The sequence below is a fragment of the Sus scrofa genome, chromosome 1 (genome assembly GCF_000003025.6).
Source record: "Sus scrofa isolate TJ Tabasco breed Duroc chromosome 1, Sscrofa11.1, whole genome shotgun sequence".
NCBI classification, from domain to species: domain Eukaryota; kingdom Metazoa; phylum Chordata; class Mammalia; order Artiodactyla; family Suidae; genus Sus; species Sus scrofa.
Window position 1 is genome coordinate 231678652 of NC_010443.5, and position 72089 is coordinate 231750740.

The following is a 72089-nucleotide window of genomic DNA, read 5'->3' on the forward strand; positions in this document are numbered from 1 at the left end:
AAAACAGTTGTATTTACAATCATTCATGTCTAAAGAATTTTAAACTATTAGAGTTAGAAAAGATCTTTGCAAAACCTCATTCCATACTTTTCAAGGTCACAGGGGGCCAAGCCGTTTCTTATGTCTAAGCCAATTACTAGGACAGTTTAACCAAACAAAAAGCTCATATCCTGACTGCTAGATTGGTAGACTTTACCACTAAATTTCTCCTCTGCCTTCCTCATGGACCTCCATGTTTGATGACAAGTAAGATGACTACCAGTTTGCCTGGGGCTCTCTCTGTTTTAACACTGTAAGTCTTGCATTGCAGGGAACCCCTCAGCCCCAGCAGAGGGGGCACTTGGTCACCCTAAATTGACAAGAAACAGAGAAGTATTTGTTGTGTATAGATAAGTATCGCTGATAATAAGACTGTGATGTAATTCATTAGTTTTTCAGATGCATGAGCTTTTGTTTCTCTCTTACCAGCGTGAGGTCACTGGTCATCAAATTTGAGTCTCTGTCCCATGGTCGGCTTAAAATTAATCCTTCCTATCTCCATTATTATTGGTTAGCTTTATCTGTCTTTCTCAATCAATTTTCTAATTAGTGGTTTCTTTTCATAAGGATGCTGTTTATTATTCATTGGGGTCTTTCCTCCAAATATTATCTTTTTTAAAAAAAATTGAAGTGTAGTTGACTTACACTGTTATGTTAGTTTCAGTTGTATAACATATTGATTTGATACTTTTATAGATCATACTCCATATAAAGTTTTTATAAAATGTTAGCTATATTCCCCATGCTGTGCATTACCTTGTAATATTACTTATTTTATACGTAGTAGTTTGTAACTCAGAATCCCCTTTCCTTATCTTGCCCCTCCCTTCATCCCTCTCCTCTCTGGTAACTTCTAGTTATTTCCTCTGTGTCTGTGAGTTTGTTTTATTGTGTTCCTTCATTTATTTTATCTTATTTTTTAGACTCCACATAGTGTGAAAACACACAGTATTTGTCTTTTTCTATCTGACTTACCTCACTAATATAAACACCCTTCAGGTTCATCCATGGTGTTGCAAATGCCAAAATGTCATTTCTTTTCAATAGTGGAATAATATTCTAGGTGTGTGTGTACATATACACATACAGGCATACACACATAAAGAAATTGCATCTTCTTTATCCATACATCTGCTGCTGGACACTTAAGATGCTTCCCTATCTTGGCTATTATAAATAATGTGGCTATCACCTTATAGCATGTCTTCAGCCTGCCCATTTATTTTCTGAATGACCATTGGTTACCCAGAATGGAAGTTTGCCTACAGTCAGAGTTTTACAAGATATCAGAAAATAACATGAGAGGTTATAGGCAGAATGAGTAGGAAGTGATAAGAGATATTGCAACATCTTTCACATATATGTAATATATTTTAAGTGATAGACAAAGTTGTTTGTTTAACATGTCCGAATAACACCAGAAATAAAATTCCAGTCTGTTCATTCCAGAAGCCTTTTACCTATTTGCTAAGAGAACTAGAATTAACCCACAATTTGTGAAATTCTGCTTTGTCTCTAAGTATGTAGAAAAAAAAAGAGACTCTCATTAAAATATTAAAATTTTCCTTCTTCTTGATTTATAGTAGTAATATTAAAGGTATTTGCCTGAAAACCCTAAGGGTTTTTTTTTTGGCTATGCACTGGTGAATGGAGGTTTCCAGGCCAGAGATCAAACCTGAGCCACAATGGCAACCTGAGTTGCTCTAGTGACAATGGCAGATCCATAACTCACTAAATCACAAGAGAACTGTGAACTTTTACCTCACAATGGGATACTGCTCCACAGACCAGAGAATGGCTATAATGAAAAAAGAGTCTGACCATAACAGTCATTGGTGGTGATGCAGAAAAATTTGAACTCTCATGGATTGCTTCTAGGAATGTAAAATGGTACAGCCATTTTGGCAAATACTTTGCTAGTCTTTTAGTATGTTAAGCATGGATGTTTTATATCACCTAACGATTCTACTCCTGGGTCTCTACCCAAGGGAAATAAAAATATTTCTCTATGCAAAGATTTGCCCATGAATGTTCATAGCAGCATTGTTCATAGTAGCTAAAAAGGAGAAACAACCAAGATATCCATTGACTGATGAATGGGTAAACAAAATGTGGTGTACCTGTACAGTGGAATACTGTTTGCAATAAGAAAATGAAATCCTGATTCATAATATTGAACCTGAAAAACATGCTAAGTAAGAGAAGCCAGAATAAGAGATCACAAATTGTACAATCTCGTTGTATCAAATGCCCATAAAAGGCAAATCTATAGAGACAAAAAGTGACTTAGTTACTGCATAGGTTAGGCATGTGAATGGGGGTGTGACTGCATTTGGTGTGAAGAAATTTCTATAATTTGGTTGTGGTGATGGTAGCATGGTTGTGTAAATTTATTAAAAAGTATTAAATTGTGTTCTTAAAACAGAGGAATTTTATGGTATGAAACAAAACAGTATACTCAATGTAACTATGGTTTTAAAAAGAAAGTGTGTTCACCTGAATTTACTTTTCTTGAAACAACGTAGAACCAAAAAGGGCAATGCAGCTTGAAAAAAAACAAGAAAACTTGAGATTTCAGATAGTGTGTTGGGAGGGTTTTAATGAAGTCCTTGGTTTGATTTTATGTCCCTTCCCACCCGTGGTTGTTATTGTACAAAAAATCAAACCTGTGCTAATTGGCAGACATTCTTTGTCAGTGCATTTTGGATGGCATAAATTCCTTTTTCTCAGTCTAGCTCTCTTTAGTTCTCTCACTGTCTTATTCACCCGGTAACCATTTGGAGCTAGGGTACAAATGCATTTTCTTTATGTAAGTTTGAAAAGAGTTTGAGGCCGCCGTATAATGAGAGAACAAAAATTAAGGAGAATCCTCATAATAATATTCCTGGAATCTTATTACCCAGAAATAATGACATCCCTCATCCTCTCCTTCCTCCACGAAAATCATAGGCAATGAGGGAAATCAGAGGCTGGATCCCATAGTCGGACTCCAGCAGAAGACACATGAGCTGTCCCAGATCACCTGCTACAGGCAGTGCATGGGCAGAGGAAGGAATAGAGGTGCAGTATGCCTTTGAAAAGGGAAAGAAAGGGGATGACCGATTAAAATATTTTTGGTTAGGTTTCTTAAGATGGTTGTCTGCTTACCACTTCTTGAAGTTCGGATACCAACCTGGCTGCCTCCTAGGCTCTCCCTCTCTTCCCTCCACCATCATGGCCCCCTGCCTACATTTGGCTCATTTTCCATTGCAGTACCTGGAAGTCAGTCCTTTGTAGAAGTTAGGGACCAAATCAAAGCCGGCAAATGGAATGTGTAGGTTATTTACGGATTGTTGCTGAGCAAATTTAATCACTGGCCTGCTGGAACTCCATCATCATTTCCCTTGACGAGAATATCACAGACTTAAATTTTGCAAAGGAGGGAGAAGTGGCCATAATCCAACTATAACAGTAACAGCCAATTCTGCTGTGATGGGAAGAGGTGCTGTATTAGTGCCAATACATTAACCAACTTTCCAATTGCAGCGGGGAACCTGATTGCCATTACAATTCCCATGGCACTCCTCCATGGAGGTAACAGAACTGCTTGAATGAACATTCATTTCCAGCTCTGCTGGAGTGTGTGCATGCCCCTGTATGTGGGGGGTGGGGAGGAGGGAGAGAGAGGGAATGATGGTTAAGACTTGAGAGTAGGCATTAGGGCTAAACATTTCTGAATTGTTCTTCCACCTATAGTTGCATGATCTTGGGCAAGTCAAAGAGCTACTATGCAATTTGGGCTATATTTGCAATATAATAATAATAATAATAATAATAATTCTTATTAGTTGATTAAACAGGATCAAAAATTCTTTAACACTCCTTTCATCAAGAGGTGAAGTCTCTGTCCCCTCTCCTTGAATCTAAGTGGGCTTCGACTGCTTTGATTGATGGAATATGGCAGAAGTGACACCATGCCAATTTCTGGGCAGAGGTCTTAAAAGATTGTCAGCTTCTACTTCCTGGCTTGCTGGGAGTCCCATGCTGCCATTTAAGAAGCCTGACTATGCTGAAACTACCAAGCTGGAGAGGCCATCTGTCAGTGTTTCAGTGGACTGTCCCAGCAAAGTTCATTCTTCATCTGCCCCAACATACCAGGCATATGAACAAAGACATCTTGTATTCTCTGCATAAGCCTGACCACCGACTGAGTCCCCCAGGTGACCTCAGTTGGTAGCAGTAGAGCAGGAGAATTGCCCTAATGAGCCTCATTCAAAGTCCTTGGCCACAAACTCATGAGATTTATTAAATTAGTTGCAGTATCAAGCTGCTTAGTTTGGGGATATTTTCAACAGATAATCAAAACACCTACCACAAAGCTGTTGAAAAGATTATATGGAACAATAAAAGTGTTCATATAAATAGTATTTTAATGCTATTTTATTAATCATGATGATAATAACACTAATAAAAAATAACATACTCTAGCCTTGCCTAAATAGATCAAAAAAATGATCTCTTTTAAATAATTTGGGAGGCTAAAAAAATCTTCTTGATCTGTGGGTTTTATCTTTAATAACAAATTAGGTATAGATAGGATCATTTGTGCCACACTTCAGATTTCTCATATAACTGATATTATGTGGTATTTGTCTTTATCTTTCTGACTTACTTCACTTAGTATGAGAATTTCTAAGTTAGATTCATGTTGCTGCAAACAGCATTATTTTGTTCTATTTTATGTCCAAGTAGTATTCCATTGTGTGTGTGCGTGTGTATACCCCACATCACCACCTTCTTCTTCTCCTTCTTCCTCCTCTTCCCCCTCCCCTCCCCCTTCTCCTGCTTCTCCTCCTCCTCCTTCTTTTAGGGCTGTGCATGAGGCATATGAAAGTTCTCATGCTAGGGGCTGAATCGGAGCTGCAGCTGCTAGCCTTCCTTCACCACAGCCGGAGCAACGCAGGATCTGAGCCATGTGTGCAACCTACACTGCAGCTTACAGCAATGCTGGATCCTTAACTCACTGAGCGAGGCTAGGGATTTAACCCACATTCTCATGAATATTAGTTGGGTTCATTACTGCTGAGCCACAATAGGAACTCCTACCATTTATTAATACATTCATCTACTGATGGACATTTAGGTTGTTTCCATGTCTTTGCTGTTGTGAGTAGTGCTGCAATGAACACAGGGGTGTATATATCTTTCTGAATTATAGTTTTGTCTGGATATATACCCATGAGTGGGATTGCTGGATCATACAGTATTTCACAATGGAAGACAGTAGGAGAAAAAGAATGTATATGTATATAAATGACCAGGTCACTCTACTGTACAGTGGAAATTGATACAAGACTGTAAATCAACTATACACTAAGTTTTAAAAAACGAAATGAGGTGTGAACTTACCTGGACTAATTGGAGAGTCACACACATGAAAAGCATGTATTTAGTGGGTGTATTCAATACATGAGACACAAAACACACATTTGCTCATTTAATTTTCATAGCAAACTTATGTGGCAACTTTGATGGGTCAGTATTGGCCTCAGAGAAGTTGAGTAACTTGCTCAAGCTTTCATAGCTAGGAAGGAATGGAGCCAAAATCTGAACACATGGCTGTCTGCCTCCAATGCAGAGAAGAGGCCTGAATTGAGAAGGGTCTTGAAGGACATATAAGTGGAGAAATACAGAGGGAGGAAAGCCTGGAGCCTTTGTAAGGAGAAGGATATCTGCATTGGGAATGGTGAGGAGGTAGGCTGTAGTCTTCTCTGAAGAGCAGGGAAAAATGAGCTCCAATCAGCAAAATCTTATTCTCAGAGTTGAAAGCAATCTCTGAGTCCATACTTTTCATCCACAAGTTGGCCCTGATGAAGAAGTGTGTGGTAATGGGCCTGGAAAGACAAGCTGGGTGCTAGAAATCAGAGTGAGAGTGACTGAAAGCTCAAATGTTGCTTCAGGACTTGCTGTTTCTGCTGAAGTCTGACTTTCATCTCCTCTCTTGGCTTTTGGCAAAGCAAATGCTGGCAGAGAACAAAGACTGCTTCCTTTAGTGCCTGAGGGACACAGCCAATATCAAAGTTGATGAAGAAACAGATTGCACTTGTCAGGGTGTCTTCTGAATTTCTTGCTAAATCATTGTCGACCATGACCTAAAATAACCCCCTCATTGAAACTTCAGGCCCATCCTTGCCTTCAATCCTCCGTCAGCTGCAGCAAGGCTCCCTTGCAGTCTCTTGCAGCTCTGAATTGGGCACAGGGGTTGGGAGCTTCATGGCTGAAGAGAACAGAATTCCAGGCTTGGTGGTGTACCCCTCCTTACTTGCTGGAACACAGAGCTTCATGCTCAACTCATTTCATTCCAGGTTCTCTGACTTCCCATATTCCCCAAGTACCTTGACCTTAAAAATAGCATCTTTTTGATTTCATCAGACTTTCTTCTGTACCCTCATGGTCACAAACATGTACAAATTAGGATATCCCCAGGCTAGTTCCTCCCCGGTCTCTAACTTTGGAGCAGTAACTGGGTATAGCAACTAAAATAAAAGCAAAGACCATGCTGAACAATCATGTCAACAAAGTAAGAAGAAAAGGAAAGGTAAAAAAGTCCAGCTGGATTTAATCAGTGCTCTTTGAGTTAAAGCAACATTTTTTAGAGCTACATCTGGGGCACATCGAGGTTCCCAAGCTAGGGGTTGTATCAGAGCCATAGCCTCTGGCCTATGCACACCACAGCAATGCGGGATCCTAGCCATGTCTGCAACCTACACCACAGATCATGGCAACACTGGATTTTAGCCCCCTGAGCAAGGCCAGGGATCCAACCTGCATCTTCATGGATGCTAGTCAGATTCGCTTCCACTGAGCCACTGCGGGAACTCCAAAAGCAACTTAATTTTTTTTCTCTGGAGTGTCTCCTTCTGGAATGTCATAAGGACACTTTTAAAGGCTATGGCCTCTGTAATACTGTTCATCTTATATTTGTAGGAGAATTAAACATAATAGGTTTTACAAAGTAAAAAATTAGATCCGGACATAAAACCTATTTGAAAGGATGATCTTCAGCAGCTCTTGCAAGCAAGCCACTCGTTACTTCATGTGTGACATAAGAGAAAAGCTCACTTGAGAGGAGTGGGGGAGTGGAGACTTGGGTAGAATATCTGGGCTTGGCTTTATCTTGTGAAATTATGTTGGTGTTTCCATTCCAGGTTTTATAGTATTTAGTCAAGGATCTGCAACCTATCTCTGTGTAGAGGGAAAAACCTTGCATTTTTTATCCTTCCCCTAATTTAGTGAGGTGACCTAGAATGCTCATTCCTGACAGTAAACCTCTGCCTGTTTGTTCAGCTCTTCCATTTTTTTTATCACCAGAGTTAGGTAATGAAAAGATACTGGCACAACTAAGTTCACTTCTTAAGCATTTAGGCTGTGTTAGTGAGATCTCTTGGGTCACTTTTTTTTTTTTTTTTTTCCCCTTTTCTGTCAGAATGGCTTCTTGGTGGTGAAAGGAGTTGTGAGAATATTATGAGACATGCCACAATATTCTAGAATTCTTTTGTTTCTTCTTCATTTATGGAATGAAGTGTGCCCTTTTTGTAGTTGCTGCTGATGAAGTTTTGTTTTGGTCATGGTTGTTGAAGTTAGATGTTTGGGGAGAAAGAACCTATAATCCATATTCACCTGGCTATCCTTTTGTGAAAATACCTGGTCCATATTATTTTAAAAATTCCTCTCCAAATCACCAACCCTCATTATTATCTAATAACTGTATGAATTGCTACCCTTCATTACATGTGCAATAAGTTCTAGTGATTCTATGGGCTTCACGTTGGTGACTTTAGTCTTCACAGCAACCCTATGAGGCAGCCACTCTTATCATCATACCATTTTTTTTTTCAGATAAGACACTTAGGAACATTAGGGCTAAATAACTTTCCCTTGGTCACTTAAGTAATGCAAGTTAGGACCAAGATTGACTTTCAGCATTCTGGAATCTGTACCTGCAACCTTAAGCACTGCGTTATTTTCCTTCTAGAATTCAGAAGGATGAAGGAATCAGCTGTGTTCCATCAAATACTGCCATTGCCAAGCATGCATTTTTGTGTCAGTGTCTGGCTTTATCCGAATTTGGCCTGCGTAGTACCTTTTTTTTCACTTTAAGTGCTTAGAAGTTGCAGGAAGGCTAGATTTACACATGTGGTGGCAGCATCTTTCCAGAGGCTTTCAATATCTTGTGTCATAGTAGAGTGAGCCATACTTCTGGGTTTTAGTAGGCCTGCATTGATAGCAGGGCCGTGTCTTTTATTTTTAAAAAATATCATACACTACTGTCAACTACCATATGGAAATAGCCATTATTTATTTGGACTTGCAAATGATTTCTCTCTCTGGTTGCTTTGGAGAGTAAGCATCTCATTGTCCTTAGTGCATTGCTTTTCACATTCTATTTCCCAGTGCAACACATATTCCTTATTCTGCTGGATTTCTCCATATGGGCCAGCAGTGAGTTATTTTTTGATAAGTAAATGAAAGAAGAAAGATAGAACCGACAGCAGTGAGTAGAGATAACTTGTGTCTGTTTGTCCCAATAGCCTTCTTAGGACATCATTTCAGAACTTTGGCTAGAGCAGTGGAAAAAAATAAATGAAAACATGAGTGAGAATTTGAGTCATCCTTCTGAATAAATAATTGTTCCCATTCCTTCTCCCAACCAATATGTCAGCATAAAGTCTCCCTTCCTAGGAACAAAAAATTATACTAGCGATCAGTAAATGCATCATACTCAAAAAAAAATGACATAATATGCCAGAGAGAACAAAAATCATCTGAGTATCTGGGGGAGAGGGGGATCAAGGGACTGATTGATTTCATATGGCCAACATATCACTGCATAGGTGATTCACACTTTCTACCAGTGTCAGTGCTAGAAAGACAGGCTTTTATTAGTAAACCTGTTTCAGAGCCCAGTGTAGAAGCCAAGGTATTTTTTTTACAGTGTGAGCCCTGTCTAGATTCTGAAATGCTTGTTTAATATTATTTAATGAAGAGTGAAATCAGATAAAATATGCAATGTTCTTCCAATTTCTGCACGGGCCAAGAAAGGAAAAGCTGAATCATATACCCTTAATGGCCTTAGACCTAGGGGGATTATTGATTCTGACTAATAAAGCAAAACTTCCAGGTGGCTAGATTGTAAGGAACAGTGGTTTATATTGTCTGCATTTGGATAGGCACCTCTCCTTTCAAGGAAATGTGAAGAGGGGCTTCTGTGTGGTATTATTTAGGTTGTGGAGACAAGAGAGTACAATTTTTAAACATACCAACGTTGGTGCTTGCCTATGACGACGCTCTGAACTCTGTGATGTGTTGTGCAACCCTGGATTTTTGCTTAAGTTCTCTGAGTTTCTGTGTCACTGAAATGGGTCTGTATATTAATATTAACTTGTAGAATTGTTGGACGGATTAAATAAACTCATAGAGTATCTATCCGGAATAGGAGTATTTTCTGGCCTAACAAGTACTCTTTACTGTGAATGACAAAAATTATTGTTATCATCTTGTGACTGCTCATACATGGGACCCCCCAACACACTCAGAGATATCATTTGTACAGAACATAGGGAGTTTGGAAGTAACCACCATTGTCCACCAGGTTTTGGATCACTTATTCTTTTCCACGTGCTTTCTCCTCCATTTCACGACTGTGTCCTGTGCCCAGGTTTAGCACCATTGTAACTGCAGCTTGCTAAAGTGTTCAACCTCTCAGAGCTCCAGTTTACTCCTCTGTAAAATTTACCCAATGTCCATTCTGTCTTAACCAACTTAAATCAGGCTCACATCTTCTGTTGGCCTTGAGTCAAACCTAATTTTGTCTTTAAAGAAAGTAAGAGATTAGCAGTCTCTAGTGTAAAAGAATACCCTTAAAGAGTCACTCTACTGCCCCAAACCACACTTCAGCCTGAAGACTAGGAAAAGAGTTACAAGGACAGCCCCATATGAAGGCATTTTCAACGCATTTCATGGAACCAATGAGGTATGCAGTGCACACTTGCCTCTTAGGATTAATTCTCAGGTTACAGGGAAGCTCAGAAAATTGCTATTTCTTGACCTGAAAGGAGGTTAAAACACTTTCAGTGGAAATCGATTCACTTTAAGGTATTTAGCACTGTTCATATTTTGTACAAGTCTCTATGACAGGGCTGGTTTCAATTGGCACTTTATGTAGCAGTTGTAGGAAGCCCATCACACAGAGAGTGGAATCTGAATGAGTGTTAAACAAGATGGGCTCTTTCCTTTGTTTCACTTCCAAGATAAAAAGGGGACATGCCCTAGATCCTGAGACTGGCAGGAGATATTGGGAGCCTTATACACGTCTGCTGCATAAGTTGGGGCAAAGTGATTGCTAGAAAATAAAATTAATTTTTCCTGCTGCTTTTATATTTTCTCTACTAGGGGAATTTATGTTACACATGGTCAGACAGCATTATGTACAATGAAGGAAATGAGGTGTGAGGGAATCATTCAATAAAAAATGATAAATCATAAAAGATCATTTAGAGAAAAATGCTGTTAGCAAGAGTTTGAGAAGTATGAAGGTCTTTTTTCATAGGTTTTTAGGAAATGCTATCACAGGAAATTGCACCATTTATACAGTTGTTCTTCTCTTCCTTGAAAAAGATAGTGATACATTTCAAACAGAATTAAATAAGAAATAATGCAGGCTGTCAGTCACCACCTGAGACTGGTTGGAGAAAATTGCTTTCTAAGGAGACCAAGTATGATCATAGTCATGGCCAAAAATCAGAAAACAAAACCCCAATTATAAGAATAATTTCAATGACTAATATGTGACCTGCGGGGAATAAAGAGTGCCAGATAAGATAAACCAAGGGGCAAGGAGAATGTAGAGAAATGGGAACCTTCATGCACATCTGTGGAAGAGAAAATGGTGCAGCTGTTTTGAAGAACAATTTGGCAGCATTGAGAGAAATTGAATATGTGCATATTATGAAGCCCAACAATTGCAGTCAAGTGTATACTTGAGAAAATGCTTGCCCAGGTACACAGTGTAACTAGGTACACAATGCCCAGGTATGAGAATGTTATTGATAGCACTTTATGGAGTAACAAAGAGATGAAAACAAACTAGAAATATAATGTAAAATATTCGTATGAGAGTCTACTACATAGTATTCAAAAACACCTGAATTACCAGTACATATTTTAATGTGACTAGATCAAAATATTTTTAACAATAAATTGAATAACTATATACCTCAATGATTTTATGCAAATAAGTAAAATTTATATAAACCATTACTAGATATTATACATAGTTAAGCATATACACAAAAAATACTATTTGCAGGCGGTGAATCCCAGGCACAAGCATACAAAATGACTGACTTTGAAGGGGAAAATAGGAAATAAAACATAAAAAGATGATAAATTTGAACCAATAATTTATTAATGACATAATGTTGCAATGAAGTTCTGTGCCAAGAAGTCAAAAGTTACATCTATATTAACATTTAAAGGATATTTGTTTATCTGTATATCTATAAATGTATAAAAGATATCTATTGTTCTCTTTAATCATGGACAGATAGGTAACAGCATAGAGTTAAGAGCATAGTAGTGGTGTATTCCAAGGCAAATCAGAAAAATTGGGGTGATTATTCCCCAAATGAAAAGATTACAAAGAATGCCAGAAAACCAGAGGTCTACTTCACTTAAACTTTGGAAACTGGAGAACTAAAATAAAAAGTGATGGATAACATGGCATGATTCAGAGAGTCACTGGAGCTGTTAAGTAAATAGAGAGTATTTGACTTGGAAAAGACAGGACTTAAGAGAGATGGGACACAGTTATGTTAATGAGAGAATCGACTTATTTTTTCCTTGTTTTATAAGACACAATTAGGAGAACTAGTAAACAATAGAAAGGATTAAATAATAGTATGGTAAAATTTCTATCTGCCTTTTCTAAGGAAATGGGTTGGGGGCTGTGGACAATAATTTCTTTATTGCTTAATATCTGCCAGGGATGTCGCTGAAGGTCTTAACTAGAGACAGAGAGTGGAGAGAATGGCTCAATAAAATCTTCCGTCTTTAGTAGACTTGACTCTATGAGTTAAGCTGTGTCCATCTTACAGTTTACTGAAAATGATGTAGCTTTCTTGGTGGTACTGAAGTTTTTATAGTGAAAGAGAAAAATTTTTTTTTGGTCTTTTTGTCTTTTTCTAGAGCCGCACTTGTGGCATATGGAGGTTCCCAGGCTAGGGGCTGAATCGGAGCTGTAGCTGCTGGCCCACACCACAGCCATAGCAATGCGGGATCCCCAAACCACTGAGCGAGGCCAGGATTGAACCCACAACCTCATGGTTCCTAGTTGGATTCGTTAACCACTGAGCCATGATGGGAACTCCAAGAAAGAGAAAATTTTTAATTGAGAAATGTTAAAGTCCTTGTGATCTTATTCACTGAGAGATCTTTATATATGTATTTTCTTTCCTATGGCTATTGGTGACATCATTTTTATAGTAGCTACCTAAGTAACTCAGATCATTAGAGAAAAGCTGGACTGCTAATACCAACAGAAATTCTGTCTCTGTGATCACTCACACTAGAAAAAAAATGGCATCCTATTCTAACCTTAAATATTTAATTAAAAATATGTTTCTATGGAGTTCCCATTGCAGCTCAGTGGGTTGAGAACCCAACTAGTATCCAAGAGGATGCTGATTTGATCCCTGGCCTCCCCCAGCAGATTAAGGATCCAGTGTTGTCACAAGCTGTGACATATGTCACAGGTGCACCTTGGATCCCATGTTAATGGGGCTGTGGTGTAAGCCATCAGCTGTGGCTCAGATTCGACCCCTAGCCTGGGAACTTCCATATGCTGCAGGCGTGGCCTTAAAAAAAGAAAAAAAATGTTTTTCTCTTACCAGTTCAGAGTTGAGATTTTGCTAACTGCTTCAAGAAAATGCTCAAACTATAATTCAAACATTATCTTTTGAGGAGCTGTAGAGCCATTTTACTAACCTTACAAGGCATACAGAATTGGGAAAGAATTCTCTGTTTCAGGAAAATTAGATATGTTGATCTGACATCCTAGAAGAGCACCGAAAATCTTGTACCTAGTCTGAGAGACAATTCCCTAACAATGAGGAAGCAGGAATTAAAGTAATAAGATAAAGAGCAGATCTGAGAGTATTAGTGTTAGAGAAATGGTAGTTCTGAAAGAAAAACAAGATGAAAAATCTAGCATTATAATTGTTAACTCAAAAATAAGTCACAAGTTCCTGAGTGCCTATACATCATATCTTTATGGGTCTTCAAAAAGTGATTGTCCTTGCTTTATGTCATCCCCTCCATTGGCTGGGACAAAGATATTAGCATGATCTAGACATTTCTCAAATGCCTGAACTCCAGCTCTGCCATTAGCATTTATCCTTGCCTGGCACCCTGAAGACTACACAGTATAACTACCTTCCTGTTTCGATCAGGTCTTTAAAACGAGATGGCCTCAAACATCAGAGTCATGGTGATAAAGAGCCAAGATATTCTCATTGGAGGCACACATTCTTGCAGAAGGATGATCAGAACCTGCATGCAGGTGTGTCATGAGGCTGAGTGAACTCGATCAAGAAAGTATCTGTGTAATCACAAAGTTGTCTGGATGTGAACATTAAACACAGATGAGTTGTCCCTATGAAATACATATATGTATATATTTTTTACACACACATGATTTACACACAGGATGTTTACCTAGCAAATGAGCTTCTGTGGTGTAGGATAGTTTAATAAGGATGAGTCATGAGGTAAATAAACTTGGTCTGGGCTGTTTGTTTCCCATTCTTGGTACCACTTTCCATGGGAAGTGAGCTCTATCTGTGGGACACTCCTGACCTCCCTCTGCCCTAGGGAAGGTATAGTAATTTCCAGAATTGGTAAAATTAAGAAGAAAAACCTGAACATGCTTTGTACACCTCCCCCTTTTGTCACTAATGATCATGATCATGTCTGGTCATAAAGGTCAGGAATTCTTCTTGGCTTCTTTCATCAATAGTCTTCCCAGGTCCAGAATTGCTGCCAAAAAGATGAGGATGTCTATTCAGTTCTGAAGATCAATATTTGGAAAACCATATGGCCTAGTCATAAGCTATATCTTCCTAAAGCCATTGGGAAAAATTATAGCCACAATTTGACTTTTTTCGACTTAAACTTGTGTCTTACTCATTAGTTTACACAGAATCTAGTGTGAAGGTGAGAGGTATCATAACTGAGGGCTTAAAAGACTCTGTGTTTCAACACACAGAGTTATGGTGACATACTGGGTTACATGGTAGAAACAGTCAATCCTTTTATCTGAGAAGCTTGCCCCTGAGTTCAGTTTCTCCCAAGACAGAAAGCTTTCTATCCCTAGCAAGATAGGTGCAATTTTGTTTGGGTGTCAAGTTTTTTTGTGTGCTGGGTAGTTGGTTCTATCAGCAATTTCTTTGAACATCTAACATCTAAACCGAGACTGGTTCACACCAAAATACTCTTACCCTCCCACCTGTGTGTTCTTGTGACCGCCTCATGAAAATGCAGAGTAGCACAGGACAGAGTGCCCCCATAAGGACATAGGTCCACTGCATGTCTAGTGGAGTCTGACCTCAGGAATGATTGCCTTATCTTAAAATACTTGACTTACACATTACCCCAGACAAGTCTTTTTTTTCACCCTTATAGCACGTTCTGAACTTGACTTTTACCCAGCTTTCCACAAAGGCCCAGTAAACATTTTTTTTTATATTGAGCATAATTTACACATAATGAAATTCATTAAGTTTATGTGTACAATTTGATTAGTGGTGACAACTGTACACATTCATACTCCCAACACCGCTATCAAGATAAAAATAGCTTCACTTACCTGCCTCTTCTCCCCACACCAGACCAAGACTCCTTTGTACTATTTTGCACTCAATTTTTTATTCTCACTTCTAGTCTCTAGAAACTACTTTTAAGTTAATCTTGCCTTTTCCAGAATCTCATAAAATGTCCAGCATGGTAGCATACAGTATACAGCTTTGGTTTGGTTTCTTTCATTTAGAATAATACATCTGCATGTTTGTGTGTATCAGTGTTTTCCTTTTTTACTGCTGGAGAAGATTCTGTTGTAAGCATGTACTACAGTTCATTTATCCAATCACCAATTGATGGGCATTGGATTCTTTCACATTTGGGGATATTACGAATCATGCTACTATAAACATTCATGTACAGATCTTTGTGTGTTCATGTATTTCTCTTGGGTAAACACCTAGAGTGGGAATGCTGGATTGTGTGATTGTTACATTTAATGTCATGAGAGATTTTCAAGATTTTTAGAAGTAGATATATCATGTTCAATTTCCACTAATGGTGCACGAGGTTTCCAACTGTTCTACTTTTTCAAAGTTACTTTGTTTTATCAGTATTTTAAATTTTAGCTCTTCTAGCAGTTATAGAGTATTATGTGGTTTTAATGTGGTGGTTGTATAGTTTTGTCCTGTGGTGATTTTACTTTGTATTTATGTAATGACTGAAGAACTGCTGCAGCTTTTCTTCTATGTGCCTGTGTAGTCTTTGTTGACATGTCTGTTCAAAACTCTGCTTTTTGTCATTGTGTAGCTTGTCTTTATTATTATGTTTAAAAGGTTTTTAAATATATATATATATATATTATGCATACAAACCTTTTGTCATATGTATGTTTTGGAAATATTAACTGCAAGTCATTGGCTTGATTTTTATTTCCTAACCGAACCTTTCAAAGAAAATAAGGTGATAACTTGATAAAGGGTCAATTTATCAATTTTTAATGGCTTATGCATTTTATATTTTATCTAAGAGATCTGTTCATTACCCATAGTTTTGAGGCTTTTTTAACCTATCTTTTGTTCTAAAGCTTTTATAATTTCAGCTTTTATGTTTAGGTATATGATGTACTTTATTTTTGTATATTGTGCAAAATAAGTGACTTAGTTGTGGTTTATATGTTTGTTTTCACATGGAAGACTGTTCCAGCATCTTTTGTTGAAAGGGGTATCTTTCTACTATTGGATTTCTTTGGCACATTTGCTGAATATTATATATACATGAATATAATATTGAATATGATATATAGATCATATATATATGGGGATATATTTCTAGATTCTGTTCTGTTACTTCATATATATGTGTGTGTGTGTGTGTGTGTGTGTATGTTTTTATACAAACTACACTCTGTTGACTAATATGGTTTTATTAGCAAATTAAAAAAAATTTTTTTTTGTCTTTTATCTTTTTTTTAGGGCCATACCTGTGGCATATGGAATTTCCAAGGCTAGGGGTCTAACCAGAGCTGTTGCTGCCCACCTACACCAGAGCCACAGAAATGCCAGATCCGAGCTGCCTCTGCAACCTACACCACAGCTCAGGGCAACACCAGATCCTCAACCCACTGAGTGAGGACAGGAATCGAACCCACAACCTCATGGTTCCTAGTTGGATTCGTTTCCACTGTGCCATGAGGGGAACTCCTTATTAGTAAATGTTAAATTCAGATACTCTGAGTGCTCCAATTTTGTTCTTTTATAAATTATTTTAGTTAATCCAAGTTCTTTGCATTTATATATAAATTTTAAAATTACAGTGTCATTTTCTCAATAAGGCCAACTGAGATTTTTTTGGGGGATTGTACTGCATCTGTATATCAATTTGGGGAGAGCTGACATCTAAACAATATTAAGAATTGTTGTCTAAGAACATGGTATATCTCCATTTATTTTGGTTTTCTTTAATTTTTCTCAGCAGTGTTTTATACTTTTTAGTGAATACATCTTGTGTGTATCTTTCTAACTATATCCCAAATTGTGTTATATTTTTGTTATTATTGAAGTATTTGATTTATGAAATTTTCTGCTAATTTAAACTTACAATTATTTGTTGCTAGTAGGAGAAATGGAATTAATTTTTGTATGTTGTAAATTTTTCATCATTGGTTGCTAAGTTATGTTGTATTCCTTCAAAGAATGTTGTGTTTTGTTTTAGTACATAGCTTAATGAAGTTTAACCAGTTAGATAATTTTGTTTACTTTTTTATATATAATGATTTTTATTTTTTTCATTATAGCTGGTTTGCAGTGTTCTGTCAATTTTCTGCTGTACAGCATGGTGACCTAGTTACACATACATGTATACATTCTTTTTTCTCACATTATCATGCTCCATCATAGATGACCAGACATAGTTCCCAGTTCTGCACAGCAGGATCTCATTGCTAATCCATTCCAAAGGCAACAGTCTGCATCTATTAACCCCAAGCATCCCATATCTTCCACTCCCTTCCCCTTCCCCTTGACAACCACGAGTCTATTCTTCAAGTCCATGATTTTCTTTTCTGTGGAAAGGTTCATTTGTGCCCTATATTAAATTCCAGATATAAGTGGTATCATATGGTATTTGTCTTTCTCTTTCTGACTTACTTCACTCAAGATGAGAGTCTCTAGTTCCATCCATGTTGCTGCAAAAAGTCACTTTGGGACCATCCCAAAGTGACTTTTAGACTTATAGTCTAGGGGTTTTATCCCCATAACTAAGGTGATACTCATCTGAGGATTCTGTCAATGCTTCGTGTATCACAAAGTCACAAAATCTTTCAACTCTAGTTGGTTCAAAAATGAACTATTCCTAGATGTTATGTGAGCTCTGGAATTTGTTGTTCCTACTGCTTTCCCATTGTTCTTACCCTAGCATCAGATGGTTTTCTTTCCCTCATTCATAGATGAATAGTTGTCATCTAAAGCTTCAAGGAGCACTTGCTCCCTGTACGATTTTCTCTTTTCTGAGGTATTGCCTCACAAATTCTAGCCACCTCTGTTTCCTCAACTCAGCAAGAACACTGGGCTCTGTTGCGTTCCCACTCTTTCTGCTGTGGCCTGACACACTTTTCAGGTAGTGAGGTGGTACAGTCTTTGGGCTCATCTTATTAAGATTACTGTCCTGGGATGCCTAGGTCCAATATCTGAAAATAATTATTTAATGTAATTTGTTTGGCTTTCTCCTTTTTTACTATGGGAGGGAAATTGCTGAATATGTCTATCTTTCATGGACAGAAACAGAAATCAGTACTTGTTTTGACCTTTCAAATGCCTGGAGAGAAGTCATCCATGGCTTTTTTTTTTTTTTGAAGGAAGCAGCAGTGGGAGACTTATGGTGGCTAATCTGTAAGGACTGACACTGACATCCCCACAGCTTCAGTTTACTCCTTCCCTCCCTCTCTTTCTTCTGCCACACCCATGGCATATGGAAGTTCCCAGGTGAGGGCTTGAATTCAATCCACAGGTACAATTTATAGCAGCACAGGTGTGGCAACTCTGCAGAAATAATGTTGAATCCTTAACCTGCTGCACCACAATGGGAACTCCTACTCCTTATATGTAGGTGACAGAATAAATTCTTCCAGATTTAAGTAGAGTCTAAGTTTAATTCAAATCTTTTGAGCCTTCCTCAAAGGAGCATAAATCTTAATATGGCAGGTGTTGACATCTGTATTCAATAGAAGAGAGCAACTTGGTGGATTTTAGGATTGTATCCCCTATGCCTGCTCAAGACGCAATTATCATAGTTATTCATGAAAGGAGACATATTTTTATCCTGCAGTCTTTATGCAGGCACAATTCTGGATAACAAGCTCCAGAGATAATTTCACAAAATTGGAGTTGGACATATTTCAGGACACATTTTTTCTGTACCGCCGCATACAATCATGACTCTAGCAAGTATCCTTGTCAAAGGGCTTGACTAACAGATAATAATTTCTGAAACCAAGATAAGGATGATATCTTGCAAGAAGAAAACTTAATGTGATTTATTAACCTTACAAGGATGAACATGATTTGTATCTAATTTGAGTTCCTTCACAGTTTTGTTTCTCTAAAAGTGTGGCCTGCAAATAGGCATAGTTAATAAATACTACCCTACCTCATTAATAACACTACCAAAGTCATTCGTTAGTGGCAGTGTATGTTTGAAATGTGACTGGTTTAAGCATGAGTGGAGGCAAAGTTTACCCAGAGCCTGGCTTTGCGCAATGGCTTGGTCACAACTCTTCTGGGTGACAGTACACAAATGTCATTCTCTCTACACCTCAGATTCTTTATGTGCAAATTTACTTAGTTGGACTAGATCAACAGTTTTTAAATGCTCAGAGGATGGAAATTGTTCAAATCATTAAAGTTAATAATGGGATCTTTTAAGTAGGACAGTTTGAGATTGTCCATATCCAGGGAACAGTTAGTTGGAATGAGGTGTTCTCACAATTTAATTTATCATTATGCTCAAAGCCTATGGTTACTGCATATGTAACCTCTGAGGACTGCTTTACTTACATCCCTTAAGTTTCAGTATAGTGTTCTTTTTTCTTTCGTCTCACAATGTTTTCTAATTTCCCTTGTGATTTTTTTCTTGGCGTATTGGTTAGTTGGGAGCCCACAATTTGTTTGTTTGTTTGCTTTTGGCCACACTCATGGCATATGGAAATTCCCAAACCAGGAATCTACTCTGAGCCAAGCTACAGCTGAGACTTAAGCCACAGCTGCAGCAATGCCAGATCCTTAACCCACAGCACCAGGCCAGGGATCAGACCAGCACTGCCACAGAGACAACACCAGATTCTTAACCTGCTGTGTCACAGCTGGAACTCCCAATTTGTAATTTCCATTTTTTTTTTTTCGTCTTTTTGCCATTTCTTGGGCCGCTCCTGAGGCACATGGAGGTTCCCAGACTAGGGGTTGAATTGGAGCTGCAGCCACCAGCCTACACCAGAGCCACAGCAACGCCAGATCCGAGCCGCGTCTACAACCTACACCACAGCTCATGGCAACGCCGGGTCATCAACCCACTGAGCAAGGGCAGGGACCAAACCCGCAACCCCATGGTTCTTAGTCGGATTCGTTAACCACTGCGCCACGACGGGAACTCCCCATGTATTTTTGAATTGCTTAAGTCCTTATGTTCTCATTTAGTTTAATTGTGTTCATACTTTGTATACTTTTAATCATTTTATTTATATTAAGGCTTGTTTGTTATTCATCATGTGACAGGCAGTATGCTTTGTACAGGAGGCCTGAATTCTTCTTGTAATTTGCTATAAAGTTCTTCTTTTGCATTTTGGCTCTGACCTGGTACTGGAAAATAGATTAGGCTTTTTACTTTTTGTCAGTTGTATGAAAATTATCAATGTGAATAGAATAAAATAAATGCATGGAAAATAGCCCCCCCAAAAAGAAACAACATATGACTAATCTTTTAGAATATTCTATGTACACTTGAGAAAATTATTTATCCTATTGCTGTTGGGCTTCTGATATATATTATTCATAATTTTGATTAATATATTATGTAATAAAAATTTTAATAATTTATAACTTGAATTTTTATAGAATCATTTTTATTTTTTAAGACAATATTTTGCACAATTGGTGGTTTACAACAAAGTTGAAAGGAAGGTAGAAATTTCCCATATACCCCTGTACACACACAAGCATAACCTCTTCCATTGTCAACATCATTCACTAGAATAGCACCTTTTTTTAACCCAAGGATGAATCTGTATTGACACTGTAATCCCCAAAGTTTATGGTTTACCTTACAGTTCATTCTGTGGGTTTGGACAACTGTATAATAACATATATCATTATGGCATCACACAGAGTGTTTTCACTCCCCTGAAGATCCTTTGTATTCTGCCTGTTTATGCCACCCCAACCTGGCAACTGCTAATCTTTTAACTGTCACCTTAGTACCTTTTCCAGAATATCATATAATTAAAATCAAGCAGTATATACCTTTTTAAGATTGGCTTCTTTACTTTGGTAATATGAATTTAAGACTCCTCCATGACTTTTCATGGCTTTATAGCTCATTTCTTTTAGGTGTCGAATAACATCCCATTGTCTGGATGTGTCAGGTTTTTTTACCTATTCACCTTTTGAAGGTTTCTCTGTTGCTTCTGTGTTCTAGAAATTGTGAATAAAGCTGCTATAAACATCTGTATACAAGTTTTTGTCTGAACTTAATTTTTCAACCCTTTTGAGTGAACACCATTGGAGCATGATTGCTGGGTCATGTGATAAGAGTATATAAACTGCCAAACTGTCTTCCACAGTCACTACATCATTTTGTATTTCCACCAGCAGTGTATAGGAGTTGCTTTTCCTCTGCATCCTTGCCAGCATTTGAGGTTGCCAGTGTTCAGATGTTGCCCATTCTAATGGGTGTGCAGTGGCATCTCCACTTTAATTTGCATTTCTCTCTTGACATATGATGTGGAGCATCTTTTAATATGTTTACTTGCCAACTGCATATATTCTTTGTTGAGGTACCTTTTAAGGTCTTTTGCTCATCTTAAAATTGGGTTATTATTTTATTATTGTTGAGTTTTAAAATTTTTTTTTGTGTATTTTGGGTAACAGTCCTTTATCAGATTATTTTTTTCTTTTGCAAACATCTTCTCCCAGTCTGTGGTTGTCTTCTAATTCTATTGATATTGCCTTTCACAGAGACATTTAATTTTATGAAAGCTCAGCTTATCATTTTTCTTTCATGGATAGTGTCTTTGTTGTTGTATCAATAAATGTACCGCTATACTCAAAAGTCATCTAGGTTTTCTCCTTTGTTATCATCTAGGAACTTTATAGTTTTGTTTTTTACATTTAGGTTCACAATTCATTTTCAGCTAATTTTTGTGAAGGGTGTAAGTTTTTCAGGTAGATATCCAGTGCTAGAAACATTTGTTGAGAAGACTATCTATGTTCTGCTGTATTATTTTTGCTCCTTTGTCAAAGATCAGTTGACTCTATATGTGAGAGTCTATTTCAAGTCTCTGTTTTGGTCCACTGATCTATTTGTCTGTTCTTTTGCCTATACAACACTTTCTTAATTAATATATTTTAATAGTAAGTCCTAAAGGTGGGTAGCATCAGTCCTCCAAATTTGTTCTTCTCCTTCAGTATTCTGGGTCTTTTCCTGTCCTTATAAACTTTAGAACCAGTTTGTTGATATCCATGAATTAAGTTTTTATTATTTTGATTTGAATTGCATCAAATCTATAGATCAAGTTGGGAAGAACTGATATCTTGACAATATGACGTCTTCTTATTCATGAACTTGGAATATTTCTCCATTTATTTAGTTTTTTCATTTTATCCGCCAGAGTTTTGTAGCTTTCCATATATGGATCTTGTTCATATTTGTTAGATTTATAACTAAATATAATTTTTGTGTGATAATGTAAATGATACTGTGTTTTCAATTTCAAGTTTTGCTTGTTCATTGTTGACATATAAGAAAGCAATTGACTCATATTAACCTTGTATCTTGCAACTTTGCTGTAATCACTTATTCCAAGAATTTGTTGATTCATTCAGATTTTATGCATAGATGATCATGTTATCTGTGAATAGAAGCAGTTTTATGTCTTCCTTCCCAATCCATAAACCTTTTTCTTTTCTTGCCTTATTGCATTAGCAAGGACTTCCAGTATGATACCGAAAAGGGATTGTGGGAGGGGACATCATTGTCTTGTGACAATTTCAGTGAAAAGCTTTGAATTTCTCATTATAAAGCACAATGTTACCTATAAGTCTTTTGTAGCCTTTATCAAGATGAAAAAGTTTCCTTATATTTCTCATTTTCTGAGAGTTTTTCTCATGAATGAGTTATGAGTTTGTCAAAAGCCTTTTCTGCATCTTTTGATGTGATTATGTGATTTTACTTTTTTAGTCTGTTGATATGATGGATTATGTTAATTTATTTTTGAATATTAATCAGCCTTGTATATTTGAGATACATTTTACTTGGTCATGGTATGTACAAATTGAATTTTTAAACTAAATTTCTTTGGATACCAAGAAAAAATTAAAAATGATTATGAAAGTTCATGTTTTCAAAGACCATGTGAATGGGGGTTGTGAGTTAAACTGCTCAGCAAATGCTAGACCAGGCTCTGAGTTTTCATGTGGATGTATTTAGGGCCAGTATTTGGTCCCACAGAAACTCAGCCTCTTGTCAAAAAGGAGAAAGGAAAATGAGCAATAAACAAAATTGTAGACATTTTTACTCTTTTAGGAAAAACAAGATATAAAACTATTCATTTGCATACATACTTCTAGTTCCTATCCTATGTAGATTTTTGTGTTTGACATTTATTCCTATATGGAATATTTTTATCTATTAATTAGAGTGTGATGCTGGTTTTCTCAAACACAAGTTCTGCTGTCAAGAACACATTGCCTCATCCTACCTCAAGCTAAATTGAGAATGAGACCTAACACATGATACTATAGGACAAAATAGATACTAATAGGTGAATACTATAGAACAAACAAATCAGGGATCAGAAACTCTGGTAATGGGTGTACTTTTGCTGCTCATGATTCTGTGACTCTAGGCAATTAATTAAAATGCTCTATGACTTAGTTTCCTGTTTTGTTGAATTGGGAAAATACCACCTGGTATGTCAGGGAGATAGATGACTTTTTTATCTTAATCTCCTTATACTAAATGTTGGAAGTTTCATGATGAATTTTCAAGGCAAAAGTATTTCCTGATTCCATATTTCACTTTATTTTCTATGTGTTTACAGATTTTCCCCTTAGTTTTCAACTTAGGGACATCTCTATTTTCTGAAGCAATACTTTTTCAGTATTGATAGTGTAAGTATTATATCCTTTAAAATCAGTGAAAGTTGAAGAGTCACAGCCAGAAAATGAAGAGAGGGAAGAAGAAACTTAGGTCCAAATATCCTCCTTGGTATATTGTATTCTTTTAAATACAGATTTTCTTACAAACTCAGACAAGTTTCAGGAGACAATGGGAAAAAAAACCCTGTGTTTGATAACTTACTTTTCATCTTTTATTTTTCTTTTTCTTCTTTTTCCTCCAAAAATGTGATACTTCTTCTTGTATATTGTATCTTGTCAGTATTCTACTGCCCTAAGACCAGCACTGTGTTTATTAATCCATTCATTTATCTATTCATGAAGTATTTATTGAGCATCTACTAAGAGCCAGGTGTTTACTTAGGCTCCTAAGACCTTATAGCAAATGAAAGAGAAAAAAATATTTCTTTTAACAACCCTGTATTTTCTGGATGAAGACATATAATAAACATATATTATGTCAAGTGTTTCTCAGCAATGAATAACAATGAAGCAAGGCAAGGAGGTTAGAGAATAGCATCAAGGGAGTGGGATGTCATTTTGTGTAGGATTGTCAGGGAAGTCTTGTCTGATAAGGTGATGTTAGAGAGGACATATGAAAAAAGGGAAGGAATGAGTCATGCAGGTATTTGTGGAAAGAGTATTATAGGCAAAGGGAGTAGCAAGTGGAAAGCTTGGGTTAGTTAGAAACTTGACATGTTCACAGACCAACAAAAAGTCTGCTATGGCTGGAGCGGAGTGAGAGAAGGGCTAAGAGAGGTAGATGAGGCAGAGGTAGCAGGTGGCCAAGTGATGGGGGTGCGGAGGCCACTGTATGAACTTTGGCCCTTTTACCGACTGCAGTGGGAAACCCCTGGGGAGTTTTGACCAGAACAGTGACATAGCTGACATAATTTAAATAGCTCACTTAGTTGTAGTGTGCAGATTAGATTACAGTGCATGTGGTACTCAGTTGTGCTATTCAACTGATGATAGGATTGCACTTCCTGGCCCTGTTTTAGGTGGAGCCATTTGGCTAATATGGACCAATGTATTGCAAACTCTATGAACATGATTTACTTTTAAATTGGAGAATCTGATTTCTATATGTAAAACTCTGTAATTTTGCTTTACCACAGCACTGACAGGAATCTAGACAGCGACTGCTTTATCATCAAGAGTGAAGACCACAAGGAGTGAGAGCCCCTGACTGACCTGCAGTGGACATAAACTATGAGTAAGAAATAAGCCATATACTATTTGAAACCACTGAGCATTTAAATTTGGTTAACTGGGAACTTGAAGTATGAGGCTACCATAACAAAAACCATAAAATATTGTCTTAAGGATAGATGTGGATAGCAAAGCTGTTAGAATATGGAAGGATGGTATTTCATGATTTGCAATGGCAGGTTATTTGGTAAAATCTTTAATAACAGGGAAGGCAGAACAGATACTTAATGAATGTGTGGCCCTAGGGAAAAACATTGGAAAACTGAATACTAGTCGTGTATGTTTACTGTTTATTTATTGAGGTGTAGCTGATTAGCAGTGTATGTTGATTGATGTTGGCTACTTTTCATAAAATATTACACAAAAAGTTGACCTCAGAAAAGAATGTCCTGATTAGTAAGTATCAATGAAAGAGATTAGAGAGAGTTCATATTTTGGCACCATGTGGAATTGGAAGGCACTGAATTTCATCAACAAATAGTAAAATATAAAATTTAGAAATACTTTGAGAGATAAAAAGTCAAAGTTAAGATGTATATCAATAATCAAATCAAGACTGTAGTCATCCTACTTCCTGTGGGGTAAATGATTTTATCTGGATGAACAGCATAGGAAAAAACAAGATTGAACATACAGCTCTACTGTAGAAGCTAATGAGCTGAAGGTGATTACACCACACAGACTTAAGGTAAGTGATTGAAAAGACAAAGAAGGATAACAAATTTAAGAAATCTGTAAAGAAAAAGAAAAAAAACTGTGGATGAGCCTTCCAGCTCATGAACTGACTACCATCAAGCAGGTAAGAAGTTTTCTATGCTTTTGTGAATTTGTGTGTTAAAGAAACCATGAACTAGGCTATAATGTTTCTGATTGTTGCCAGCTATGTCTCATAAGCCTCTGATATCCTCCAGGCAGTAGACAGAATATATAATTTGCTTTGTCCCTAAGGTTGCCAGTGTCTATTTTAGACATGGGCAAGTAGAAAACTGGAAAATTCAGCTCCTTCCAGAGAGTAGAACCAGGGATGTCACATGGTTGTTTTGAAGTTTCCTATTCTTCCTCCATATCCTCCTTTTCCTCTGCCTCTTCCTCTTCCCCCTTCTTCTTCTTTTCCTTCTTTGTGCTCAGTTGGAACCAAGCCTAGTTCTGAAATCATAATTTCTTGACTTGAGCTGATATTTTACAATTTGTTGCCAGTTCCTTTCCCTCAAGGTAGGTTCCAAGGAATAGCTAAGGATTTAGGTCTAAAGTCACCATTATTAGCTTATGGGAAGATTAGTCTTTTATCTCTAACCCAGTATTTCTCAAACATTAGCTGTGTGTTAGAATTACCTGGACTCTTGAATTAAAAATACTGATGCTTGAGCCTCACCTATTTTTGTGATCCTCTGGCTTCCAGACTTCAGGTTCTTGATATTTTTAGCTCTTTGATCTTACTTGTTTGGATAATCCTCCTAGTTAAAAATGAGAAATTCCCACATGAGTCCCATGTTGGGCCCTGACAGGAAAGAGAGGGGTGATATTGAACAATTGAGCTACACAAATGGTGAAAGTTTTTGTCAGTTGTCTCATCGCAAACATTTAATAAATTTTGTTGGAGGAAAATAAAGGAAATGAGCCAAATATGTCTGATTTTTGTTGTGTTAAGTTTGAATGTTTATTTTTTTATCAAACAAATATATCTTGCAAGCAATCAAATCCCTTTAGTCTTTTTTTCTATTATACCCATTGTCAAATTTGCTTTGGTAACATCTGCTCACTTTCTTATGAATTTGAATACTAAGTAGTAATCAAATGTCAAGGTGGTTCCCCATTCTCTTGTCAATTTCATAATATTAACAATTACTGTATTTCTACAAGCTTATTTGCCCTGCATGGGGAGATCATGGACTGTTCTCTTCTGCTATGCTGCTGTAGCCACTTGCCTAAGTGATTTGATTCTTTGTGTACAACCCTCTCACAACCTCAATTTTATTACTCAAAATCTTCAGATTCTTTGTTTTCCTTCCAAGTCTCATACGTGTCTATTTCATCACCAGTATTTCATTTACTTTGCTTTTCAGTCACTCCTCAATGCAACCAAGATTTATTGAGCACTTACTGTTTGCAAGGGATAGGGCTGGGTGTTGGAGTCATGTGAAGATGAGAAAAATGGAATTAAGGATTGAGAGCAGATTTCAATCTGAATAGGTAAAGGATGTGTGCATGGTTAGCACAACACAGCTGTTATATACTTTCATAGTAATGCAGACAGAAAGCAGCTAGTTCAGTACTGGCACATTGGCATTTGAGATATTCTAAAGCTCTAATTGTGGAGTAGAGACACTAATCAGAAGTGATAGTTTTCCATTTCACTTGCCTATTTACATACTTCATATATTCAGAGAGGATTATATTTCCCCAGAACAAGTCTGTAAGGGAAAATGACCCTAAGATTTTCCTTTTTGCTTGACCTATGTCTTCCTAATGGGTATATGCCCTCAACTCTGCAGTAGATGCTATGGGTACTGAGCATTTGAACATGGCTACTTAGCTTCACAACTTTAGTCCAATCTAACCCTCACAACAGTGTGTATGGAAGGCATTATTATTCTTGGATAAAAGTGAAGTAGAAAGATCAGAGAGTTTAAGTGAGTTTTATAATAATTTACATGTTGTTCAAGCCATGTTTTGAACATGCATATCTTGACAATGCTCAGTGGCCACTTCATAGGTGCCATAAATAAATGAACTGCTAAGAGAGCAACGAAGACGGGAAGCTTTCTTTTGGTTTTCACTGCTGTGTTTAGCGCTGCTCCGGTGCTCAACACTGATGTGTTACAAAATCTGGGAACATGTTCACAAGGAGCACAATGAGAATGATGCCCCTAGGCTGAGGTGCACCCTGACCTGTCCACACACACAGTAAACAGAGTGCTGGAGAGTGGACTAATCAACTCTAGACAAGTGTTTGATAAATTTTTTAACTCCAGAGTGTATTAGCTCTAAATTAAGATGTCTCATGGTAACCTTCAAATCATAAATACTCAAAATGCTCATCTACATTATTTATAAAGATGTGTTATGAATGAGAATGTGTGCATTTATAGTTAGAGGATGTGTGTCTGTGTGTGTACATATATATGTATGTATATTTGGAAGAGCTGTCTCTTAAACTAAACTATATATTCAAAGGCAAGAGCATATTTAACTCATTTCATATGATAATATATTTAGTCAAAATCTTCCCTGTTACATGTTTGCATAAATTCTAAAGATGCCTATGGTACCTGAAAGGAGGTGAAAAATGGCTTATCCTACCTGTGTTTTCTGGAAATTTGACTTCCTCTCACATTGAGGAAATTGTATGCTCCCACAGAAGTGCTCTATTAATTTTTTGCTCTGATGTTTTGTGTATGATGGCTAAATTCTTGAATAAGTATAAGCATATGAGAGGCTGAAGTTTTGCATCCAGACTGAGCAAAACCTATTGTACATCAAAGCAAGAGTAATTGTGTACAATGCGATTTTATTTTTATAGCTTGCATTCAAGATAAGAGGTGATAATTATAGAAACCTTTATTCTTTGTTATGCTGGTTTTTTTGTACCAGAAGATTCAATTTATAGGTAACTGATGTTTCTCTGACAGAATTAGACTAAAGTCATATGGGCAAAGGCTTTGAATATGGTTTCCCTTTCATTATATGTTAGATATCTTGATTTCTTTCTATAGGGCAGTTGGTGTCCTCTTTGACAGGATAAAAAGCCCCTGATAGTAATATTTAGATAACCTAGGGGCTTCTAGGACTTCATGAAAAATTTGACATCAGAAAATCATGAATGGTGTAAAGAAACTTAGCATTTGAAGAATAAATTAAAGAAAAGATAGACTGGGAATATAATTTCTGATCTCTCTTATTCAGTCTGGGAAAAATTGATCTCTTACTAATGGACTATGGGTCACCATGTGTTGAAAAGGAATGAGTGCTAGAAGAAATTAAGAAAAGATACTGGAGTGCCAGGTCTTTGTAAAATTCATCTCTCTATGTCAGCCTTGGGCTAATATATTTACAGAATTCAGGTAGAGAGCAAATGCCATAGGGTCATATGGAATGTCACCACAGATACAAGAGCTTCTATGGACTTATTGGTGTGTTGTTGTAAACATTATATATTTTATATTAAGGTCCTCCTTGACTGGCTTCTTCTTGATTGTAACTTATTCGTTTTAGAGTTGCTCTGGTACGGTTCTATTTCATTGTGTAGAGATATCCTGGAGAGCAACTTTCTATACAAGGACTACAAAGCCCAGCACCCCTTGCATTAGGGGTGGGCGTATAAGTGGTTTTTATTAATACAATGAGAGTAGTTTGGGGCTCTATTATTTTCAAGCCATGTATGTCACCACTGTATTTCCTTGTTGCCTTTCTGCTAATTAGATGCCAACAATTCTGAGGGCTCTCTTATCAAGACAGAAGGAAACAGAATTCCTTGAATTAGACTGAACACTAGCAAGTAGAAACACACAAATAGTCCGTTGGGGGGTGGGAAATAAAAATAAAAACTTCTATTGTGTAAGCCATTAAATTTGTGAGTTTATTTGTTACAACAACTAATGTTACCTTAACAGAATACATAGAAATATTTAAGTTAATATTCTGAGTAGTGGAAGAGTAGTAGTAGAATGACGAAGCACAGTGAGTCGGTAGAGAATGTGAGACGTGAAAGCGATAGAATCATGAACAGTTAGAGATATCTGAAGAATAGACAAGACCCTCCATTGTCTTCCAACCAAATGTGAAAAAGAATTCCTTCATAATGTTAATATTTGTGGGAATCTTAGTGGATTTTTAGTGGAAAATTTTCTAATTAATTCTGATTCAGACATCTGTTACATTCACTTGTTTGGAAATCAAACCCAAACATGAATTTCCGTTAAGAGTGTCCTTTTTTGAATCCTAGACAAATAATCATTTAAAATTTTAAATGTGTTTAAAGGTGCCAATGAATTTCTTGTCTTAAACTGATCCCCTTGGAAGAAAATATTTATTTACAGCGGTCCTCGAGAAGGGCACTCGCTAAAGTGTCAGTATCATGTCATCTGTTTTTAAAGCTTCATTTAAATATACTCTGACTCTACCAAACCAAATATTAAATGTGTTGATAGACTATTGCTGCCGCCAAAGAAACACTAAGACTTTTCCCTCAAAAGATAAAATGTCTATGAAGTGACAACCGTCTGCAGAGGATCACTGGAAAAAAGAAGAAAGCCAAGAGTGATAAGCACAGCACATGTTCTATCTGTGAAAAAAACAGAGTCTTGCTTTGAAGGCTTTAGTTTGGTTAAGGTGATCAGTCTGTTTTCTGAAAAAGGACTAAAGAAATATTGGGTTGGCCTGTTGCTGCAAAATTTATATTCTTTCAAGTGTCTCCCTGATTTTGATTTTTTAAATTTTTATTTATTTATTTATTTATTTATTTATTTATTTATTTATTGTTATTTCCCCCAACACCCCCCTTTTTTTTTCCACTGTACAGCATGGGGACCCAGTTACACATACATGTATACATACTTTTTTCACCCATTGTCATGCTCCCTTGTAAGTATCTAGACATAGTCCTCAGTGCTACACAGGAGGATCTCATTTTTAATCCATTCCAAAAGCAATAGTTTGCATCCTAACCCTAAACTCCCAATCCCTCCCACTCCCTCCCCCAGGCAACCACAAGTCTGTTCTCACAGGTCCATGATTTTCTTTTCAGTGGAAAGATTCATTTGTTTTTGATTTTTAAAAGTGAACCTAATGAGTTTTAGATGTGGTTCTCTGACCATAATTTTCTCATGGTTCTCACTAGAAAGACAAAGTGGAAGAAAATTAAACCAGTATTTATTTTTTGGGGGAAGGGAACAAAGTGTTTAAATGTCCTATTCTTACTATATGTACAAATACGTTGAACATTTGGCAAATAAAGATAAGCAAAAGAGAAAATAATGTATTTTTTCCATGCCAAATGTGATTTTCTTTGCCAAAAAAAAATAAGACTCTGATGTATATGTATGGTTATAAAATTTTATTTCTCTCAAATACATATTATATACCCTTTTACTTGTTTTTGAATATTCTTTAGTTATGGTTGTATTCAGTAATTAGATTGATTAGAACTTTCCAATATAAAACTGTGGTTACGAACATTCATGTTAGTAAATCTTTCTATATGTATAGGATTTCTTCTTTAAAATTTATTCCTTAAAGTGATTTCATGGTTGAAAAATGATGCTCATTTTATTTTTTTTATATTCTGACCAAATGTCTTCCAGAAATAATGTACTAAATTTTTCTTTTATTTATGAAAGAGCTTGTTTCCACATTATTCTTCAATATTGAGTGTTGTCATTTAAAAATCTGAAATGTAGTATTTGATTTACATTTCTTTACTAAACGGTGTGGTAGTTTCTGGCCATTCACAAATTGCTCATACCTTTGCCATTTTATGGTAATTATCTTCCTCTCTTGCTTCCTTTTTTTTTAAACCTATTTTTCTCCAGCTTTTTTTTTTTTTTTTTTTTAAAGTATAGCTGGATTTCCCACTGTGGCTCAGTAGCAACAAACCTGACTGGTATTCATGAGGATGTACGTTCAATCCCTGGCCCCACTCAGTAGGTTAAGGATCTAGTTTGTGGTGAGCTGAGCTGTGGTGTAGGTCGAAGGTGCAGCTTGGATCTAGTGTTGCTGTGGCTGTGGGATAGACCAGCAGCTGCAGCTCCTATTTGACTACTAGCCTGGAAACTTCCATATGCCATGGGTATGGCCCTAAAAAGACAAAAACAAACAAAAAGTATAAGAATTCTATATACTATTACTATTACTCCACAGTTGAGACATGGAAACTTTCCATCACCCTGTGGTAGGCAAAAGAATTCCCCCCTTTAAGCTAATCCTTGGAACCTGTGAGTATTAGCCTATGTGATTAAATAAAAATCCAAATTGCATGTGTGATTAAGGATCTTGAAGTAGAAAGATTTATATGAGGGTGGGCCCTAAATGCAATCACGTGTATCTTAATAAGATGGGGTCACAGGGGGCATTGATAGAAGAAAGACCACGTGACAGACAAGAAGGAAGCAGAATTAGAGAAATTCTGTACCACTGGCTTTGAAAATGGAGGAAGGGGCCACGAGCCACTGGAAAATGCAAGGCAATATATCCTTTCTAGAACATCTGAGGGAGGGTGACCCTGCTTGACTTGAGCCCTGTAAGACTTATTTTAGACTTTTAGCTCTTTAGAACTGTGAGAGAATACCTTTCTTCTTTTTAAAGCCACTGAAGTAGTGGCAATTAGTTACAGCAACCACGGAAACTAATACTCTCCCCAAATATTCCCTGTGCACTTTGATGTTAGTTGCTGGGTGAATGGATGACATCATAGTTGTCAAATGGATGACATCATAGTTGTCAGACAACCACTTATCTACTTACAGTTTCTATGATTTTGCTTTTTTAATAATTTCATGTAATGGAATCATATAGTGTAATATGTGGCATTGTATGTCTGACCTTTTTTATGGAGTTACAATGTTTTTGAGGCTTACTTATGGTTGTTACTTGTGTCAATAGTTCATTCCTTTTTATTGCCAAGTAGTTTTATATTGTATGGATATATGATATTTTGTTTCTCTTTTCACTATTTGATGACATTTGGATTTTCCAGTTTTGAGCTACCGTGGATAGTGCTGCTGTGAATATCCACATAAAAATCTTTTTGTGAATATATGTCTTCATTTTTCTTGGGTAGTTACTAGGTTGTCTGCTAAGTACATGTTTAACTTTTAGAGAAATTGCTAAGCTGTTTCCCAAAGTGGTTGCATCAATTTAACCATCAACAGTATATGATTTTTCCAGTTGACTTAGAGAGAGAGAAGGAGAGGGAGCGAGAGAGGAAGAAGAAAAAAAAGGTAGAGGGAGAGGAGGTGGAGAATGAGGGGGGAGAGGAGAAATAAACAAAATAAAACTATCCAATGATATTAAGGGTCAGGGGTTATCCTATCCAATACTGATTCCCTGTGGTCTGGCTGCTCAGAAAAAGGTCTGTGGAAACTGGTCACAGCCATATGCTTAAGGCAATTAATTCTGGTTAACCTGAATGTTTGAACTTAGCCTATGTTATAGACTGACTGTTTTTGTCCTCCAGAAATTCATGTGTTGAAGTTCCAACCCCCAATCTGATAGTATTTGGGGGCCTTTGGGAGGTAATTAAGGTTGGTTTAGGTCAAGAATCATGGTGCCCTCAGAAGAAGAGACATGAGAGAGCTTGTTCTCTCCTTATCCCTGTGCACTAACTGAGAAAAGGCCATGTGAATGCATGGTGAGAAGGTGACCATCTGCAAGGCAGGAAGAGAGCTGTCACCAGACCAAATCCTGCTGTCCTGCTGGGATTTTTATTCTCTTTCATATATATATATATATTCTCTTTTCATATATATATATGAAATGATTTTTATTTTTTTATTATAGCTGGTTTACAGTGTTCTGTCAGTTTTCTGCTGTACAGCATGGTGACCCAGTTACACATACATAGACTTTGATTTTAGACTTTCTAGCCTCTAGAGCAGTGAAAAAAAATATATTTTTGTTGTTTAAGTCACCCAATCTTTGGTATTTTGTTATAGTAGCCTGAGCTGCCTCTCAGTGAAGCCAGGGAGGATGGGTTAATTCATTGCTCTCTTTCTTTTTGCATTGTGAATACAGAAGGGACGATCATGTCACCATTGCCTAGAGACATGAAGCTTCATTCTTAGCACTCTGATCACAACAGGGCCAGGAATTGGTGCTTTCTAGAGCATAATGTGGAGCTGACAGAAAAGGCTAGAGTTAAGTTTCTACCATGTCATTGCGAGTGTACTAAACTCAACTATTAATATATGAGGATTTATTTTCAAAGACGCTTATTGAAGTATTACTTGTCTGGGCACAAAATAGAATGCAAGGGAAACACTCAACTAAAAAACACAGTGGTTCAATAACTCATTGTTCTCTCTGTGTGGAATATAATACAGACATTAAAAAGAATGAAGTGGAGCCAGACCCGTTAATTTGGGTAAATATCCTTTATTTTTCCCTCTCTTGATACTCACATTCAATCAATTACAGTCTACTGACTCTATTTCTGAACTATCTCATAAACGCATTCATGTTTCTCCATGTCCACTGTCCTTTATTTGACGTTACCATGATCTCTTGCCTGCATTATTCAGCATGTTCTTATATGTTATCTAATCCTGCCTCTCTGAACTGCCTCTAGCACATGGAAATCAGAAAGATTTTTCTATAATGAAAATGATATTGGCTCTGTCCACAGCTTAAACCCTTCATTGGTTTTCTCATTTACTCCCAGATTAATAATCAATATATTTATATGAAATCATAACTATAATAGCATATAATTGTATCATTTACTTTTGAAAATCACAAATGAAAGGAACAAATACAACAATGAAATCAATCATTTATAATTAAAATTTTGCTCTCCAGAATAATTCTTATAACAAAATAATATCAAAATGATAACTGAACTCTCTAAAAAAAAAAAAAAAAGAATTAACACTTAACCTAAGCTGTACTGAGAGGGTATAGCTTGGAATTCTTTTTTTATATAAAATAAGAGAAAATAGAACATTCAAATTTAAGAAGCTGCAAAAAAAATTTAAAAACACTGAAAAGCATAAATAATGAATTATTTAAAACTGAAAAGAAGCTAATGAATAGGAAGCAAGAGATTAATAAGTAATTGTAAAGTTAGTAAAATACTCAACCTCATGGAAGGCTTACTCAGGGGGAAAATGTGCGAAAAGAAAAACACATTAAAAGTGGAGTGTAGATAGGCCACATATAGGAAAGATGCTGAAATATTTGTTAGAAGATTTCTTTTAAAGCTTATATTAAGAAAATTTAATTTTTATAAAATGGAGAATTTTAAGGAAAATACAAAATGAACCCAACTGTCTCAACAATAAGTAAATAAGAGGAACAGACTAACATGAAAGTGTTAGAAAAGCTAGAATAATTACTCCCTAAAAATATCCTAGCCAATACGATTTTATGGGTAAGACACTCCTCCCCACACACTCACACTGATTCAAAAAGGGCTTAACTCATCTGTGTAGAAAATAATGCATAATTCTGAACTCAGTCTGTAAAGCTAAAATACCTACCTAAACCAAAGACACATCCGAAGGCTGTAGACCAATCAAATCTCATGTAAAACTCCTAAATTATATCTATTTAGGTATGTTGATAAAAGAAAAATACACAATGACCAAGAAGGACTTAATTCAATTACTAAAATTGAGCACATTAATACAAAATAAAAAGAACATATGTTCTCTATCAAAACACTGCCTTTACACATTTTCAGCATCTGTTCCTAATAAAAGTCTTAGTAAATTAAGAATAGACTACTTCCTCACTATTATAAAAATTATTTATCTTAAATGAACAATAAACATTATATTTAACAGTGAAACACCAGAAGCATTCCCTTTAAAGGCTTGAAAGTTAACAAGGATGTTATCATTTAATATCATTCTAGAAGTTTTATTATAATAACTCAGAAAGCATATGAGTTTTAATGTTGGAAAAGAGGAAATAATAAGTCAGCATGTGAATTATGTGAAGATCATTGCTGTCAACCTGAAAAACTTAAGAAAACCAGCTAGTAAATTGTAAGAACTAATAGCATAATTCAATAAATTACAGAAATCAAAACAAAACAAATACAAAATCCCAGGATATTTTCAGCCAATATATTATCACTAATCAGTTAGTAAATATCTTTTGAGAGTCACGTTTTAAGAATGAAGTATCCATTTATATTAACATGAAGAGGGCTTCAGGGGAATAGTTTTGAACTGGGGAGAATGAAGTTGTTTACCTGAATGTGGCAAGTTAGAGACACTTATGAGGTTCAAATGCAGTTGAATTTATCATACATTAACATAGAGTGCATTGAACTGGGAAACCAAGTTAGGAGATATTGGAATATAGAGAATATTTAAAGTCATAAGACTTGAATTCACTTCATGAGTAAGTGTAGTGAGAAAAAAAAATCATGCATGAATTGAGCCTTGGGATGCTCCAAAATTTAGAGGTTGTTAAATACATATGAACCAGCAAAGGAGGCTGGCAAGCTGATGAGTTTAGAAGTGAACCATGAACTCTTCTGGAGGCCAAGTAAAATATCTGTTCTAAGAGTAAGGAAGTGACCTGTGGCAAATACTGCCCATTAGTTAAGAAGAGGACAGAGAATTGGCCATTGGACTTGTCAGTGTGAGGATTATACATAATCTTGACAAAAGGCATTTTGGTGAAATGATATAGATGTAAAGTCTGCTTAGAGTTGATTCAGGAAAGAATAGAAAGGGAGAGGTATTAGACATGGTGAATAAAGTCTCTTGAGGAGTCTAGATAGAAAGGGAAATAGAGAAATAGGATATTAGACAAGACTATACTCAAGAACATTTTACATTTTTTAAAGATAGAACATATAACAGCATTTTGGTATGCAGAAGGGAGTAATTTAGGAGCATATGGAAAATCGATGGTATATGAGATAAATGTAGAGTTTCTGAAACTGTGCCTTTGAATGAGCAATAAGCTATAGATCCAATTGCCATCTAAGTAGAGCAATTGGCATTCAGAGAAGAGAGGGTCTATTCCTAACAATAGTGGACAAAGTCGGATATATAGGTACAGATTCAAGTAGGCTGGTAAATGTGATTGAACGTGTGGAAATGTTCATCTACTTCTGTTCCGACTATAATTTTGTTGTTGTTCTCCATTTATCTGGTCTGAGCTCCATGACATAAATAGTTTTATAAAAAATTTAAATAACTTTTAAGAAGTAATACTTTAGGATATTTCACTGGGAAACTAGTTTAGCTGGGTATGCAGTTTTCAACATTTCTCTACTAAGCTTGTTTTAACTTTATAGTTTATGCTTTCTATTTCTTCTGCATGGCTCCCCTTGCTTCCAGATATACACATGGCTGGTTTATTGTTATTACTTATATCTCTGCTTAAATTTTACTTCAGCCTACAAAACTTGACTGCACTGTCCCAAAGAACCCTTAAACCTCAGTCATTTTCATTTCTTTGGTGTCGATTTTTTTTCTTCATGAAATATATCACTCTCTGCAATTATATACAGTTTTGTTTGTTTAATTTCCATCTCTTAGCACAAGTCTGTGAGTTCCACGAGGTTAGTAAATTGATGCTCTGGTTCACCTGTGTACCCAGTGTATTAGTGTTTGGTGTGTCTCCAGCAATTGCTATTTGTTGAATGAATGCCTAAATTATCAGGAAATGCTGGGGTAAAGACATTAAGGTGGTAACACTCATCATATATTTAATTGTTTTTAGGAATTCTTCAACATATGAAAGAGTAATATGATTATCACCCTAGAAGAATGTTATAGAAAAATACTGGAGACCCTTTGAGGGCAGAGATCATTCTATTTTGCTTTGTATCTTCCACATTGACTGGAGCAGTATTTTGTAAATAAAAGCATTATGGTTAATACTCACTGAATTAATTCATGAATGCATTGATGAGTTAAAAAAATTTTCTAAAGCAGGAGCACACTTTATGTTTGTTACATTATTTCTCCCTAACCAGTACTTTACTATGGGTACTACTTTAAAAAACAAGGATTAGTGCACGTGACTGAATATGCCTGGTTTTTACAGTAACTTTGGGCCTTAAAGACATTAGGGATCCCCTCCTAGTACTAATTAGAGAGATAAGGAGTATATGAAAGTTTTTTAATAAGCTGATTATAGAGCAACACCAGTGTGGAGCAACAAATCATCTTATCATCTAGAATAATGCATGAGATTCAAGGAGACAAACAGTATTTATTATATTAAAAAATTACACTGTCCATTTAGTATAAAAGAACCAGATAAAACTGGTTATGTTACAAGGAAAATGCTTAGACGTAATTAGCATTTCCAGATGAATTTTGCTTTTATGTATTAGTATCCTATTGAAGTTCTTAGGGTAGAAAGCATTTATGATTACTGGCAGGTGTTCACAAGCATATTTTACTATGAGCAGTGCATTAAAAACTAAAGATTGACTCATCTCAACAACCCCTGTGTAGAAAACTCTTCAGGTGGTCTTGGATTAGTCAAGGTTAGATTCTTAGCCTACTTACAATTCAGAGGTTGGCATTGTGACCTTTAGAGGGGACTTTTAAAATTCTTTAACAGGGAGTTCCGCTTTTGGCACAGCAGAAACGAATCCGACTAGGAACCATGAGCTTGAAGATTCCATCTCTGGCCTCGTTCAGTGGGTTACAGATCCTGCGTTGCCATGAGCTGTGGTGTATGTTGCAGATGTGGTTTGGACCCGTGTTGCTGTGGCTGTGGTGTAGGCGGGCAGCTGGAGCTCCGATTGGACCCCTAGCCCGGGAACCGCCATGTGCCGCGGGAGCAGCCCTAAAAAGGCAATAAATAAATAATCCTTAACAGGCCAATGTTTAAAGTCAGTATAAGTGTATTGACTTTATATAAATTCACTGTCTAGCTTCTTTATTAATTTGTTAACTAATTCACCTAATGTTATAGAGTTATGAGCCAAATAATCTTAAGCACCAAAGATAAGGAAGATGTCATAAAACCTTCCTTTCCTGAACATATAATGGGCCAAAAATCTGAAGTGAATATAAGAGAGAAGAAAGCTAAGGTGCAAAAGGAGTGTTTTTTAAATTTTAATGAGTATATGAATCACCTGGATGGGGAGGATATAGCCTTGTTGATATAATTATTGAATTGAGTGATACTGAATTGATAGGTTTGGGGTGGAAACTGAATATTTTCATTTCTAACAAGCTCCCAGATGCTGCTGCTGATTTTTGAACAACACTACAAATGAGGAGTAAACATAAAACAAAGAAGAGAGGTCTTTGATTTTCTGAACCTGTCAGTGATTTGAATATATGGAAGGGTAAAAGCAAGACATATTTACACTGAAATGCTGAAGAGCCTTGTATGCACACATGAGGGTACTCTGATCTGCACTTCCAAGCCCTGTTATTATCATATGCAAATAGCCCTTTGACCACCCTTCACAGCTATAGCTCTGCCTAACTTTGAGAGAACCAGCCTGAGAACAGTGCCCACTCAGGCCCTGGAAACATGCTTGGGGAAAAGAATTCTAGGTGCTTTAAGATATAAATTGCTGGGATTTCCCATCATGGCTCAGCAGTTAATGAACCTGACTAGTGTCCATGAGGAGGCGGGTTCAATTCCTGGCCTCGCCCAGTGGGTTAATGATCTGGCATTGCTATGAGTTGTGGTGTAGGTCACAGATGTGGCTCCAATCTCGAGATGCTATGGCTGTGGTGTAGGCTGGCAGCTCCAGCTCCAATTTGACGCCTAGCCTGGGAACCTCCATATGCCTCAGGTGTCACCCTAAAAATACCAAAAAAAAAAAGAAGAAGAAGATATAAATTGTCTCCAGTTCATGGGAGCATGAGGGATCACAGATCCAAATAAAATAGAACCCACAGATATGGAACTGGGTTCAGAATGTGAAATGACTCAAATCCTCATGTGTGTCATGTACACATACTTGAGTGGAATAAAGGAGTTTTAAGTCCCCTGAATAGGATGGAGTGAAAAGAGTAGAGAGTAGGACCCCACTCATCTCTGTGCTATGCATATGTCCTAAGAATTCTCTGGTATATGACAAAATGAGGGTCCATAATGCAAAATAAGTAATACAATATCAACTAATTGAGAGTTCCTGTGACTTAACTTGCGAATTATCAATCTCATTGTTTTTCTTCACTCTTTAGTCAATGGCTACCCATTCCATGGGAAAAAGTCATGTCAGTAAATGATCTACTGGTCATCTATTGCCATGTTAACATTTTTATTAAAATATAGTTGATTTATAGTGTTATGTCAATTTCTGCTATAAAGCATAGTAATAATTACTTTCATTATCCCTATTTCCTTTTTTTGTTTTCTCTATTACTCTTACAAATGTAAGTAAAACAAAGATAAAAATTAGATTATAAGCCAGATCATATATGACACTAGAACCCTGACCCACAACCTCAGCAGGAACCAGCTCAAAGAGCAAAACCACAATTTCTGTAGCAATCGGTCCAGAATGGTCAAAACTCAGTGATTATCAATTTCTGTATTTTTTGCCCTCACGTCTGAATCAGAAACCAATGAGAGACAGACAGAAATGTTTCTAAAACCAGTCTTGTTAAGATGTCTTAAATCTACTTAGTCTACTTACCACTTCTTCATTCCAACACAAAGAGCACAGGCATCACTTACGACTGTTGCCAGCTCTCATGGATCATCTAAGTTCAAATCCTCTTGTCCTCCAGGAAAAACCTGCTTCTTATATGTATTCCCATTACATCTTGATTTTTGTACCTATATCTTTAAATGGCATGCCTTCACCAATGATGATGTGAGCCTTTGGGGTCCACTCTGGGGAAACATTGACTGGAATAAAATTGTTCACCTGAGAATTATCTTAGAAAATGAAGGAGATAAGGACAACATTTTTTATTGGTATGTAAGGACAACAAACAAAATCTTCATTCAAAAACTGCTTCACTGAAAATTTCTTTGGCCAAATCTAATAAGCAATTTGACAAACTTAGGCATTACCAGAACAGACTTATTTCCCTCATAAATCTTTCCTCTCCTTCTCCTCCATATGACTTCCCTATATTTGACTCCCCTCTTCCCCTTTGTCTTGACTATTCTTCCACACTTCCACTGATATCTTCCTTTTCTTCCTCTTGCCCAGATCCTCTCTCTGCCTTTTCCCAGTTATTCTCCTAGCACCCCAAAATACCAATGTCTCTAATGATCTAATGATACATACCCCTCCATGAGCTAGGTCTACAGGCAACATTAGAAGTCATATCTTAACCCATGTTAAAATTAAGGCTCTCATTAAAGATTTTCCTAAATCTAGAGATCAGCAACTCTTTATAGGAGTATCTAGAATTATTTTGGATGTGTAGAATTCAGGGCTGCCTGATCATGCCATCTTTACACACATTGGTTAGAACTTCAGATGCTCAGTCTTGAATGGCAAAAAATGATTGAACTGACCAAAGAGCAACTTTTTTTTTTCTGCAAAGGGAAGACTTCTTTTTTTTTCATAAATCTGAGGGTCAAATGGCTGCCAAAGTAGGGAAACATCCTAAAAGTGATATTGAAACATTTCCAAGGAAAATTAATTGGACTATAATTCAATCACCCAAATAGAGAAAAAGTGAAATTAGAATGGGAAGTATCCCCTTTACCTGAACTAAAGGTGTTATAACCTGGCAGAACATTTTGAAATTGTTTTTGAAGAATAACAAGATTCAAAATAAACTTAAAACCCTGCAGATCAAACTGCTGGGCCAATGGCAAACTGCTTTCCCAATAGACCAGCTATTGACAAGAACACATGTAGATATTTTAAACAGAAGGGATATTTTGAACAAAATCTATTCCATTTTACAAAAGATAAACCAACACAAAGAAAAATCTCTCAACTCAATTCAAAGAGGATGCTGTAAGGAAGGAGCAAGCATTTGGTACCCTGCCTTACCCTTGAACAGTCAAGATGAATTACCTGTAAGTATATATGATCAACCTCATCAATTTCTGATAGGTGGGGGCACTACTGTTTCTACATTAAACTTTATCTTCGCGTAGCTTCTTCCTGGGAGTAAACGGAGGACACAGGCTAGGTATTTATGATAATTCACCATTTTTTTTGCATTCTTTTAGCCTTTAATTGTAACCCTTGGACCTTTGACTAAACAACATTACTTCCTGCTCTGTAATATCACTCATGAAAGTTTAATAGGGGGAGATTTACTTTGTAAATGGAGTTGTAATATTAAATGCATACCAGAGGGACTCTTTCTTGAGATTCCAAAGGACTCTAGTATTCAGAATCAAATTGTGTCTGCTCTGCATATACCTTTGCCTTTTCCCTTGTATTTGGTGCAAACCCGTTAAAGATCTTGACACCATACCAGACAAGCTATGAACTAAAAATTCCACTGACATAGGAAAAATAATTGGAACAGAACTTATTGAAGTTCAGATGGATCCTACCAAACTGTTTCACAAACTTCTAGAATAGCCCTTGAAGTCAGAAGCAAAGACTTAAACCTATAGTTATAGGCCTTATATCCCAAGACCTTCTCATACTCTGCTCTAGCCCTTGTAATGCGCCTCTCCTTCTAGTAAAGAAACCAAATGGATGAGGATTTCATTTGTTAAAGATCTCAAAGTATTAAAAAAGTTTTATCTGTCTTCCCAGGAGTACCTAGCATAAATACCATCCTGGCATCAAGTCTGCCCAAAGCTACCTGTTTTACTGCAGTTGAATTTTGCTCTGTTCTTTTCAGTGTTCCTTTAGCCTAGGACCATCAGTACCTATGGCAGGCAATGACATATATGGAAAGTTATGCTCCTGGGTTCACTGAAGCCCCCTCCTATTTTTCCCAAGTCTTCATTCAAGATTTAAAAGATCTAAATTTCCTGTGTGACTCAGTTTTGCTATAATATATAAATGATTTGTTCAAAGAACAAATATTCTGTTCAGAGGATGAAGAATTTTGTAAAAAGGGGTTACACTTACTTGCTTTCAGCCTTAGCAGAAAAGGAACATGAAGTCTTAAAAGATAAATTACAAAATTGCCAAAGCAAAATCTGTTATTTATAGTATGACTTAATTAAGGAAGGAAAAACACTCTTCAAATAAAGATTATCCAAACATAGTGTAGACTCCTCATAAACCAATAACTAAAAGAATTTCTAGGTTCACCTGGACATTGCAGGCAATGAGTATCAAGTTTTTCTGAGATTGTAATACCTCTTTATGAATTGACCAAGTCACAAGTAAGAGATCCTCTCCTCAGGTAGGCTAAACCTGAACAGGGCTTCTATACCTACAAACATGTATTTGTCTATGCATGTGCAATTTGGGCAGTCCTAGGGATTATAGCTCAATATCATGGGAACCACTAAAAATCTATCACTTAATGGTAGCTTTACGCCTGACCTGGTTGTAAGACTACCTCCCTTGTCTTAGAGCATCTGTTGATGCTTTTGCTGAATTAGTTCTCAGTAACCTATTTGACCTCATGGTTCCTCATACAGAATAGTCGCATTATTGATTGAGAACGCATAGTACCTTTCAGCATTCTGACTGACCTCTTGAGATTCTGTTACTTTATCCTTCTCACATTAATATTCACTATTGCAACATACTGAATCCTGCCACTCTCCGCTCTCCTGCCCTGACAATAAAAAGGGAACCTCATGCTTGTCTTACCCCAGATAGGGAACTTTCAGTACCTTGCTCAGATTTGTTGAGATTTTCATTAAGAATTATGACCTGTTATCATCTGTTGTTGGTTCATACCTCAAAATTGAACCTGAGGGATATTAAGCAGGATATGCTCTCCTTAAATTAATCTCTCCTTTAAAATATTGTTATTTGCCTGACATAAAATCATCCCAGAATGCAGAATTTTTTGCACTTACTAGAACATTTAAACTAGCAAAGAACTTAGAGTTAACAATTATAGAAATAGCAAGTATACTTTTGAAGTGGGGCATGATTTTTCGGGTTGCTTTGAAAACAAACAAGCCTTTTTCATCTCTTCTATAACATCCACCATGATGGACAAGTTGAAGATGAACTTTTGAATGCTTTTATATTTCCTAGATAGGTGGCTATTATAAAGTTGAGAACCAAGCCAAGGGAGAAAATATGGATGCCAAAGGAAAATCTCTATGAAATTACTATGCATAATGATTAGCTTTAACTAATGTTATGAGTCTATCTAAACCCTTACAGGATAAGCCTCTGGATGGTTGCAAAGAGGCTATTAGGCAATTGATGTATAGCTCCTTATTTTGAAAAGGAAGGGTGGAAAAAGACCGATTGTGCCCTTCATTCAGATAATCCTGACCATCACAAGATGGTCTGGTTGATGGCACCAGATGATTTCAGATAGAAATTAAATAAATTTATCCATGAAACCACTCAACATGTTGCAGATATATCACTTAATATCTTAAATCAACATTGGTTGGGAAACTTCAAAAATGAAAGAATTTATATTTATTTCATATGCAGTAGGTTAACATTATAATGCTAGAAAACCTTAAAAATAAGATATCAACATGAAATAAAGCTTTAAAGGACATTTATTCCTCTTGGACGAAATTTATCTAGTTCCCACCCTACATGGGATTGGAATATGTTTTCATTATTGCATATCTGTTTTCAGGATGGTTTAAACCCTTTCTTTGCTCAAAATACACAGTGTCTAAAATGGTGTTCAATTTTTCTGTTTCCAACTTAGGCTTACCAACTTATATATAAAATGACTAAGATAAAAATTCATGGGGACTTAAAAGAATTCAGTAAAGTGTTACCCCTTACTCGGCAGCTACACTGCCATCATTACCCATAACCTTCTGGAAAGCTTGAAAGAGCCAATGGCATATATCAAGCACACCTTGCAAAAAGGTATCAGAAACCCTTGAGTTTCCTTGGCCAAAGCTGCTCTTATTACACCTTATGCCATGTGTATGCTGATACATCCCTTGAGGATGTATCAGCTGCCCTTCTATGAACTTAAAACTGGAAGACCCATGCATTTAAGGATTTCACTTCTGGTACTAGACTCTGATCTGCTGTACACAGACATGGTAAGATATTTCAGGTGATGCTAGCAACTTCCCAAATCTTATTATCAACAGGTTAAGGTTACCTTTCTACAACATCAATATGATCTTTTGTCTCATCATTATCTTGAATCAGGTTTTGTCTGTTGGAGCAGACATCAGGGAAAACTTCTCTTGAAACTCATATAAAATAATCTTATTAGTTGCTGTTAATAACAAATACAACAGTGATACTCTGGAAGGACAATCCTTGGGTTCATATTTCACCATGAAGAAGCAATTGAGGATCTTACAATGAAAAAGCCCTAATAGAGGAACTCAAACTGAAGATTCTTAGAACTCTTCTAGAAGCTATTTATCTTCAGAAATAGGCAGCTAAATCAAGGCCTTTGGAACAAGCTGATGACTTTGGATGTAGCCAACTTCTCCTGAAAATAACAGACCATGACTGTATAATTCCTGGGTTTTTTAAATTATTTGCTTATGATGCTTTCACTTTTCTTTTTTCTTGATTATTGACATTCCTAATGACCTTTTTTTTCTCACTTATATCCTTTATATCACAAATACTAGGTCAGAACATACTCATTCTAATGACATTCTTAGATTTTTTCAATATTATTGATCACCCTCAGTCTCAGCAACTGTTTCATATACTATCCACCACAGGACCCCCATGATAAAACCCTCTGAACAATTTTGGTCTCATCAAGTGAGACCGTAGGGAATTACACCTGATAGCATTTCAGCTTGAATCTACATGGAAAATGACCTTCAGCAAACCAAACTGTACGTTTTCTAGTGTTTCTCTCATAAAAAGAGCAAATTATTATAATTAATTTATCAGATCCTAAGTAAATATAAATTTGAATTCAATAACCTTTGTAATGAGATAAATACTTGCCATGTAGGAAAGAATGGAGATCCATATGTATAATCCAGCTATTGTAAGGCCTAGGTCTGACTTTATGTCATGTACGTATCCTTTTCTTCCTGGATCTCCATGTACATACTTTGGATACTACTTCCTTTGTGGACTGAGGATACCTAGTACTTTTTGTCTCATATTAACACTCATGCACCTTGAAATTTTAAGATTTGTATGTACATAGAGGACCTAATTCTATAAGTCACTAAGAATGGAAATTCTGAACCACATCTGAGCTCCAAAAGGATATCACATTTTATTACTGAAGCACTCCTTCTGGGAGGATTACTGATTCACTATCAGAGATCATACAAATAGAAGGGACAGTAAAAAATTTATCACTAACTGCCCGAAGTTATTAATGATAGCGCCAATGCTCTATGTAGAATACACATCAGTCTCAACTTGTGGGCATGAGTAGAGATGGACAGTCACCGTATGCTTTAGGTTTGTTGTTGGCTACTCATTTTGGTGTCTGTGCCATTGCCAATATTTCTTGTTATACTTAGATAAATGAAACAGGCAAGATAAAATAGGCTGTATGTTGTCTTAAGGATAAAGCTTCTTGACTCTCTAGGGAGGATTCTCGTGGCCTGTGGAATTAGTTCTCTTGGGCTGAGTTGGGCCCATGAGGATCTTTGTTCCAAAGATTTTATAGGGAGTATTAATGGTTCTCATTTTTTGTTATGGTGGTCACAAGGCTGGATCATTACATTCTTTCTAGAGTCTTAAGTGGTCCTGTATAGTCACTTTCTTGTCAGATGCTTGCCATAATGATACAAAAATAAAAAGGTCAAATTATCATGATGCAGTAGACTATGGAGACAACTGAACAGTGCCTGGGCAGTGGAGATCTGGATCTTTAGCCTTCCCTGATTGTTTAACCTCTCTCAAGTGAGAAAATGACCAAGGTAGGGTACTGGGGTGTTATGAGACTGAATATTCCAAAAGACAATAGCCAAATCAAATGTGATAATAGGACTCTAACCCCCAAACCATTGTGACATCCAGTCCAACAAGCCAAACCACATCTCTGCAGCAACTGGCCCAGAATGATCTGGATTTTGTTAATGATTTCCATCTTCTCTACATTTTGACCTGCTTTTAGCTCAGAACCAATCAGGGAAAACCAAATATATGTTCCTGAACCCAGTCACATAAGATGTCCCATTTCTAGTTAGTCTGCCTCCAGGTTCTCCATGCCAGCAGCCTCCAACCCAAACATACTTAATGCCTTCTCCTTGTTTTTAATTATAACGCTTTCCCACTTCTCTGTCTGCCTTGAGTCTCTCCAAGTGGATTGAGAGTAGCTGACTCCCTTGCCATAGGAATCTCTGAATAAATATCTTGTTTGTTCTCATTTAGGTGTTTGTTAATTCTACGGTTTTAGCTATAATCCCTGCTACTTGAATCAAATTCTTTAACTGTTACTTCATAAGACAGTGGTTGTCAAAACATTAGTGCACATCAGAATCACTTAAAAGGCTTGTTAAAATACAGATTTCTGGGCCTTACCCCAGTTTATAATTCAGTAGGTCTCGGTTGAGGTCAAGGATGTGCACTCATAAATTTTCCGATGATGGTAATGTTGCTGATCAGGTGACAAGACTTTGAGAAATGTTGCCTTAGGCCACCAACATGATTTAATGACAACAGCAATAATACCTGGATTTATGTAGTGTTCTTGCTCATGATGAGACAACTGTGTAAAATCTATGGGCCCAAAGTCGTATTTTAGAGCATGACCTTCTTTAGAAACATACACCTTGAATTGGAGTTATGAGGTTATAAGAGGAAGAGAAATGAATTTGATCAGAGTTGGAGAGAAATGTCTTCACCTTGACTATAATTATGATTTGTTTTATCCTTTCAGGGTAATTAGCCATATGTCACCAAAGAGAACTAGGAGACTTTGCACTTATTCTTGATCTGGGGATGAAAAGACAGCCTCTTGCCAAACAAAAAAAGGTGAAAAGAAAATTATTGGGGTTAAATTAGTTATAATTGCCTTTTCCCAGAGAAAGATTCATAATTTAGTCATGGCATCTGATCATTAATTGATTACTCCCTTAGTAGGTTTGTCTGTCATTTGGATGGCAATGGTGATGCAGAAAGGTGGGAGAGGGAGAAGGATATAGATGTAATTCTTGCCAAAGCAGTGAGGAAGACAATATCACACAGATGGCATTAGTAATCAAGAGACTGGCATGTACTCCCCCTTTGGAAGCCTGTGGTCTTACTGCTATGTATAGATTACTATCCTGTGATTGACATCCCTTCCTTCCCCGTCTCACCAATATTCTCCATTCTCTCCTACCAACATTAGTTTTCTTCCTTGCTTTACCTTTCCTAGGTTCCGCAATACCTAAATACATCAGCTGTTCCAATAACCAGATGATGCTCCTAGTTTTAAACTTTGTCTTGCATTTTCACTTGAATTGTCTGAATTTTTTTTAAAAATTCAATAAATTGAATTTTCTTGTGCAATCTGCCTTTTTTCAGTTAATATTTCCTCATAACAAAAAGAAAAAAGAATAATTATATACTAGAGAACATTTCTCTCCAGTGCCCTGAGAAAACAATTTCTACAATAGCCAGTTTGGTTCTTTGCTTTTTAAAATTTGAAAAACAGAAACAATTAAAAAAACATAAACAGTAATGATGAAGTGTGAAAAAAGATCTAAAGGAGATTATTTAAAGAGCTGGATTTTTTTTTAGCCAAAAACAGAGCAGACTCAAGGTTGTATAAAAGTCTACCTTGTGGTTGAAAGCTGACCACGTAATGGTTTTTTATGAATGACATCTTGGAGAATAAAGAATGAAACCAATTACAATTTCTAATGGAACATTTGATCTAGTCGATGAATCTGTGGCACCAAATGCCTTCAGGAAGCTTTCTTCTCAGCTGGAACCTAATTTTACTGGACCTATTTTACTCTGTATGATAATGCACATGTCCTTTGTGGCTTCTTTGAGGTCAAAAAGGCATCACTGTGTGCTGTTTAGGAGTAAGTTTCTTTCTAAATAAGATCTGACTGGGTCATTACCCAGAGCAATAATTGGGCCATCAGGGACAAGATGAGCTCAAAATGAAAGAATTATTCACTGGCTAAAGATCATAAGCCACTAAGGCAAAAATCAGCAAAGACCACAGATTGTATCATTGGAATTAGGCCTTTCTCCTACTTGTTTAAATGGAAAGAGAATTGACCACATATGATTTGTTTAATAAATGCTTTAAATTGACATTTTTAACCAAAAACATTTATTGTTCCCCCACCCCACAAATAAAAAAGAGAGAATGTAAGAGAATTTTAATTATTGTAAACCAAGTGTTAAGATTATGTACACTTATAGAGAAAACAGAAGTAAAAATACTGTCCAACCCTGAGTTTGAAGGAATTTGGCCACTTTTAATAAATTTAAAAACAAAATGAATAATTTGATTTGGCAAATAAGGCATTATTGTAAACAGTGGTTTTTACACTTGTAATTATAATAAAGTAAATGCCTTCCAAATAGCATCTTAAACAAATGATACAGAAATACTTTCATCATCCAGGAACAAGTATCTAATATCATTGCATTATTTTCATTTTATATTATATATTTGAAAATAATGAATCAGTGTGCTTTTGCAGTTCAATTGTTAAACTGCCTAAAATAAAATAATAAAATTTTATCTTTAATTTCAGCCATCTAAGGATTGCTTTGCTTTCCTGGTATTCTTCAATGCAAAATAAAAGTACTTCTTAAAGGTAGAAAACAGTGAAAATGATAGCTCTGTACTTGTGTATTTTCATATTTATTTTTATTTGGAGAGTTTTTATTAAAAGTTTATTGCATAGTATAGGAAATGTAGCCAACATTTTTAACAATAAATTTGTCTTTTATCTTATTTTTAGGATCATACTTGTAGCATATGGAAATTCCCAGGCTAGGATTCCAATCAGAGCTGCAGCTGCTAGCCTATGCCACAACCACAGCAAAGCAGGCTCCAGACCACATCTGTGACCTATACCACAGCTCAACACAACACCAGATTGTTAACCCACTGAGCAAATCCAGGGATCAAACCTGCATCCTCATGGTTACTAGTCTGGTTCTTAATCCACTGAGCCACAATGGGAATTCCTAATAATAACTTTAAATGGATTATAATTTATTAAAATACTGAATCACTAGGTTGTATACCTGAAATTCATATAAAATTATAAATCAACTATACTTCACTTAAATATGTTATCATCCATGCTTTGTGTTTAACTTCCTATCAACAGAACTATAGTAAATATTACACAATTACTACTGTTTTTTCATCTCAGGATTCAAAGGTGTGCTTACAAAGCATACCTTATGCATGAGTCTTAGTGGGTAAAGGTTATTCCTGCAGGGCATGGCATTGGGTCCATATTCAGGCAACATAAGTGTAATCACTCAGCTTGAAAATGGGTTGTTTACAATCTAGAGTAGTTGGTTATTTGTAATTTATAGTAAAATTGTGATTAGAGCCCACAAAATCCTATTTAAATCCATGATTTAAGTGAGAAAGTGATTTAATTGAGCCACTATGAGAAAGTAGACTTAGTAGTTACAGGTTTTGAACACATTGTAGGGTGATGAACTGTCCCAATTTGTCCAGGACTGAGAGGTTTCTCAGAATATGAGGCTTTCAGTGCTAAAACCAAGGGTCATCCAAGGCAAACTGGAAGTAGTTGGTTACCCTAATGCATGTTTTATATTGCCTGTCCTGGAAAGAGCACCCCCATCCTCAATTTCAACCAGAGGTAACATGGGACCCTGCCATCTCACCTAAGTGCATCACTGAAGTGGAGGGGAGAGAACAAGCCAGCCAAATATCTTGGACAAATGCACTAAAGTAGTAAGGAAAAGATGTTACATCATATTTTAAGTGTGAAGGGAAGGCATTGGAGAGTATTAATACTGTATAATAAGATTCAGACTTTTCTTTTTCCTGTCCATTAAGGTTTACACCCATGGCATATGGAGGTTCCCAGGCTAGGGGTTGAATTGGAGCTGTAGCTGCCAGCCTATGCCACAGCAACAGCAATGCCATATATGAGCTGAGTCTGCAACCTACACCACAGCTCACAGCAACACTGGATCTTGAACCCACTGAGCGAGACCAAGGATTAAACCTGCGTCCTCATGGATACTGGGCAGATTTGCTTCCGCTGAACCATGACAGGAACTTCATGACTTATTTTTTAATAGAATCCCTCTGACTCCAAGTGGAGGATATACTGTAGGAAGGCAGGAGAAGAAACAGGGTGACCATTTAGAGTCTTTTGGAAGTTCAGGAGACAGTCATTATCGGGTGGTACTGGTGGATTTGGTGAGCAGGGCTTGGACTGGAATATATTTTAAATGTGGAATGAATAGTATTTATGCATGCATGATATGTAGGATATGAGAAAAAGAGAAAAAGCCATGGATTATTGAAAGATTTTTTTCCCCTAAACAACTGGGTGATCCATGTTACCTTTTACTTAGGTAGCAAATGCTAAAAGAAGAACTGATATAGGGAGAAATCAAGAGTTTGTTTGTTTGTGTTAAGTTTGGTATGTTTATTAGAAATTCAGATAAAAGTCAGGTGGTCTGTTGGCTGCAAAAGTCTAGAGTTTAGGAGAAATACCAGGGCTACAGATATCAATCTAATGGTCACTAATGTTTGTATCAATGGCATTTAAAATCATGGGACTGGTTGGGTTCATCTGATAGAGAAGAAAAAAGCTGAGGACTAAATCCAAGGAACTTCAACATTTAAAGGTGAGAAAGAGGTGACAAAGGAACACGAAAAAGAGAAGCCCATGAGGCAGAAGGAAAACCAGGATAATTTGTCATGATGTCAACAAAAGAAATAGTCTCAAGAAAGAAGGAGCAATTAAAGATGTCAAATATTGTTAAAATTTTAAGAAGATGAAGATTGATGATTATGATTGGGTTTGGTAACATGTAGATTTTTATTATAGTAGTTTCTATGCATGAAAGCATGATTGGAGCAGGTTTAAGGGAGTGTGGGGGAGAATGAGTGGATCCAGAGAGCATGGTCTGAGGACTGAGGTTACCCCCATGTAAATTTAATCAAAAGTGGTATCATTTAATGTTTTTAACATCTGGGGGGGTACTTAAGGATGTTTTATACTTGTGAATTCAAAGCATTCATAAAATCATGCATAATTTTAATTTGTGCTTTAAAAAAAGGTAGGATATTTCATCTGAGGCTGTATGTAAGTAAGCTTATAAGTAAGCTGTGGCCACCATTTTAAAGCTATAATGAGATGACTATCTATACCTTTTGTAGAAATAGTTCAGGTAAAATGAGTCTGTAAATCAAATATACTCTAATAAAAAAATGACTGAGGGATTTTCCCTAAAAACTTACTCACTATGAGCTCGAGATCATTATTGTTAACAGATCATCAATCTTGGCCTTCACTTAGCAATATGGAATGGAAAGCCATCTTTCACCCATTTGTTCAGGACCACTACATCTTCATCTTAAATTATGTATCTTTTAACAATAATATATAATAACAGTGATAAAAATGTTGATAGCTGTGTTAGTATCTTACATCTAACTGTAGAATATTACTGAATACAAGGTCACAAATGAGATGATTTTTTCTTTCTTGTTTCACACTGAATTTCAATATAAATAATTTAATTAATTATTAAGCATGCACATTGCCTAGTGCTAGGTTTAGGTGTTAAGAAAATAAAAAAGTAGGATAGCTCTTGAGCTGGCTCTGACTAAGATAGATCTTGACCTGGCCCAAAATCAATAACAGTTTATAATTAAAAAATGCACAAAATTAAAGTTATTTTTACTTTGGATTACAACTAAATCTGTGAACAAGCAAAGTAAAGGGCAGACAAGAAGTCAAGGTTATAAGTAAATAAATTTTGCTCAAGGATGCCTATTGTTCTTCATAGAAGCAAGTCTAGTTTCCATGGTGTCATGAGCCAGTAAAGAATGAGAAATCTCTCAGATCATGAGAGCCCAAAGCTCAAGTTTGCTCACTTTCCTAATATTATACTGGGAAAGAATCATGTTAGTAATCAAATGTCTACCACATTAAAATTCTTAGTGATAAAAGTGGAAATGCTTTTAGGAAAAAAAAATTGGGGGGTAAGATGTGTGATGTGTGAATAAGGATCTACTCAAAGTAATAGCACAAAACAAAGAACAGGAGAATGAGCAGAAGGGTAGTAATAATAAGAACATTGATTAAAGTCTTAGTTTGTGTCAAGAATTTTCTAAAACAAATTAATATCAATCATCTGGGGAGTGGGTGTTTCTTGCTCAAATGCAACATTTTGATTCAGTAAGTTTCCAAGATGAGATGAATGCTGCTTGTCAGGGCACACACTGAGTAGTGAGAGGCTAGAGGCTGAACATGGTGAATTACAGTAACATGGGAAAGGCCAATTTAGAACAAATTGTGTAGGGCCTTGAAGATCAGATTGATGAGTTTGATTTCTAAATGTAGACAGTGAGGTGACTACTGATAGATTTAGGTGAACTACCATGGAAAGAACCATAATTTTAGAACTAGTCATAAAACAGTCAACAAAAGGATCAGGAAGGATGGGATGGATTTATGAGAATTTTAAAAGACTTGATAGGATTTGCAGATATACAAAATATGTTTGAATCAACAGAAATGGTCAATAAATATCCCAAATTGTGAGACTGGATGAAGAGAAAAATATTTACATTATTTCTTACCAGTGAAGAGAGTTGGTGGATGTTGAAAGTTATACTTGAGAAAACTCCCCTTTGCTAGCTAGAGACATGCTAATATCATTAATAGTATTGGTAGAAAATAAGTAAAACCCAGCTTTTGAATGAGATATGATAAATATATGCATATCAAAAGAAAAAGAAAGGTTTGTGGAAAAATTAAATAAATTTTTAAAGGGTGTTCTTAGCAGCTGCAGAGTGAAGGAATAAAGGAAATGAATGGAAATGAGAACTTGTATTCAGAAATTGATATGAAACTTCTAAAGCAATATACAAATATTGCAGGATAGAAAGCAAACAAGCTTCAACTGAGGTCTTTTTCATGAAGCATCAGCTTGAGTATGCCATTCAAGCCCCTTACATAATTATAGTTAAATACTTCTGCTGCATTTGCTATTTACGTGGCTTGGTTTATTATGCAACTTAGGACCAGCACTTCTGGTGACTCATTAATTCATGTGTGTCTGTGCTGTATTTATTTTTAACATAAATATGTCTTACCCACATTTAACTCTGAGATGATTCTGATTATGACTGGATTCTAATGAGTGTTTTGAGGATATACAGAGGATTGAACTCTTAGAATTTTTCATTGTTGTTTTTCCCTCATGGATAGATATGGTCATACAACTAAATTTGGGCCATTGCAATCCAAGAAAAAGTAATTTCTGTAACTTCTTTAAAGAGGAAAAAGGTGGAAACTACCTATGGTAGTGTGACCATATCTACCCATGAAAGAAGCTGGTGAAAATAGTATTTAACTGGACATTTATGTAAGTAAAAGTATAATATTATGGAAAAAAGAGAAAAGGATACTGAGAGAAAACAGGTTCCTACCATAACAGCATTAACAGATGATTAAGTAAAATTAAAAAAATGAAAAACAACCCACAGAAGAGGAGAAAATCTTTGCAAATGATGCAACAGACAAGGGCCTCATCTCTCAAATATACAAGCAATTGACAGAACTCAACAACACCAACAAAAACAATCCAATTGAAAAATGGGCAAAGGACCAGAATAGACATTTCTTCAAAGAAAACATATAAATGGCCCACAAGCACATGAAAAAAATGTTCAATATCCCTGATTATTAGAGAAATGCAAATCAAAACTACCATGAGACACCACCTCACACCAGTCAGAATGGCCATCACTAAGAAGCCCACAAATAACAAATGCTGGAGGGGGTGTGGAGAAAAGGAAACCCTCCTGCACTGCTGGTGGGAATGTAAGCTGGTACAACCACTATGGAGAACAAGATGGAGGTACCTTAGGAATCTATACATAGAACTACCCAATGACCCAGCAGTCCCACTCTTGGGCATATATCCGGACAAAACTTCCTTAAAAGAGACACATGCACCCGCATGTTCATTGCAGCACTATTCACAATAGGCAAGACATGGAAACAACCCAAACGTCCATTGACAGATGATTGGATTCAGAAGATGTGGTATATATACACAATGGAATACTACTCAGCCATAAAAAAGAATGACATAATGCCATTTGCAGCAACATGGAAGGAACTAGAGACTCTCATCCTGAGTGAAGTAAGTCAGAAAGACAAAGACAAATACCATATGATATCACTTATATCTGGAATCTCATATAGGGCACAAATGAACCTTTCCACAGAAAAGAAAATCATGGACTTGGAGAAGAGACTTGTGGTTGCCAGGAGGGAAGGGGAGGGAGTGGGATGGATTGAGAGCTTGGGGTTAATAGATGCAGAGTATTGCCTTTGGAATGGATTAGCAATGAGATCCTGCTGTGTAGCACTGTGAATATGTCTAATCACTTATGATGGAACATGATAATGTAAGAAAAAAGAATGTATACATGTATGTGTAACTGGGTGACCATGCTGTACAGTAGAAAATTGACAGAACACTGTAAACCAGCTATCCTGGAAAAAAATAAAAATCATCATATATAAGAGTAAAAAAACAAAAAAAATTAAAAAAATTAAACAGAAAACAAAATAGAAAAATGTTGTGCCTTCCTACTGCATTTTTCTTTTGTATCTGCTGATTGAAACATGGATCGGGTTGTAAACCCCTTGAACTATGTAGAACATGAGTGTGACACAGTGGGAGGGCAGAGCATTTAGATGCTATGAGCCTACTGTCTTCATACCCTTGATTTACCAGTCATTAAACACTAAGACTTTTTCATGAAAGAGAAACACATTTCAGTTTTGTGTATTTGGGGCTTTGTTGCAGCAGCCAAATCTATATTCTTATGAATCCAAGTAACTTTGAGAAAGGTGTTCTCAGAAACCTATTGTACCTCTAGACCTTCCTCCCTAAGCAGAAGCGCTTGCATTTATTTCAGTGGGAAGTTAACTATTAGAGCATTCTTCCATGTTTGTCTTTGTCCATAAACTATCTATACCTGTTCATTCATCCTCTCAGTTTAGGAAAATTGAATATTTTCTTCTCCCCAAAGCCCCATGTCTACATATACCCTCAATCATACTGCTTCTTAATTCCATTAAATGACATAAACCAGCCATTATTTCCTTTTTTGTACTGTGCTCTTCATTCCTCCTTTCAAATGCTTTCTCTTCTTCAAACATACATAGTTCTCTTTAAACTGGGAAATCAAATCTTCAGTTGAGTATGCTCTGGTTCCATATCTTCAGTTTCCTTTATACTACTCGAATGATGGAGCTATGTATATGTACTATTTCAACTTCCTTTTCACTCACTCTTTAAACAGTGCTCTTAAAAAACCTCCCATTCTAATTGTTATTTAAAGTGCCTTTTTAAAAGATCATCTTTTATTTTTTCCCCTGGTTTTTAAAATAAATGGTTATTGAAAAAAATCAGAGTGTATAAAAGAGAATCTCTAATCTACCATCTAGGATATATGTACATATAATAAATGTAAATGACATAGAAAAACTATCCTATTATAAATATTATGATATATACCAAATAGTTTAATATTTATTTTATATGTATGTATACTATTAATATAATTTTATAATTTATATGATATAAATATATTTATATGTATTAATACTTATAATATCTTATATTTTCTAGTATTTATAATTATATATATTAAAATATATAATGTTTGGTGTATATTTATTATAAATATTACTGTTCATGATAAATATTTTTTATATATAAGATTATATAATGTGTATTATATATAATATTTTCAGTACATTCTGATATTTATAAATATATCTATTTTTATATTTCTTTTTCATAATGGAATCATACTCCATAAATATTATATTATGATTTTTAGATAAATAATATAGTTTGGACATCTATCCTCACCAAAATAGGTATCATGTTAATACCAAGAGAATATGGTATTAGATACACATTAATTTATTTAAACAATCCCTTATGGTAGAACAGTTTTACTGTTTTCGATTTTTGCTATTATAAACAATGTTTAATCATTCATTTATACACGCCATGCTTGCTTACTCTTTTTTTGTTCTCCCTGATGTTGGTCCCTTGCTCATGAAAAGTATTTTCCTCAATAATCTCCCATATTGAATTCAGACAGAGTAAGGTGCAAATCTGATCTAAATTCTCTGTGAAATTTGCCCATTATCCTCTTCTCATTTGTATCTGTCTATCTGAATTTATGAATCCATTTTCCCTATGCATTCTGACACAAATATAGTGTTCAATTATTTACAATTGTATGCATGTTAATTCTGAGACCTGTTAGACAATGGGTAGGCTTCTCCTGTAACCCCATAACGTTGTGAAAAGAAGTATCTCCATTGATGAACTTCAGGTCTTGCTTATAGGAGGGGTATGTGTGTGTATAAGAGAGAGTGGAGGGAAAGGGGCAAAGCAGAGAGGTTTAGTAGTTTTACTCCTGTTTGTTTGATATATAAGGCTATCCACTACACCCAATTCCCAGAATAAATTTGCCAAGAATCACTTGTCCAATTAATTTGGTCAGTTCAATTGGCATTTGAACAAGGACATCCAGTTTATGACTCTAATAGAGTTATGGGGTAGCACATGTAAGAAGGGGGACTTGAAGACAAAAATGGGACGGAAAGCAGCAAGGAAAAGAGCTGGCAGTCTGGAGGCAAAAACGCTTTAGATGAGACAAATGAGTTGAAGTTACTCAGATTTAAGCCTATAATTAGAGACTAAGAACCAGAACTTTGTTTTTACACGACTCAGGTTAGCAGTGGGATTTTGGTTATCTTACCCTAGACCACATACTAAAAGGGCAAATACTAATTATTTACCTTTCACAGGCCTCAGTGTGTGAAGTGAAGGTAGTATTCGCTGTCCTGCCTATATCAGTGCTGCTTAAATATCCAATTACATAACAAATGTACTTTAAAACTCTGCAAATCTGTAGCAGATATCTTTTTCTAAAGCTGGCTATGGAGTGCCTCCTATCCCTCTTGATCTTTGACAAGGTGATTTTACTTACTGTTCCATCAAGAGATGGGGACCAATATCCCTCCCCTTGAATCTGGGTGGGCTTATGATTACTTCAACCAATAAAGCATGCAGATGTGATGCTATGTGACTTCCAAGGCTAGATTACAAGGCAATGCAGATTCTGCCTTGCTTTCTGGAACACACGCACAAAAGCCCTGACCTACCAGGTAGGAAGCCCAGCTACCCTGTGACTGCTGTGATTTGAGGAAGCAGTGATCACATGGAAAGGCCCTGGGTAGATGTGGAGTAAAAAATAATTCCAACCCTACCCTTTATCAGCCATTCTAGTCTTCTTAACTCGGGCCCCAGGCATCATGGAACAGAGACCAACCATGCTTACTTGCCCTGACCTTGGTCAAATTCTGATTCATAGAATCATTGACCATAATGAAATGGCTATAGTTTTTTTACCTGAAGTTTGGGATGGTTTGTTATGCAGCACATATAACCAGAACAAAATCTAAGATGTGCCATCCAAAATTACTATAACAAGTTGGCTTATAACAAACATCACCTGATTAATCTCCGACAAGAAGCAAAGGTGAATGAGCTAGAAGCTCTATTAGGATGTACAGAAAATTTGGTATCAGTGCTTTATTCAGAAATGAAGTTATAAGGACAGAGAGTATCTGTGGACACTTAGTCTAACAGATTAGAGACCCCTTTCCCTGGCATCAGCTGAGACTATGAAATTCATCGAGGCAGTCTGGTCTTGGTCTTTAACACTGTGCCTGGGAGAGGTGCAGGCTGTCCCAGTGCTCAGATGCATCTTGTGTCTCTGCCAGACCGAACATGTGAGCCAGCACACGCAAACTATCGCCCCGATCCAGAGCAGCTGTCTAATTACAATTTTGTTATTATTAATTACAGAGTAGGAAATCATTTGTAATTAGCTCAGCCTAAATCATAGTTTAAACAGCCAAAAATTACATTACAAACTAAAGTGTAATTAAAGCACTACACTAAAGTGTTTATTTAAACCCAGTTTAGTTACTGCAAATTCTTCAATCAGCTTCTCAGTCTCACACATAGATTTAATTAGTCTCCAGTACTGACAGTTTAGTGCATTTATTCATTAAGCATCAATATTGCTGAACAAATGTAAATAAAATATAGACAGAAATGCTTTAAAGGGGCAGTCATGAAACATCTGGGTGAGATAATGAGTCTGGGAAAGATGTAAATGCTAATGAGTCTCCCAGGCTGCTAGAGGAGGACTGGCTCTGGGAAGCAGGGGAATCTCAGTACTGAGCACATGTGCAGTATAGGTTTTCGCTGCAAGTAACTGAAATGGTCCTGTGGGGGTGGGGCAGACGTCAGTTTAATTCACTTATTGACATTGCTGTAGGGCAGATCTTGGGTGCCACTCAGTAGGAATTCTGATTGGAGATAAAAGGGAACATCCCACTCTGTCGACCCCTGAGGTTCCACGTATCTTCTTAAGAAACAGAAGAGTTTATAAAGGGATTTTCAGAAGTAGCTTTTTTCTTGAGGGGTTTAGAGAAAATGATCTCTGTGGTGATGAGCATCAAGCACATTCCAAGGAGTGAATTTTCTATTCGAGGGCTATTGTTTGGAAAACTGTCCTTGCCATGCATGCAAAAATGCCTGCACACACTTATAAATGAGTTCCAGATTCTTCAAAATACTCTTCAGGGGAGCTCTACATATCCTCTATAGGACTGCCATTTTTCAATGCATTCTTGGTAGTTCTTTCTGAAATGCCTTCAGAATCACCCTCATCATTTCTTGCTGGATTCCCTTCACAGCTTCCAAACACATCTCCCATTTTCCGATCCTGTTTCCCCACCAACTTTTTCCTTTTTTTTCATCCACTTCCAGATTTGCTTCTTTGGAATGTAAGCTTCTTTAGTCATTCCTCTGCCTACAAATTTAGGGTAGTACCTCACTCCTTCCAAGGTTCAGAAGCTGAAACTTCTCACCCACTCAAGATTCTCCAGGAACTATCCAGTCTTTGCTTCTCTTTTATCATTTCTGCACTCTATCCTGTGCCCTAATTCTTTAGGATTCCTTACAAGAATCAGGTTATCTGTTACTTCTATGCTTTTTGCACCTGTGGTATCCTGATAAGTAACATGATAATCTTTGCCTTGCTTGGTTTGGCCACATCTTATGCATGTTGATGCATGAAATGTTTCCTGATCTGTTTTTCTCTTTAAATGACTAGCCTCCTATAATGATTCCATGCTATTATTACTTTTATATTTCTTACACCATGCATAATCACCCAGGTCTGCTGAGGCCAAAACAGTATGAGCTTTTTGAATTTAAGGAGGTGGTAATGCATGATGACTTTAAGCAGTCATTATTCATTAATTTCAGTATCCTCAGCCCTGTCTAATATGCTTGACACATCCCAAGTACCCAGTAAGTATCTGACGTATGATACCTGGCACTGTTATTTTAGGTGATACTGAGGATTGCCAACCCTTAACTTAAATGAAGATAAGTTATATTTTTGCAAGTAGTCCCAAATTATTTGAAGAACATATTAACAAATGGCATGGGTAATTAAGTTTTGTCAAATGATTTTTGGTAAAATAAGAGCATATATGACTGAAAGTTATGTTTTGTAGAATAAACCAGATATGGATTAATTATTTCTGAATATCTAAATATAGTGACATTATTAGAATAAAGATAATACTAATTTGTTTTTAAAATACTTATAAAATCATTTTGACTGATGTGTTATCTGTAGCATTTTTGTCATGGCTTAAGATTACTACTGCCACTGGACAGAAATATTTTGGCAAGTTTTGTGTTGTAAATAAATAACAATAACAAAATTGTCATAAACATACTGTAGGTTCACTCATTCTTTGGTGTATTCCAGTTTTGTCCTTACCAACTGTGTGACCTTAGACAGTTTATTTAACCATTTTGTGGTTCAATTTCCTCATTTGTAAAGTGGGTATTATAATAATACCTGCTACATAGGCTGTGGTGGGAACTAAAGCAGTTAACATGTAGATCTTTTGAGATAGTGTCTAGTATATAGCAGGTACTACTTAATAGTTTGCAAATATTCCTTTTTTAACTTTACTTTTTAAATTGAAGCGCAGTTGGTTTACAATGTTGTATTAATTTCTACTGCAAGTATTACTTTTATATTGCTAATATTATTTGCTTTCTTAACTCAGATGTCAAGTATTATGTAGAAGCTCAACATATTTAAAGAAGTCAGTGATACTTGGAAGGGGAGCAATTTCACTTCAAAAGGATTACAATAAGCTACTGTTTCTTAATTTAGATGTTGGTATTATTTTACTCTCATTTGTGTTCATGGTATTCGTTTTTTAGAGGAGAAACAGATAATACATCCTGAGAGTAACTGACAGTTCCTCCTGAACTATGTACATATTTACCTTCAAGATGTAAGGACGAGTAAGAAGAGCCATATAAATACTGTTAAAATCAGTGAGAGGATCTAGATTTTAGTTGCAAATTGTCAGGTTACATCTCTTTGAAAATAAACAGCGCATAAAAGCATTTAAATCCTTGATATGCAATTGTAAGACATTCAGATTTTGAGCACTTACTTGAATACATTTGGAAAGTAAAGAAAGAACTGACCTTGTCTCCAGCCATTCATGTTTTACTTTGTTACCATTTAATGTACATTCACAGAACAACTAGTACCATGTACACATCTAGTTCTGGGAAAGGTTTTATTCTGCTTGTTAAAGCTAATACTCTTGATGAATTTAAAAATCCCTATATAATTTTCCCTTTCAGAGTAAGTCTTTGGTATTATGTCACTGGCCTGGGTCAAGGAATGTCATCACAAACAATTCAGTGGAACTTGTCATTCTATTTGTCCTAAGAGTGATTTATTCATTATACAACTAGACATCTTTTATGGGAATTAATGAGAGAGATTTATTTTTGTGTTTTTCCTACTTATTTATAACTGGTTTTGATTCCTTCCTTGTATAGATATCTAGAAAATTCAAGATCAAATTTATGAATACCTTTTAATAGATGAATGACAATTTACCATGTGCAGTTCACATATTTGTTTTTATTACTTTCCTCTTACTCTTATTTCCCTTTTGTTTTAATACCTTATTCACTTATTTCAATATATTATTGAAACAGTATATAGTATAATATTGAATATATAATATATAAACAAATCCACCTTATATATGTTTTAGAACAAGTTCAAGTATAAATGGAAAAAGTGGAAGGAAAGGAGGAGAAAGGAAGAAAGAGAGGAAAGAAAACAGAGAGGGAAAAGTTTTTAAGCACCTTCACTTAGTCCAAATGTAAAGTATCATATGACAAGTTTTATGGGAAAAGCAAATAGATTATATTCCTTTTAGAGGAGGACACTAATAATCATTGGTAATACCTATATCTATACACATGTGAATTCCTTCACACATTTTCACTCCCAGAATTGTTTGCAGAACATTCTATTTTATCATGAGAAGGAGTCATTCAACTGAAGTTGTCTAAATACCCCAAACGTTGATTCCAGTAATTCAAGAGAGCACTTCCACCGTGAAGTAAGTCTGTCTGATGCATGAATTTCTTTACGTGAGATGGTGTTAATTAAAAAACAAAATCTGTCCTAACTTATAATATGATTGTCCAAACCTAGGGATACCAAGCAAATCATTAAACTGATATTTTAAATTCTCCCTCTAATTTGGATTTTCCTTCCATTTATTTTATTTGAAATAAATTCAGAACCATTGTAAAAGCCTATAGCCGCTTTCAACAAATCAGTCACTTCCCCCAAAGGATCTTCACACTCTGATGGCAAATTGTTTGAAGTTTCCCAGGTTATAAAAACAAAATCAGTCTTTAAGAAAAAATGTTTTCTTTTGAATATTCTTTTGCACTTTTTCTTTATATTGCAAATTTAAGTGGAGGATAAAAATTTAGCGGATGAATATAATATAATTATTATAATGTCAGTTTGAGAGTATAAAATTCAAGTCAGTAAGTGGTCTGTAGTTTGATCATGGAAATTGTAGAAGGAGCTACATTAAAAGTGTGGACTCCAAAAAGATTTCTTTTTCCTTCCCTGAAAATTCCTCAGAGGATAAAACTCATCATGCCATAATTGGATATAAAGCTTATTATACAAATACTCAAGGGAAAAATATGTTTTCTTAAATTTATTCTAATATAAACAAGACAAATATCTCCCAGCTGTAGGACCACAGTTAGGAGCTGAACTCAGAGACAGCATACCTCTGGGCATAAATTCCAGTTAGATTCCAGTGTCTGATGGGACTAGTTTGTGGTGCTCTTTCTTAGTCCCTTTTGCTAAGGTACCACGGAGAATAAGACCTAAATCTGCCGGCTCTCTAATGAGACAGAGAAACCAGAGCCTGGCATCTAGAGTACGGCCTTCTATTATGTGGAACCACACTTAGGGTGTGTGATTGACAGGTAGGAGCCTATCAGATCCAAACTGATAGTTTTAGAATTGGACTTAATTTGGGGCCAGATAATTGTAAAGAAGAATTACACCAAAGCTTCAACTTCCCACCATCACCTCCAAAAGATCTGAGTTCTCTGCCTCTGAGTAGCTAGAGTGGGATGTGCCCTCCAAAAAACAAATCCTAGAGATGTCACTGGAACAACTCTGGCCCCTCAGTTCTTAGAGTTGTGATGCTGTCAGGTTGATCCTTCCAAAACACAGCTTTGTTAATGTCACTTCTCTAGTTAAAGGACTTTAATGGATCAAGTTCTTCCTCCTACTTATGCAAGAATATCCCAATTCCATTTGGAGCCCATGTCCCATATTGTAGGGGTCTCTCCTCCTATTCCCAGCTCGCTCTCTCTCTCTTTTTCTAATTAAGGGCTTAATCCACAGCTGTTGCCCAGAATCCTACTCTAATCTCTATGAACCATCCAGAGTGACAGTGGTATCAATGACATAACTTCAAGTTTTTATTTGGACTCATGGCCAGCCCTCCTTAGTCATGGAATGTCTTAGGTCCACTTTTGAATGCCTGGCATGATGCTTCCTTCTCATGTACTCATCTTCTATGGTGTTCATATTATCTGCTTGTTTGTGCTAAGATCCATTTTTCACCACTTCCTGCTCTGCTCTGTATTACAAGGGGCTGGGCTGTGGTAACTAGATTTCCCAGGCTCCATGGTCCATTAGCCTCACTTGGAAATTTAGCTAATGCACCCAGAGGTGGGATGTTGGAGAAGGAGCAGGAGTTGTATATCTATCTTCTTCCACTCCAGGTGGCTGTCATTGCCTCCATGATTGCAGCTTCCATTGGGTAGCTCTTGCTCTGCCTTCAATACTCACTAGGTAGACTCTACTCCTTGGTACAGATAACCCTATCTCCTCATTTTGTTTCTCCAGCCCTAGGATGGTGAGGGGTTTCTACTGTTGCTGTCATATCACTTGCTTCACCCTGAGGCTTTCTAGGTCTCTTAGTTTTTTGGGGACTGATCCCCAGTACCAAAGTCCCTCTACTCAAATTCTTGTTGGGAACTGCCATCTTTCTCGGTGAATTTTTATTGATATAACATACTTATCTTCATTATTTTCTTTCTCTGCTTACTCAAATCAAACTTCCTCTAAGTGACTGGTAATTTAGCATGATGAGTCTTAGTTCATAATGAATAACAAAATAATCCGTTGACTTTCCACATAAGTGTCTAAAAATTTGCTTAATGTCATCAGACGGTGTGAAACACAATGTCCCAGGCCTACAGAATGGTAAACAAAAGAGGAATGTGTTTCTAGGCCTGCTGCTGGTGGTGCTAGAAAATCAATCTCTTGTGAGAAAAAGCTCTCAGGATTATAGATCATTTGAACTATTTACCGTTATGTCAAATTCACTTTAACATTTGCAAACAGATGTAATGTATGAATACTGAGAGAAGCACTGTTTTCTCTGTTTGCACTTAAAGTCCTAAATTTGTATAGATTTTTTTGTAATCAAGTAAAAAAACACCTTTGTAATTCAATAATGAGCCCTTTATTTAACCCTTAAACATTTGATGTCTTAGGTCAATCTCTCTTCTCTCATTAAAAAAAAAAAAAAATCACACACAGTTCACTCCATCAAGATGTAACTAAGTTTTTAGGAGGAAACTTTCATTTTGAATGTTGATGTCTTCTCATTCTCAGTTCCCTATAGACTCGTGTTCCGTTTCTCTTCTACCTCGAGCAATGTTGATATTACAGCCAGTTCAGACAATGAAACTTCCAGAGAAAACATTTCTGCAAGGCTTCAGCAAAATGTACCAGCTGCTTCAATCCCAGAACAATTAAGTACAAACCATGTTTTCAAATTCTTCAGGGTTAATAGTCAAGGCTTGTCTTGATATTCTGTGTATATTAGATGAGCACTGAGGTGATGACTGGATGGGGATGCAGGTGTGTTCCAATTGGTGAAATGCTGACCCTGAGGAGAGATGGAAAATGTGCTTGAGTTTCTTTCCTCAAAACGTGTGTTACTCCTCAGAATAGTTCACCATGACATGGACTCCTTGCTACTCTACAAGTAATACTTCTGCATCCAGATCATCATGCATTTAGTTACTCACTGAATCAAATGCTACCCTCCTGACTGTCCCCCACTCTCCTGACCACATACCAATGAGCTGGAAGAAGGGGGCCCACACTCTTCGTGTTCATATGCAGATCTCTTGTAACAGAAATACTTCATCCTTGACTACTCTAAACTGCAGCGATATAGTCATAACTTGTTATGACTCCAACATGTTTAGGGATGATTTCAACTGTGAGCATCAAAGAGGTAGTGCCCTTACCAAGCCAGTCACAGTATTTTGCATACTCTCTACACTTGTTAATACATTAATTAATGAGTTTCCTAAAATGTGCCAGGCACTGTGACGTTAATATATTGTTGAATAAGACTGACATGATTCTTATCCCACAGAGAGAAAATAGAATTAACAAATAATAAAAATGAGTATGATGATGGTTTTGAGAGGAAAAGGAATGAGTATTGATAAGTATTATGGAAGCACATTGCAGATAGTTTAATGTAACATAGAAGACAGAGAAGGTCTTCTTGAGTAAGTTACATTGGAGATGAGATCTGACCGATGTGTGGAAGTTATCTAGAAAATGGTATCTAAAACATCTGTGTTAGTGAGAAGGGAGAGAAAGAGAGGAGAGTACACTGAGAAATGTGGATTGCCATCAGGTAAGGCTGAACTTATAGACAGTGGTGGGACCCTTTGAAGGCTTTGTAAATACCTTGTGAAGTTTGAACTTATCCTAAAGGCAAGGGGGCATCTTTCCAGCAAAGACTGTCATTAGATTTTTCTGCAGGGTTAAAATAGTGGTTTTGAGGATTTTAAGATAGAAGAAAGATGCCTGTTATTACAATCCAAGTGAAATAATTGGCAATGGCCAGAAGTTAATTCTAGTAACTGAGATGGAGAAAGATAGATCAATTCAAGAGGTATTTAAGAGGTAGGGCCATTTGTCACTTAACATACATTTTGTAGCTTGAATACTTGGTTGAATTTGTGTGTATGAGTGTGTGTGTGTGTGTTTATAATTTATATGCTGCTTACATATTCTGAACCAAAAACTGGGACTCATTTTTTTTATCAGCAAAGCAAAACTCTTGGAATTATACCTATCTTGGAAAATTTGGGGATTTTGATATTCACACTGATCTTCCTAATTGTATTAAAATCTTCTAAAGGGTATATCACAGTATCTTTCCAGTACCTAGCACACATTAAACATGTATTAGATGTTGTTTAATGTTTTCTGATGAGCCCAAGTGTGCTTGTGTGAACTTCAGCAAATGTGTAGTTCAAACTCAAAAGGCATATGTTCTGACCTCTTGCTGAATTGTGTTGCTGATACACTTTTCTTTATGCCTATGTAGAATCTGTGTAGCACAAAGTGATAATTTGTTTTTAGAATATCTTGAGTTTGATGACCCCTGGCCCAATACCGAGCTCATCACCCTTGCAGTTCATAAACACATTCGCTTTAGGCTATGTTTGAGAGGCAAAGGGCTTTTGTTTAATGTGAAGCTGATCTTATTGATTTTTTCTCCTACAAATGGTGGGGTGTGATAACCCAGACTTTGTATTTATTAGCCCAACTAATCATTAGCTGTGGTTGAATTTCAGGGTGTTGGTGGTTTCTAGTACTCAAGCCTAGATGCTCAGCAGCAGCAGAGGGAAACCACTAAACCTTATCCCGTTATTCCTGAACTGTTCTCTTAATGGTCTTACATTCCGTTCTCCAAGCCTTCCTGTTCAGGAGCAGTATCATAATTATCTCATTTATAAATTCCTTTTCTATACATTCTTTGGGTTCTGTCCTGAAGTTTCAGCTCAATATCTGTATAGAACTTTTCAATAGAAATATTCAAATTTTAAATATATAATGATTTTTCCATTAAACTTGGTTTACAGTGTTCTATCACTTTTCTCCTGTATAGAAAGGTGATCCAGTTACACAACATGTATACATTCTTTTTTCTTACATTATTATGCTCCATCATAGGTGAAGAGACAAAGATCCCAGTGCTACATAGCAGGATCTCATTGCTAATCCATTCCAAAGGCAATACTCTGCATCTATTAACCCCAAGCTCCCCTACCACCCCGCTCCCTCCCCCCTGGAAACCACAAGTCTCTTCTCCAAGTCCATGATTTTCTTTCCTGCGGAAAGGTTCATTTGTGCCCTATATAAGATTCCAGATATAAGTGATATCATATGGTATTTGTCTTTTTCTGACTTACTTCACTCTGGATGAGAGTCTCTACTTCCATCCATGTTACTGCAAATGGCATTATGTCATTCTTTTTATGGCTGAGTAGTATTCCATGGTGTATATATACTACATCTTCCGAACCCAATCATCCATTGATGGACATTTGGGTTGTTTCCATGTCTTGGCTGTTGTGAATAGTGTTGCAATGAACATGCGGGTGCATGTGTCTCTTTTAAGGAAAGTTTTGTCCGGATATATGTCCAAGAGTGGGATTGCTGGGTCACATGGTAGTTCTATGTCTAGATTTCCAAGGTACCTCCATACTGATCTCCATAGTGGTTGTACCAGCTTATATTCCCACCAGCAGTGCAGGAGGGTTCCCCTTTCTCCACACCCCCTCCAGCATTTGTTATTTGTGGGCTTCTTAGTGATGGCCATTCTGACTGGTGTGAGGTGGTGTCTCATGGTAGTTTTGATTTGCATTTCTCTAATAATCAGGGATGTTGAGCATTTTTCATGTGCTTGTTGGCCATCTGTATATCTTCCTTGGAGAAGTGTCTATTCTGGTCCTTTGCCCATTTTTCAATTGGGTTGTTGGCTTCTTTTGCTGTTGAGTTGTATAGGTTGCTTGTATAGTTTAGAGATTAAGCCCTTGTCAGTCGCATCATTTGAAACTATTTTCTCCCATTCTGTAAGTTGTCTTTTTGGTTTCCTTTGCTGTGCAAAGGCTTGTCAGTTTGATTAGGTCCCATTGGTTTATTTTTGCTTTTATTTCTAGTGCTTTGGGAGACTGACCTGAGAAAACATTTGTAGGGGTGATGTCAGAGAAAGTTTTGCCTATGTTCTCTTCCAGGAGTTTGATGGTGTCTTGTCTTATATTTAAGTCTTTAAGACATTTTGAGCTTATTTTTGTGCATGGCATGAGGGTGTGTTCTAATTTCATTGATTTGCATGCAGCTCTCCAGGTTTTCCAGCAATACTTACTGAAAAGATTGTCTTTTTCCCATTTTACGTTCTTGCCTCCTTTGTCAAAGATTAATTGACCATAGGTGTCACCGTTTATTTCTGGGTTCTCTATTCTGTTCCATTGGTCTGCATGTCTGTTTTGATACCAATACCACATTGTCTTGATGACTGTGGCTTTGTAATATTGCCTGAAGTCTGGGAGAGTGATGCCTCCTGCTTGGTTTTTGTTGCTCAGAATTGCTTTGGCAATTCTGGGTCTTTTGTGGTTCCATATAAATTTTTGGATTGTTTGTTCTAGTTCTGTGAAAGATGTTATGGGTAATTTGACAGGGATTGCATTGAGTCTGTGGATTGCTTTGGGTAGTATGGCCATTTTTACAATATTAATTTTTCCAAACCAGGAGCATGGAATAACTTTCCATTTCTTTGCATCTTCTTTAATTTCCTTGATTAATGTTTTATAATTCTTGGCATGTAAGTCCTTTACCTCCTTGGTCAGGTGTATTCCCAGGTATTTGATTTTTGGGGTACAGTTTTCAAAGGTATTGTATTTTTGTATTCCTTTTCTAATATTTCATTGTTAGTATACAGGAATGTGATTGATTTCTGAATGTTAATCTCATATCCTGCTACTTTGCTGAATTTGTTGCTCAGTTCAAGTAGTTTTTGGGTTGAGTCCTTAGGCTTTTCTATATATAGTATCATGTCATCTGCATACAGTGACAGTCTTACCTCTTCGCTTCCTATTTGGATGCCTTTTGTTTCTTTTGTTTGTCTGATTTTAGTGGCTAGGACTTCTAATACTATGTTGAATAAGAGTGGTGAGAGTGGGCATCCTTGTCTTGTTCCAGATTTTAGTGGGAAAGCTTTCAGCTTTTCTCCATCGAGTATTATATTTGCTGTGGATCTGTCATAAATGGTTTTATGTTATGTTCCCTCTATACCCACTTTGGTAATAGTTGTTATCATGAATGGATGTCGGACTTTGTCAAATGCCTTTTCTGCATCTATTGTGATGATCATGTTGTTTTTGACATTTCTTTTGTTACTGTGGTGTATGACGTTGATTGATTTGCATATGTTGAACCATCCTTGTGAACCTGTGATGAATCCCATCTGGTCATGTTGTATGATCTTTTTTATATGTTATTGAATTTGGTCGGCTAAAATTTTGTTGAGAATTTTTGTGTCTATATCTATCAAATATATTGGTCGATAGTTTTCTTTTTTGGTGGTATCATCATAGAATGTCTTTGGGAGTGTTCCTTCTTCTTCAGTGTTTTGAAAAATTTTAAGGAGGATGGATATAATTTCCTCTTTGTATGTTTGGTAGAATTCACCTGTGAAGCCATCTGGTCCTGGACTTTTATTTGTAGGGAGTGTTTTATGACATATTCAATTTCATTTCTAGTGATCAGTCTGTTCAGTTGATCTATTTCTTCTTGATTCAGTTTTGGCAGGGTGTAAGTCTCCAGTAAGTTGTCCATTTCTTGTAGGTTGTCAAATTTGTTAGAATATAATTGTTGATAGTATTTCTCTCATGGTTTTTTGTATTTCTGTAGTATCTGTTGTGACTTATCCTTTTCCATTTCTGATTTTGTTTATTTGGGTTTTTTCTCTCCTCTTCTTGGTAAGTCTAGCAGAGGTTTGTCAATTTTGTTTACCTTTTCAAAGAACCAGCTCTTGGTTTTATCAATTTTTTCTATTTTTTTTAATCTCTATTTTATCGATTTCCTCTTTGATCTTTATGATTTCCTTCCTTCAGTTACCTTGGGAATATATTGCTTCAAATAGCCTCCAATGTATAACATGATGTATTAGAAAGAATTTAGACTGTGGCCAAACACCCCAGTTTGAAGATAGTTTTAGCCACTTACAGTATAAAATTTGGCAAGGGACTTGTTTTTTCAGTTTTTGTTCCCTTATTTTTCTGAATGGGGATAAAAATAATCCAATTCATGGGTTTTTAATGGTAAACAACATGACATATGTAAAAGGTACTTTTTAAACACAATCTAACATATAGTAGATGGTCAAAAAATACTAACTTTACCATCCTATTTCCTTTTATAATCAACTTATCTATTATTCAGAGATTGAACTGAAACTGTTGAATGCTTCTTAGCTATGATTCTCAGACTTCCAAATAATCTATAACAACCTAAAGAACCATGTCCATAATGAATCGATTTTGCCTTTTGCAATCTTTCCCTACTACATGCTCAATAAGCCTTTTTATGAAATAAACTTGAAGAGGTTGTGCAAATTTCCCTGTCACTGAGAATGTTGTGACAAACAAGAGTATCCCTATAAGCATTTTAAGAGAAGGGGAAAGCCTTGTTTGCTGTTATATTCCTAGTCCTTGTGACACAAAAGGAACTCAATAAATATTTGTCAGAAGACAATCCACAGAATCAGAGAAGATCTTTGCAAATGATGCACTGACAAGGGCCTAACCTCCAAAATATACAAACAACTCATACAGCTCAACAACAAAAAACAAACAACTCAAGTGAAAAATTGGCAGAAGACCTAAATAGATATTTCTTCAAAGAATATATACAAGTGGCCAGTAGGCACATTAAAAAGTGCTTAGTATCACTAATTATTAGAGAAATGCCAGTCAAAAGTACAGTGAGGTACCATCTCACACCAGTCAGAATGGCCATCATTAACAAGTGAATGAATAACAAAGTTATGGGTGTGGAGAAAAGGGAATTCCCCTACACTCTTGGTGGGAATGTAAATTGATGCAGTCACTGTGAAAAGCAGCATGGAAATTCCTCACAAAATTAAAAATAGAGTTTCCATATGACCCAGCAATCCCACTCCTGGGTAGATATCTGGACAAACTTTCATTCAAAAAGATGTGCACCTCTATGTTCATTGCAGCACTATTTACAATAGACAAGACATGGAAACAATGTAAGTGTCCATTTACAGAGGAATGGATAAAGAAGATGTGGTCTATACAATAGAATTCCACCCAGCCATAAAAAGACAAACTAATGCCATTTGCAGCAACATGGATGGAACTAGAGGTTCTCACACAAAGGGAAGTAAGTCAGAAAGAGAAAAAAATAAATACTGTATGATATCACTTATTTGAGGATCTAAAATATGATGCAAGTGAACCTATCTACAAAACAGAAAGAGATTCACAGACATAGAGAACAGACTTGCGGTTGCCAAGGGGGAGGAGGGAGGAAGTGGGATCGCTGGGGAGTTTGGGGTTAATAGATACAAGCTATTACATTTAAAATGGATAAGCAATGAAGTCCTACTGTACAGCACAGGACACTATATCCAATCTTTTGTGATAGAACATTACGGAAGATAGTATGAGAAAAAGAATGTGTGTGTGTGTGTATGTGTGTGTGTGTGTGTATGAAAGGGTCATAATGCTGTACATCAGAAATTGACACAACACTGAAAATCAACTATACTCTAATTTAAAAAGAAAACTAAAAAAACAAAAAAGTCATTAAATGATTAAGTGAGTGAATGAATGGAAATAATTATCTAGCACAGGGAACTGCATATCTAATCACTTATAATGAAACATGATGG